The sequence below is a fragment of the Falco cherrug genome, chromosome Z, assembly GCF_023634085.1.
Source record: "Falco cherrug isolate bFalChe1 chromosome Z, bFalChe1.pri, whole genome shotgun sequence".
NCBI classification, from domain to species: Eukaryota; Metazoa; Chordata; class Aves; order Falconiformes; family Falconidae; genus Falco; species Falco cherrug.
In genome coordinates, this window is record NC_073720.1 from 64,865,319 (window position 1) to 64,937,407 (window position 72,089).

Below are 72,089 nucleotides of genomic sequence, written 5' to 3' on the forward strand. Positions count from 1 at the left end.
AGCAACATTTTCCCCTTCTTTAATAAGTTATCCCAGAGGTGCTACCACCATCACTGGGGGGCTCAGCCTTGGCCAGCGGTGGGTCTGTCTTGGAGCTGTCTGGCCTTGGCTCTATCAGACATGGGGGAAGCTTCTATCAGCTTCCCACAGAAGCCACCTCTGTAGCCCCCCTGCTACCAAAACCTTGCCATGCAAACCCAGTACAAGTTTTGTTGCTGTCATTGAGAGCACAATTCATGACTAACTTTTATGTGAATTAGGAATTAGAATAAACTTTCTAGTGAGGTGTACACCATTTGGTTACATGTACTACTTCTGTCAGTGGAGAAGAAATAATCTTTTCCTACTTATTCTGAAGAAATATATTTCACAATTTGGTTCTCCCTTTTCCAGAAGAATAAAGGTTTAAATAAAATAAAATAAAATAAAATAAAATAAAATAAATAAAATAAAATAAATAGATGTTTAAAAAACTTCCAGCTGCCCCTCTTCTTAAATTTAAATTTCCTCTGTTTAAATGATGGTTTTTCTCTTCCTGAACATGCCAATTCTAAATTTTGCCTTAAAGATAGTATTTGATAACCTTCTCTCAAATTTAACCTCTGTATAAAGTATGCTCTTACTGAAGTTCTGCTTTATGGTAGAACAAATAAAATGTTTACAATTACTTCCAAAGTATTCCAAAGTGTAAGTAAATGACTGCAAGATGAGTAATTCAAGTTCTCCTTTTAGAAAACACATTACATTTATGTGCAATTTAAATCCCTACTACGAAGGGATACAGTTATTTACAACACTCTGTGCATGAACAATCTGCAAGTGTTAAAAAGAGATACAAGACAGTTAAAAGGACAAGTAAATACATGATAGAATCATAGAATCATTTAGGTTGGAAAAGACGTTTAAGATCATCAAGTCCAACCATTAACCTAAAAATGCCAAGTCCACCACTAAAACTATTCTAATTAATAGCTACCCTAAGGTTATTCATTAATTGATTTGGAAACAAGTATGATCCATTTTGAAGTGAAAATACCGGAAACATGAAGTTAAAAGCACCACTCACTTTTTTAAATGGGGATTACATTTATAGAACCCCTTCCGACACAAATAATGAATGAAACAATACAAGCCTCCAAGCAGAAAGATCTTCAGGACTAAAATACCATGAAACAAGATGCCTGGAGAGGATAATTCGTTGCTGTTTGAATTGTATATGACCTGTTCTCAGCTACACACATGACAATGCCATTCTAGCTTGCTAGAGGTGGCAAGGGAGAATCTCTAAAGCTGTTGCAACATGCTGTGAAACCCCAGTAATGCCATACTACAGCCAACTGACTGCTCATCTGATTTGTAATAGGAAATACAGTGTTCTCACTTTCAGCAAACTAATAGAAGGCATGCTGATGAGAAAGGACTGGTTGCCCTGAGTGGGGTCAACCTGCAAGCGATATAGAACACTCACCACACTCATCACCTTCTTGCCTTACATGAAAGCTCACCCCCTGGTATTTTAATATAAGCATACACTATTAAAAATAATTCCAAAGCAAACGTTGTCTGTATATATTCTTAAGGAGAGGGCCAAACATCTAAGACATGATAGCTGTAATAGTTAATGCCTTAATTTCGCTTGGCTACTAGAACGATGAAAGCCGTGTAGGAACAGATACCTAACATGTAGATGGAACACAATGATCAAAGATGTAATTTTAGTAGGAACAAGTCAATTCTTTTAGTTGTAATTTTTGACAGAATGCAACAAGTACAAATCTTTCAATGTTAATAGAAATAAATTTTAAAATACTTATTTAAGAGAATGAAGTAAAAAAGGTAGAGTAAATAACCTTGTAGAATGTGGCATAACTTAATATTTGAAAACGAAGTTAATGTGGCATCAATGCAAAGTGAAGCTGGGATTGAAAACAGCCATGCCAAGGAAAATCGGTTAATGATTATGAAGAACTGTTATAACATAATAAGCATAAAACCAACTAATTTTGACTAAAGCACTTAAAAATGGTAGTCATAATTCATTAATTCAATAATTAGTTTAACCATTGGCTGTATGAAAAAAAATTTCATAACTGATGCTAGCCTAAATATCGTACCTAATACTCACTACTTGATTTGCTTTTATAAGCTACCTTATCATTTGTATATACATAATTCTAGTTATATAGTTTCCTTAGAGATGTGTGATAAGTGAAGATAGTAATGAAACACAAGATACTAGACAAACTCTACTTCACAGAAATTGGATTATAAATTCACAAACAAATCTTGAAACTGCTAGATTTCTAATTCAGTAGCTAAATAATGACATTAATTTGCCTAATGTGCAACAAACAAACTCAGAAAATGGAAAAACACATTGACTTTCATATAATGTTATACAACCTGACTGCAATTGAAACACAAGCTGTTTTATGAATGAAACTTCAATAGTTATTAGTGATGATTTTTTGACTGTTATATCCTGGAGGTTTTAAGTGTATATTTTTGAGATAGATTAAAAAACACCTCACAAATTATTTAAAAGGAGTGTACTGCATGGCAATAATATGTAAAATCTTATTAATATAATCATTGCCTTTGCACCGTTCTGTTTAGATGTCCTTCCAACTCTAATCTGTTTATTGAAGTCTGAGAGTCATTAGGTTGTCTGTTTGGGGTCAAAAAACACCTTCTGAAAAAGGCATAACAAATTTCAGGAAAGAAGATTTTACTGAACTGAAAGGAAAAATGAGTAAGATTTCTTTGGGAAACATATTTATTAGAAAAGTGGTTTAGGACAGTTTGTAGGTCCTAGAAGAAACTTCTTAAGAATGTACAGGTCAAGTAATCCAGTGCAAGGAATGGGAAGAATTGTTCTAACTAAATTAGCTCTTCCACTATTTACACTATTAAGGGGGAGTATGAGAAGCAGACAAAAATAGAAGACAGTATTAGAATCAAAGAACTATAGAATAATTTAGATTGGAAAAGGCCTTTAAGATCATAAAGTCCAAACATAAACCTAATACTACAAGTACACCACTAAACCATGTCCCTAAGTGCAAGTCTTTTTAATACCTGTAGGCATGGTGATTCAACCCCTTCCCTAGGCAGCCAGTGAAGAAGTTCTTCCTAATATCCCATCTAAACCTCAGGCCATTTCCTCTTGTCCTGTCACTTGTTACTTGGGAGGACAGCCACCTTGCTACAGCCTCTTTGCAGGGAGCTGTAGGGAGCGATAAGGTCACCCCTCGGCCTCCTTTTCTCCAGGCTAAAGGACCCTGGTTCCCTCAGCCGCTCCTCATCAGCCCTGTGCCCCAGCCCCTTCCCCAGCCCCGCTGCCCGTCTCTGGACACGCTCCAGCCCCTCTACGTCCCCCTTGCAGTGAGGGGCCCAGACCTGAACACAGGGTTTGAGGGGCGGCCTCAGCAGTGCCCAGGGCAGGGGGACGGTCACTGCCCTGGTCCTGCTGGCCACACTGCTGGGGACACCGGCCAGGACGCTGCTGGCCGCCTGGGCCCCCTGGGCACACTGCTGGCTCCTGCCCAGCCGGCCGTCACCCAGCACCCCCAGGCCCTTTCCCACCAGGCCCTTTCCAGCCGCTCTGCCCCAGCCTGTAGCGCTGCGTGGGGCTGGTGTGACCCAAGGGCAGGACCCGGCACTGAGCCCTGCTGAACCTCACACAACTGGCCTGGGCCCATCGCTCCAGCCTGCCCAGGTCCCTCTGCAGAGCCTCCTGCCCTCAGGCAGGTCAACACTTGCCCCCAGCCTGGTGCCATCTGCAAATTTCATGAGGGTGCACTTGATCCCCTTTTCCAGATCATCAATAAAGACATTAAACAGAACAGGCCCCAACACTGAGCCCTGGGGAACACCACCTGTGACCAGCTGCCAACTGGATGTAACCCCATTCCCCACCACTCTTCGGGTCCAGCCATCCAGCCAGTTTTTTACTCAGCGAGGAGTGCGCCCATCCATGGGCAGCCAGCTTCTCCAGGAGAATGTGGTGGGAAACTGTGTCAAAGGCTCAACTGAAGTCCAGGCAGACAACATCCACAGCCCTTCCCTCATGCACTGAGCCGCTCACCTTGTCACAGCAGGACAGCAGCAGGTTAGTCAAGCAGGACCTGCCTTTCACAAACCCCTGCTGGCTGGGCCTGATGCCCTGGTTGTCCTGTACGTGCTGTGTGATGGCACCCAGAATGATCTGCTCCATAACCTTCCCTGGCACCAGGGTCAGACCAACAGGGCTGTAGGTCCCTGGATCTTCCCAGCAGGACATCTTGTAGATGGGCATCATGTTTGCCCAGCCAACTGGGACCTCCCCGATATAACCAGGGCTGCAGATAAATGACTGAAAGTGGCTCAGTGAGCACTTCAGCCAGCTGCCTCAGTACCCTTGGGTGGATCCCATCCTGCCCCATAGACTTCTGTATGTCTAAGTGCTGTAGTAGGTCACTATCCATTTCCCCTTGGATTGTGGGGGCTCCATTCTGTTCCCTGTCCCTGTCTTTCCAGCTCAGGGGGACAGGTACCCCAAGAACAGCTGGTCCTTACTATTAAAGACTGAGGCAAAGGTGGCATTAAGTACCTCACTCTTTTCCTCAGCCTTTGTCACTATGCTTCCCCCAACATCCAACCAGGTATGGAGAGCCTCTGTTGCTCTCCATTTGTTGTTAACATATTCATAGCAACATTTTTTATTGTCTTTTTATGGCAGTAGCCAGATTAAGTTTCAGTTGGGCTTTGGCCCTTCTAATTTTCTCCCTGAAAAAACTCATGACATCCTTGTAGTCCTCCTGAGATGCCTGCCCCTTCTTCCCAAGGTCATAAACTCTCTTTTTTTTCCTCACTTCCAGCCAAAGCTCTCTGTTCAGCCAGGTTGCTGTTCTTCCCTGACAGCTCATCTTTCAGCATGTGGGGATAGCCTGCTCCTGCACCTTTACGATTTCCTTCTTGAGGAATGTCCAGCCTTACTGGTCCCCTTTGCCCTTCAGGACTGCCTCCCAAGGGACTCTGTCAACCAGGCTCCTCAACAGGCCAAAGTCAGCCCTCTGGAAGTCCAGGGTAGTGATTCTGTTGACCCCACTTCTTACTCCTCCAAAAATTGAAAACACTGTCATTTCATGATCACTGTGTCTGAGACAGCCTCCAACGATCACATCACCCCAAGTCCTTCTCTTTTCACAAACAGCAGGTCCAGTGGTGTGCCTTTCCTAGCTGGCTCACTCACCAGCTGTGTCAGGTAGTTATCTTCCATGTACTACAGGAACCTCCTAGACTGTTTCCTCTCTGCTGTATTGTATTCCCAGCAGACATCTGGTAAGCTCAAGTTCCCCACAAGAGCAAAGGCTACAGCTTGTGAGACTTCTCCCAGCTGCTTATAGAATATTTTGTCTGCCTTTTCATCCTGGTTGGGTGGTCTATAACAGACTCCTACCATGATACCTGCCTTATTGGCCTTTCCCCTGGCACTTACCCATAAACACTTGACCCTCTCATCACCATTGTCAAGCTCTAGACAGTCAAAACACTCCCTAACATATAGGGCTACCTTACTGCCTCTCCTTCCTTGCCTATCCCTTCTGAGTTTATAACCATCACTCCAGTTGTGTGAGATAGACCTCCCTAGCACACTTTCCGTCAAACATTGGCATGCCGCCCCTAGGTTTATCTCTAGCAAGCCTGTTTTTTCACTTTCACCCCCTTCAAATCTAATTTAAAACTCTTTCAATGAGCCCTGCTAACTCCCATACAAAGATCCTTTCCCCCCTTTAAGACAGGCATAACCCATCTGTCACCAGCAGGCCTGGTTTCATGTGGGCTGACACATGACCAAAACCCCCAAAATTCTGCCAGTGACACCATTCTTTAGAGTCATGTATTGATCTGCTAGGCCTTCCTGTTTCTTCCTTCACCACTCCCTGCAACTGGAAGGATAGAAAGGGTACACTTTGTGCTCCTGATCCCTTAACTGGTTGTCCCACAACGCTGAAGTCTTTTTTGACTGCCCTTAGACTTCTTATGCAACTTCATTGCTGCTTGTATGAAAAAGCAGTAATGGATAACAATCTGAGGGTTGTACCTCAGCCTTATGTGATGAGGAAGTTTCCTCATCACATCTTTAATCTGGGCCCCAGGGAGGCAGCAGACTTCTCTAACAAGCAGGTCCAGTCAGCATATTGGACCTTCTGTTCCCCTCAGAAGAGGGTGTCCTATGACAAAGACCCATCTCTTTATCTTTATGGAAGCAGTTTTAACAGAGGGCATAGGCTGACTTAACCTTGGCAACACCTCTGACCTAGATGAACCACTGTCCTTGTCATTGTTCATTTCCACTTCCACAGCAGGTTCCATATGTGCACCTATTATGCAAGGGCACCTGGGAAAGTGAGGTAGTCACAGAGAAGATGTTGTGCTATGCAGGAACTTGTCGCCGTTGCACCTATGCCTTAAGTCACCATGTCCTGCTGGATGAAGAGATAGGGAATGCACCATGTCATGTATCCTGTCTGCCTATTGCATCTGTCCCAGGGAAGACAGGGTGTGGTTCCAGTAGCCACTCACTCTCTCTTGCACTCCCTCATACTCTTCTCCTTACTGACCTCCTCTGTGAGCTTTGTCACTAAGCAGAGGAGTTCCTCTACCTGAGTGCACCTCCACAGTTGTGCTCACTGCTGCTGTCCTGTACTGGCATAAAGGTAGGGGACACCCTGCAGCCTGGCACCTGGGCAGGCAAATGCACAAGGTGAGATACAACTAGGCAAGACTATGAAAGCATAGTAAGAGAACAGTCTTTTGTGATGATAGGAAGATTAGAGAAAGACTTGGTGTACTACAAAACTAATGAAGCTGGTAAGACTAAGGAGGTCCTAATGTCTTCCTAATGTGTGTGTGTCCCCATATTTGGTGTTTGGTTTTGGTTTTTTTTTCTTTAAAATCTTTACTGGAAAAGGTTAATGGTGATGAGGCTCTTGGCACAGCTAATACCTGCAAGGTAACAATAAAAGCCAGGCTAGGGCTGGGAGAGGATATCCAATTTAATGGCTTGCTGTTGCCAAAATGGGAGACCTCAGGTGCTCTGCCACGTGTAGATACAAACACCCACACACCAGTGCTGCCGGCCATATGCTCTCACTCTTTTGTGCTGGCTCTGGCATTTGTCAGACCTTGCTCTGAACCAGTTCAGCTTGCTAAATGGTTAAAAAGCAAATCCAGGAGCAAGTTACAGTTACAAGAAGGGATTGTTTTCCTACCAAAAACAGAGAACATGCAGGAAAATACATAGTAAATCTGTTGTATAAAACACTAGGGCAGCACTCCCTTTAGTCTATCCACCTACAGACGCTGCCAATGAAGAAGGGTGAAGGGTAATGCAGAGTTCATAGAAGGGCAACGGACATTAATAAAGTAATGGAAAACGTGACTAACAGAGAACTCTAGAACTTGAGACTGTTTATTCAAAAAAGGACTGATGAGAAAAATGACAAGTCTTTATTCAAGTAAGCAATGCATAATAAAGCAAAAGTAATTAAAAATGGAAGAAGCCCGCTGGGAAGACTGTCACTCGAGGAAGACATGCAGTTAAGGCATACTTGTCATTTGGGATGTTGGGGGACATTAATTCCTGGTATTATTGCTTAACCGATTATTAATTCATACAAAGTTACACAAGCCGGCCGTGCTGGGTACTGCTGGAGCCGGACTCGCCCTGCGCGGCCCTGCCCTGCGGCCCGCCGCGGCGGGGCAGCACCAACGGCGCTTCGCAGTTCCGATGAACGGGATGTCCCTGAAGTAGCTGGTGTTTGCCAGCTGGCAGCGGCAGGCGCGGGCAGCAGCGCCGGTGCCATGTCTGTATCTTCACCTGCGCGTACGAGGTTGCCGGCCACTCTCTCTCGCGCCGCCCGTGCTGGGGCACCGCCGGTGACCCGCGCGCGCCAGGGGCCCGGTGCAGCGAGCACCGCAGCTGCCGGGCCTCCACACCCCACTTCCGACCGGCAGACAGGCAGCTGCCGCGCCCCACCCGCAGCCCCGGGGGCAGCCACGGCCCCAGCGGACCCCACCGCGGCTGCGGACGGCGGCGGGCTGCCAGAGCCCGCGGGGACGGGGCGGGACGGGGCGGGGCGGGGGGCGGGGCGGCGGCCGTGCCGCGGCAGCCCGCGCCGGAAGTGTCGCACCGCGCCGGGGCGGGGCCGCCGTTACCAGGCGGAAGCGCGGCGACGGGCGGGCGTTGGCGTTTAAAGGCTTGGAGGCGGTAAAAGGGCGGTGTGTGGCGGTAGGGCTGGTGCTGTTCCCGTTCCGTTCTCTCCTCTTCCTCTGGAACGACCGTGCTTCCCGGCTCCCGCAGCCCCCAGGTGCAGCGGGGAGATGGTCTCCAGAGCTGCCGACCGGCTGCTCATCGTCGTCTCCGTCCTGGAAGGTAAGCGGGGGGGTGGGAGGGGTCGCGGGCTCCCGGCTGCTGGCCGTCGTCTCCGTCCCGGACGGAAAGTGAGGGGTGATCGCTGCCTCTGGGGGGAAGAGGCGAGTGTCTCTGATGGCGTGAGCGGCATAAGCCAAGCTGCGCTTAGCAAATTGGTTGTATTAATGAATCTGTGGGCGTACATACCTTAAAGCCTGGCCAGGCTACCGCCGGTTTGTTTCTGGAGGTGTTCGCCCAAAACGGTACTTAAAAGTGAATCGTGAATGTATCCTTCCTTTCCTGAAGAAAAAATATTTTTTGCGTGGCAGAACTCGCGTAGCCTGTGCTGTTGTTTAAACCCCATATCGCTGGTATTCCCAGCGGGTGCAAGGAATCGTTTGCCGCTGCTCCCTCTGTATCGAGTTTGTATGTAGGCAGAGAGCCCCGCACCCTGTTAGTCCTCTCTCTAGCCCCTCCGTACGGGCCGTGGAGGCCCAGCTCTCCCTGGATGGCCGTGGAGCCCTTTCAGCTGTGCCACCCTTGAAGAAAGATTTGGACCAAAATGTTGGAGCCCAGCCGGTGTCTTAACGATGATGATCAGGATAGTTTCATGTGGCTGCCTCTCCTTCTTTTTTTAAAAGGTAGTATCCTGGTGGTTTTATCCCCTATTGGCAATCTACTGCAAGCTTTTTTTTTAGTGTTAACTTAAATACCTAGCTAGTAATTATTCTTTTTTTTTATTTCTACAGGTTACACTTACTGAGGTGTAATTAGTGTGTGAGTGTGGCGATGTTGTGTGGTTAGCTTTCCTGGTTCGGGTTGGGGTTTTTTGGTTGTGGTTGGGTTTTTTTCTGAAGTCTTTCTCTTTGTCAAGTGATTCCTATTGTCACTCTGGCCATTTATGTAGTTTGCCAAGGTAGCTTTAAAATAAGATCCTGTCCTCTGACATGCGTGTAGCTACACACACAATGTGGCATACGTAAGCTTTAAGTGTTGACTTCATTTTGTCATTTAAACTATTAATCAGAATATGGGATGATGCTGAACCCAGGACAAATCCTGTACAGTTTTAGGCATTCTTCTAATCTAGTACTGATTTTTCTGTAAGTAGTTGGAAAAACATCTTTCACTGCTTTCATTAAATTGTGATTTCCTGCTTTGGTGTGGGAAGGTGATAAAATCTCAAGTGGAGGCAAAATGTTCTGTCTCTGTCTCACCTGTTCATTTGATCTATTCTGATTCATAGGTTTCTCAGTATTATAATAGTTTCCTGGTTTCTTTCTGTCTTCTCTTCTGTCTTTGTTACTTAATATCTTGATATTTCTGGATACTTCACAAATAGTCTGTGTCATGTTATGATCTTCTTTCTTATTTCTGCATAATAGTAAGGCTTTTTTATTATATATGAAGAACATAGCTTTAGAATAAGCACCGAGAAGATGATATGAGAAATGTATTTTTATGTAATTGGTTTGTGGCATAAATCTGAGCTCCCACTTCATTTTTTAGTGATGGCAAGTGGCAATTACTCTTTTTTACAGGGCGCTATTTTCCAAAACGACCCAAGCACATGCTTATAGTTGAAGCAAAATTTGATGGTGAACAGTTGGCTACTGATCCCATAAAGCATACCGATCAGCCAGAGTTTGCTACAGAATTGGCTTGGGAACTTGATAGGAAAGCGCTTCATCAGCACAGGTAACACTAGAAAGTTAAGTCTAGTTTGGAGATAGTATTTGACTCTCTTGTCTTCAGAGGTACTGAAATACAATTTTTGTGTTGCTGTCATCTGAATATTTTTTTTTTAGAAACTGTTTTTTACTTGTGAACTGATTTACCATAATGTTGCCGTAAGAAACAGAACTAGCATGTGGCAAGATAGGTGATGTTTAAAAATTCTAAAGTGTTTTTACACTAGTGAAAGAAACCAAAGAACTCACAGCAAATGAATAATGCTATAGTTCAAGCTTTTTTATGTATACTGTGACACAGAATTAACTTCAAGCCTGAAAAGTCTATGTAAAGTGTTTTTGAAAATGTCAAATAGCAGACCTCAGAAATTGAGTAAGGCTTCAATAACTGTCATTTGGTTTTGATTTATTATTGTATTTTATCTATTTTCAAACATGTTAAAAAGGCTGTATTTTCTTTCATGCTTGATGAGAGAAAAATGTCTCAACATACCTTATGCTAGACACCTTGCCTATGCGTCCAAGTGGTGATAGGTGCTTTACCCAAAAATCTTTTGCATAAGTACTGTTTATAAGATACCTTCACAAGTGACATTCCCGTTTCATGTGAGGTGCAGTTCTTATTTCTTGTATGTGGATGAGACTGAATTTGTCAGTAACATCTTTTTAATAGCACTTGAGGCTCTGTGAGACTCACGTACACTCCTCTTGCAACATTAATCCACCTGTTTCTCTCGCAAAATGATGATTTTTTTAGACCTTCAATTAAAAACTCTGTTTCTGACCTACTAAAACTAGTTATGTAACAAACTTTGTATCATTGATATGCTTGAAACTTACAAATTATTTTTGTGAACTAATTGCAGAGATAAATTTTACATTTTGGATTTCAACTGAGTTGTTCTTTCAGGCTGCAGCGAACACCTATTAAACTCCAGTGTTTTGCATTGGATCCTGTATCATCAGCTAAAGAGAATATAGGCTATATAGTACTTGATTTAAGGGCTGTGCAGGAAAAGAAACAGGTATGTTATGGATTATAAAGCTTTAGAAAGTTATTTTGACAACACTACTGTTGAAGATAGTAGGATTTGAATTAAGGCACAGGCAAAATTTTCAAGTATGGCTCCTAGCTGATCACATGCTTATTTTTCTTAGTGATGTCTTGACTCTGTATAAGAACATGGACAAATGAGAATACTTTTGTATTAATCTTGCACTTCTGAATTTGAGAATTAAAACACTTTTAAGCAATTCCGTGATTTAATTGCCTGAAAAAAATTATCAAAGCAATTGATTTTGAGCAATTGAATTGAGTCTTCATAATCCAATCAAGTCTTAAGGGTTTTTTAATCAGCCTCTGTGGAGGATGTGTTAGGTGATCAGAAGTTCTAGCCCCTTAACACAGCATAAATGTAATATAATTTTTTATATGAATTTAATCAAAATTCTATGTTATGCTTGGTCAAAACAAAAATGAGGCCTGTTTGGAATTAAATCTTGTGAGGGAGGTCAAGGACAAGAAGGGCTTTGTCAAGTACATAAGCAGGAGAAGGATGACTATGGAAAATGGGGACCTGCTGCTAAATGAAGTGGGTGCCCTGGTGACAGAGGACGCAGAGAAGGCAGAGTTACTGAATGGCCTCTTTGCTTCAGTCTTTACCACCAAGGCCAGCCCCCAGGAATCCCAGACCTTGGAGGCAAGAGAGGAAGTCTGGAGAAAGGTGGACTTTCCCCTGGCTGAGGGGGATCACGTTAGAGATCACTTAAGCAAACCTGACACCCACAGATCCACAGGCCCTGATGGGATGAGTGCTGAGGGAGCTGGCAGATGTTACTGTTGAGCCACTCTCCATCACCTTTGAAAGGTCATGGAGGGCAGGAGAAGTGCCTGAGGACTGGAGGAAAGCCAGTATAACTCCAGCCTTCAAAAAGGGCAGGAAGGAGTTCCCAGGAAACTGCGATCTGGTCTGCCTCACCTCCATCCCTGGAAAGGTGACGGAACAGCTCATCCTGGGGGTCATATCAAAGCATGGGGAGGAAAAGAGGGTTATCAGGAGTAGTCAACATGGACTCACCAAGGGGAAATCATGCCTGACCAACGTGACAGCCTTCTGTGATGGAATGGCTGGCTGGGTAGATGAGGGGAGAGCGGTGGATGCTGTCTGCCTTGACCTCAGCAAGGCTTTGACAGTGTCTCCCTCAGTACACCCTCACAGGTAAGCTCCGACAGTGTGGGTTGGGTGAGTGGACAGGGCGGCGGATTGAGAACTGGCTGAATGACAGAGCTCAGGGGGCTGTGACCAGCAGCACAGAGCCTGGCTGGGGGCCTGTAGCTCGTGGTGTTCCCCAGGGGTCAGTTCTGGGTCCAGTCCTGTTCAACTCATTCATCAGTGACCTGGATGAGGGGACAGAGCGCACCCTCAGCAAGCTGCTGATGACACAGAACCCGGAGGAGTGGCTGATGCACCAGAGGCTGCGCTGCCATTCAGGGAGACCTGGACAGGAGAGCTGGGTGGAGAGGGACCTCATGGAGTTCAGCATAGGCAAGTGCAGGGTCCTGCCCCTGGGGAGGGACAGCCCCAGGCACCAGCACAGGCTGGGGGTGCTGGTGGGCAGCAAGGTGCCCATGGGCCAGTAGTGTGCCCTGGTGGCCTGGAAGGCCAACAGGATCCTGGGGGGCATTAGGAAGACCATGGCCAGCAGGTTGAGGGAGGTGATCCTCCCCTTCTACTCTGCCCTGGTGAGGCCACATCTGGAGTGTCTCCAGTTCTGTGTTCCCCAGTTCAAGAGAGATGGAACTAATGGAGATGGTCCAGCAGAGGGACATCTCCTTTGTGAGGAAAGGCCAAAAGAGCTGAGTTTGTTTTACCTGGAGAAGAGAAGATGGGAGAGGGCATCTTACCAATGTCTACAAATATCTTAAGGGTGAGTGTCAAGAGGATGAGTCCAGGCTCTTTTCAGTGGCGCCCAGTGACAGGACAAGGGGCAATGGGCACAATCTGCAGCTCAGGAGGGTCCATCTGAATATGAGGAAGACCCTGAGGGTGACAGAGCACTGGAACAGGCTGCCCAGAGATGTGGCATCTCCTCTGGAGACATTCAAAACCCACTTGGCTGTGATTATGGGCAGCCTGCTGTAGGTGAACTTGCTTTAGTAGTGGGTTGTACTAGATGATCTCAAGAAGTCTTTTCTGACCCTGACCATTCTGTGATTCTGTGAACTCTGATATGGGTCACAACAGGACCCTGGTGTCTTCTTTTGACATCACACTTCTTAAGGATTTGTGATCCATATAATTTGCCTGTGCTCTTTCACTTGAGAGCTTGAAAAGATTTATGGCATATTTTTCTTGCTAACTCATTTACTGTATGAACCTGTGGAAAAGAGAATGTTCAGCTAGTCTTCCAGGAATCATTCTGTAAAATCCTTTTAGTATAACAGTGTACTTAAAATAGGCCAAATTTTTTGAAATAAAAACAAAGTTATTTTTCTATAGATAATGAAGTAGAAATGCTAGAATGAGTCTTAATTTTTCTGTAACAATGTTGTCTTCCTGGTTTTAAAATGTGTTTGGGTTTTATTATTTTTATTTATATAGGCACCAAAATGGTATCCTCTACTTAATAACAAGTACACAAAATTTAAGTCTGAAATACAAGTAGGTGTCATGTTGGAGACTGATTCAAAAGCACTGATCCATGGTTTTAAAGCGAAGGAGGCACCCCCTAGAGAAGGGAAGGGTAAGTAACACAGTAAGAATTTCTCTCACTTTGAACCAACAATGTTCTTGTGCCAGATGAACATATCACTTGTTGCAAATGTGGTCTTTGAAGTCTCCAAAGAATTTTAGTTTTGTAGTATTACAGATGCAAATCCTTTACAGCTAAAGACCTTGTGATAATAACTTAGCAAGAGCATTTTACTGTGGTAACTGACTTCCAGGTGGACAGGGTTGGAAACCAACTGATCTTTAAAATTGGAACTGCGGATTCGTAGTTGACTCCTATGGGCATTTTACTCATATTTCAGGGATTTAGGAAGTTCTGTATTGAAAGGAGTTTCTTTACAGAATGCAATTTCAGTAGTTTGGGCTCGGAGTTATAAAATAATACAGCATTTCACTTGTTGGGTAGGCTTCTCTTTTCTGATGCATTTTTAATCTAATATAGTACTTGGGTCGTGTTCTGTTGATAAGTTTTTGTGGTAACATCTGCTTTAACTGTTGGAACTCATTCCATTTCTGGATTCCCTTATACATTCCTCTCAAGTAATTAGTGAAGTGTGTAAAAAATCTATTAGAACTCAAATGTTAATGCCAGTAGGTGTCTTTGCTGTGTTTTATAGAAATTTTTTTAATTAGGGATTCTTTAATGGAAGTTAGTAATTAAAAAAAAAAAACCACAGAACAAACTCTACCAAACATCAAACCCAAACCCTTAGCAGCTTGATTAAAAAACAAAAACCCAACTAAAACAACAGATTTACTTCTCCCCTCATCCCCACCCAAAAGCCTGTCTACTTAATCTTCAAAAACTGAGCCTCTGTTGCAGCTAGTGGATTTTCTCATACTTATCTTACTCATGTTCTTGCTCTGAGGGTAACTTTTTCCTAATTCTAAATACATCATCTGCTTATCATGATCTGTGGCTGTGGTTTTGTAAAAACAAAGTGGTCAGTAGTAGTGTTTTACAAGGTTTCTGGCCCAGACTTCAATGACTTGGCTGCATGGCAAGAGTGGTTAAGGCAATATTGAAGTCCCAGTGTAATCACTTAGCTTACTCTGTCCTTTCAGGTTTATGACAAAGCACAGGGAATTTTGCATGCTGTAAAATTTGTAAAGGAGGCAAGGAACTGTCTGCAAGCTTTCCTACCCCTCAAGGCACTCACAAAAAATACAAGAAGTCCCTTCTGCTTTCACCGAGGACTGTCTTCCACTTTATGCTTTCTGTGGAAATACTGATACAAACAAGTTTTATAGCTTTTCCCTTTCTTCTGTCATCTCAAGATTAGTTGATACTATATTTAGGCATGGAGGGAGACAAACGTTTAGAGTTTCACAGGTTTAAAGTTGATGTTCCAAGCACTGGGTATGACTAATCTAGACTACCCAGTTCTGGTCTAGTCAGATAGTTAAGGAGATGTTTTCCTTTTAGGTCAGTAAACAAAAAACCCCCCAAACCCCCAAAACCTCCAGAACCAAATGTATGAACCCTAAGTGGTTTAAAGTTTCCAGTGTTTGAAATAGAGCTTTTTTTGTTCACAACCAAAAGTGCTGTGTGATTGTTCCTATTTGGTTGAAATGCATTGAATTACTGATGCTATAGAGTAGAAACTAGTAAACCAGAACTTAGTGCTTAATGCATTGAAGACTTCAGATGAAAAATCTTTAAACATTCCAAAGGTCTGTGGAATGAGATGACATACTTTCAGCAGTTGAATGGGTGTCATATGCGGTTACTGTCTTGCATTTCCTTTAATGGGTAAAGAAACAACATGGTAGACTCTAACCTAATGAAATAAAGTTCCAGTCACTCTAATGTTACATATTGTAACTATAATTAAAAATATGCACTAGCATTCTATAGCATAGTGTTCAAAATAACATCTGTGCCCACAGAATAGGAATTAATATCAGATTATTTATTTTTAGCTATACCTGAGTATACTTAGGGACTTTTTTGTGTTAAAATGCTTTGGAACCAAGCATTGAGATCTTTATTTGTGATTTTTCTCTCCACATGTAGTTTTACCTTTAATTATTGTACAATTATATGATTCCTGCAGCAATAAATAAGATCACAAGTTCTTAACTTTCTTCTCTATTAGCACCTGCCCTTCTTTCTGGACTAGACCCTAAAAGTATTGTACCTGTCTTGAATGAAGAAGAGGGCTATCATCAAATTGGACCAGCAGAGTATTGCAGAGACTACTTTGTCTTGTCTGTAACCATTGTGTTTGCCACACAGTTGGAACAGGTTTGTTTCCTTGCTATGTGTAGTCGTTAAGAAGTACTATCCTATGTTTGTATTTTTGCCCTCCAGTGCCTTATTTCTAGTTAAGATTTTGTTATTGTCTTAAGTTTCTTGCAATAAATATCCTTGTCCCATGTTGAATTAATATACATTAATTTGAATTTTAAAACTGTCTGTAGTGCTTACATGTCAAATTAGATGAAAGATCAGAGTTCTTTGGAGCACTAAAATTGCGTTTACTTTAAATTATGCACTTTTATGAAATGCATACATTTTTATTACAATATAGTATTAAAAGTTTGTGTATGCGTTATATTAGTCTTCAATGTGGTGCCCATGTGCTGAAGTTCAAACAAGACAAAATACTTTTCTGATCCATAGGGTATATGAAACAGTAGAGTTTATAGGTTGCCTAAGGGAAGGACTTAAAAGCTTGGATGAAGTGCCGTGCTAATGTGATAATTTCAGCTTTAGACCTCAGCTTCTGTGTTTATACGGTACTACACTGATAAACTGATTTAAAAAATACGGGTATGCCTGATTTACTGTGAAAGTCATGACTCAAAGCCAGTGTGACTTTAACTGATCTATAACTCATAGTTTATGATAAACTCTCCCCAGGATTGTTTTATGTTTTTTGTCAGAGAAAATAATTTTCCATGTCAATTCAAGGGCCTTGTGAAGTAAGCTTACTGTGAACAGTCTGGGGTAGCTTGTGCCTTTTTAGGCATCGAACTCAACAGTTGCAGTGACTACAGGATGAAGTAGCTGTTTCTGGCTGTTCCAGTCTTCTATTAAATCACATAATTTATTATATAACTCAGTATCTAATCTACATTGCTTATTTACACTAGAAATACTTTGTGGAGAGGCTGCTTATTTCTGAGTACTTGTGCAGTGCTTGACGCTATTGAATATATAATGTCAGTTAGAGCCCTTGGTGCTGATAAATCTTAAAGGTAATTCAAAATGGGTCATTTAGCAAGTTACTGGTATGCTTGCATGTTTGTTTCATTCTGTTTGAGTACTAATGTAAGAGTTTTCTGTTTATTTTATGTGTGTACTGCAAGCTAGGATTTAGGTCATCTGCTCAGTAGTTTGAGATAAATTTAAGCTCTTTAATTCCCAAGGTAATGCTTAAGGATTACTGTAACTGTACAGTATGTGAAAAGATATTCTTTTCTGCATCATTTTCAGTTAGTTCCTAGTACTGTGAAGCTTCCTGAACAACAGCCTGTGTTTTTTTTCTACTACTCGTTACTGGGAAATGATGTCACAAATGAACCTTTCACTGACTTAATTAATCCAAACTTTGAGCCAGAAAGAGCTTCGGTTCGAATACGTAGTACAGCTGATGTCCTTCAAGTTTACCTTGGTGCACAGTCAAAATTGCAGGTAAGAAGTTTCTTCTCAAATGTGAATGAAAATAAGTAATGAAAATTAAAAAAATGGAATATGGCTCAGGCTGAAAACAGAAAACATTTCTCTTTCCAAAACCAGATTGTTTTACAGTGGTTTTGAGTCAATACAAATTGATTCTCTTGCTGGTATAAAGGAAACCCTAGCAGCCAGTTTCCCAGCTCAGATGGAGTGGCAGTAGTTTTAGTATGCTCCCTATAGTAAGTTAGGTTACATGACATTTCCAAAAAGCTAATGCAGCATTCTCAAGAGCTCTGAGTTCTAGGAGCTGCGCTGCAATCAGACCATCTGCAACCCACAAACCTACCTGTGATAACCTCACCCACACCAGCTGCTCACATCACTCTTGCTTAAGTTCTAAAATCACTGTCTACCACACTCTTCATGAATAATAAGGGAGGTCTGGCTTTTTCCTGCTCCTTAGCCAGATAGTATTTTTAAATACAGTACAGCCATATTTGGGCTGTTAAGGGATATAGCTTATCTTTAGCTATGTCTTTAGATGGGGGACATGGTTTAGTGGTGGAGTAGTGCTAAATTCACAGTTGGACTCTGATCTAAAGGGTCTTTTCCAACCTAAATGATTCCATGATTCTAAATATTGGGTAGTATTGAAAGCATTTATGGCAGTCTGTCTGGCTCACACTTAACTCATTACAAAACAAGACTATTTAGTTGAGAGTAGTATAGGGTTTTTAGTAACATAGCTGGTAAATGAGACAGTGTTATATGAGGTAGTCTTGGGTCTGGATCCTTTTCTTTGAGCTTGTTCAAACCATTCTACTTTTGTTATCCAGGTTAGTTTAAGAATCTTTCTGTCAAAATCTTAAATTGTTTCATCTGGTTTTTGTCTCAGCTTGCACTATTTTACTAATTACAGTTTTTGGAGAAAAATGCATTGATGTTTGGAATTTTTTCTTAGTCTATGGTCTTGAAACAAAGGATTTAATATAGCACATATATATACATACATTGAATTACATGTGTTTTGATTGTATTAAAGAATGCCTGTTTGAACAAGAGTTGTTGTGAGGTCAGAGCCACATCTCTATTTACAGTTTTCTTTCTCTGACTTCTCAGCTTCTTAAAATTTTGAATATAGGATTAGAGCACTGTATTATGATCCTTAATATTCAACATATTTTTTTCTGAAAATAAAGACTTGTATTTAAAGTTGTAAAAGGTGCTAGCTGCCAGACTAGGGTGGGTTGTGTGTATGTACATATTGTATGTGTGTATATGTACATACATATACACACACCTGGGGGTGTGTATTGGCAGCTGACACCTTTTAGTAGTAGAGCCTTCACTAAATGTAGTAATATTAAGGATCAGAGTACAGTGTTGTGATCTGCTAAAACAGAGCTGAGAGTGGCCCTTACTTGGGAAAGAGCAAATTGGTATGTAAGCTTTGAAGAGTAACTTTCACTGAGGAAAAAAATTCCTTTAGTGTGTGTTTTTTAAGATCCATCTTTTACTTAGGTATATAAATATTAAGCTGTGGAAAGAAGGAAGAGTTGAGTCAAAGTTTGAGACAAACTTTGTCAAAATTAAGAACACAATTACTTAATTCCAAAAATCCTTGCTGTTTAAGAGGTGTCTAAACATACACACAGAGGTTGAGCTTGCAAATAACTTTTTTCTTTACCTTGCAGTATATATGCTTGTACATTAAGGACAAGAATCTGTGCTGTGTTTAGAAGCCACAGGCTATTGAATTTGTCCTCCAGAACGGATGATCTGACAAGTCCTCAGAAGGACAGTGCAGTGATCGGCTATGTGCTAGCATGGGACTAATCCTACCTGCTTAATACTAAAATCTTATAGCTGTTCCTATACAGCACAAAACACTTCTCAAACAGGGACTACACTAGGGATGATCACTTATCTGTTGTATTTATGCCACCTTTAGTAGAGGGTGAACAGACAGTTCAAGTGGAAAGGCACATGCCAGTTACTTCATAGTGCTCTTGTATGTGTGCAGATCCATCTTTGCTGTGGGGACCAGTCTCTTGGAAGCACTGAAATACCTCTGTCTGGACTGCTGAAGAAAGGAAATGTGGAGATTGATCAACACCCTGTGGCAATAGAAGGAGCATTTGTCCTTGTCCCACCAAATAGAGCTAAACAGAAACTGCCACAGTTGCCTTTGGATATGGCTCCAGCTGTTGGAGTATCAGTAACTTTGCAAAGGGAGCTAGCCCAGGTATAGCTTACTTGTTTGTTTTTGGTTTAGACACAGTTGTGCAATTTCATGTTAAAAAAAAAAAAATGGTGTTTCTAAGTTGTATTTATCTCTTCAGTATGTAAATTAAAGCCTGAAAGATTAAGTTGCCTTATATGAATAAACCTTTCACTGCTTCATTTTTCTATGTCAGTAAAAAAAATCTCAAACTATAAAAACGTTGTAGACAGAATTTTTCAGTGCAAGCTGTGATCAATAAGAAAACTATATTGCTTCATTCAGCCTTTGATGCCCTTAAATGCTCCAACTGAACCGAAACAACTACAGGAGAAGGTTCTTTCACCTGTTAGTGGAAAAACGGAGGTCCTGCAGCAGAGATCCCAGAATGTTGTGCCTCAGGCTGACCCCTCTTCAACAGAAGATGAAGCAACAGAAAGTGAAGTGGAAAGTCTTAAGTGTGAAAAAGGCCCAATACTAAAGAAGCAGGGTATGTGGTATATAATCTTTTCTTCCCCAGTTGTCAAGTGTGGTCTTGGATCACATGCTATTAATTTGCAATGATAAGGCAAATAATAATTACTTAAAAACAAGTACAAGAGGAGAATAAATGCTGTAATTTGAACATGGTTGTTGAAAACACTTGGAAGAGCAAGAATGGGGATTTGGTGGTGTGTAGGTTACAAGTCATGTGGATGGTCATCAGCTTGTAAAATAATACCAGAAATGTTTGGAATTCTCTGAATTTTGAGAGTGGGAAGGTTCAGTATGACACCCATAGAGAAACTGACTTACTCAATGAGGAGATGAAATGATCCTAATGTTCATATTGATTAAATAGAAAGGCAGGGGAAATGTGGGGTTCTTAAGATTTCTAAGGAATTTACTATGTGAATAATCAATTGAGAAAACAAGTGTTTGTACTGTACAGATTCCCGGACAAAATGAAGCAGCTGGGTTTTTTGTTTGGTTTTGCATTATCTTTTTATAGGGACTTGGTAGCCCACATAGCTTTCTAAGACTTACCTTGTTTTTGATTTGAGGGCTGGTTTGGGGAGAAGTTGAAGAGGAACAGAGATGAGAGAGGAAGAAATACTATAAGGATAGGGTAAAGCTCATAAGAAAGAATGTTAGTTTGCTAAACATTACTGAACATGCATAATATTAAGAGATAATAAATGAATAAAGCCCAATAATGATTTTTCTTATGATAGTTGTATTACTGTTTTGTTGACATTGGTCCTAAAGACCCAGTTCTGTAGAGGAAAATCTTTGTCCTAGAATGTGCTCTCAGGATTTGTCTGCTAATTCAGCCAAATTTGCCTTTAATCCTAACTGATTTATTTAAGCAAGGATTAAGTCGTTTTTTATGGAACTTAGCAAGAAAAAGTATTGTGAATCCAGCAGCTAGTTTGAATCTGTGGTTAAGAAATCTATGGGTTTTTTAATAGTAATAATTTTATAACTCTCTTTTGGTAAGACACAAAACATATCACATCTGTCTTTCAGGGCCGGTGGGTGAGTCCTCACAAGAGGTTAACAAACAGCATACTGAAGAGCTTCCAGTTTTTACATCACAGAGCAGAGCAAAGTCACCTTTGTCACATGTCCAAAATTCCAGTAAGGCAAAATTTATCAAATTCAGTACACTGAATGAAATATGAATATAATATGAACTGAAGTGAATTTTAACAGTAGCCTGTACACAATTTTTGTTCTCTTGTCTGTGGCCTTAAGCTTCTATTCAGCAATTTCATTGCACCAAGCAATTTAGTGACATTTTATCTGAATCACTAATAATGATTTTATTCCTATGTTACGCTTACTAGCTGATGCTGAAGTAGTATTGAACTTTTATTTTTTGTATTTTTTCTGTTAATGCAAACAAAACACTCAAAACAAGCAGAAAATAGATTAAGTCAATGCTAGCAATGATGTGTTTCTTTAAAAATGAGAGAAATGGAAACGTTTTAGGTAATTATGAAGAAAGAGGATCAGAACAACTAACACAAAAGGCAGTTGAGTTCTCTGACAGTTTCTTTACCTCTTTCTCTGCTTTATTTTCTTAAAACATTTTTGGAGACCCTGTTTGTAAAACTTGTATTTTGACCTTATACTCTTTGAAGGCAGTATTGGGTCCCCGTGTAAGGACTTGAGAAGCCTGTATGCAACTGGACAGGCATTCTCACTGTACTTTCTGCTTGCTAAAATAAAAAATGAATGTTGCAGTAGGTGGGTTCTGATCAAAGGGTGTGAGCAGATATGCTTTACTGACATAACTAGAGCATTTTAGTTTTTCAATAGTTAAACCTCAGCTTGGGACCAATAGTTGATGCTGCCTTACATGATCACTGAAGTGACCTGCTGCTCTGTTTTTTTTCAGTCCTCTACTAAAGGCATTAGCTAATTCAAAGCAAACTAAGTTACTACCAGGGATTTTTTTTTGTAGCCCACGTCTTCTGCATGCCCTCAATGTATCTGTTAGATTGAGTGATATATATTGATATAAACTGTTGAAGCTGTAGTCTTGTGACATCCTTCTGAACAATTTAATACCTTGGATCTCAGTCTGAACTTTTCTTCAGTGAGATAGACTTCCATAACTTTGAAGATTAATAAAAAAATGAATAATATTACAGAATCATAAGAAGATTTTACGTATATCACAGTTCTGATGTAACTTAGAAATAGAGTGGCTTTTTTTCATAGTACTAGCTTAAGTTACAAGGAATTTAAATTTCTTGGGGAAGAAACGTATCTGTTTCTTGCATTTAAAATGTGAGACCTATCTTTAACATATTATTTTGGGCAGAACAGATTATTAAAAATGCACACAAATTCTCTTCTATCTTTTCAGCTGCTAATGGTCCTGTAGCTGCATCTCAACCCAACCCTGTGGGTACATCCAGTTCTGAGCCTGTGTCAGCACAGAAAATTGTCATTCCAGCAGCCTCTCACCATTTTTGCTTTTCAATAGACTTACGAAGTATACGTGGTCTGGAAGTTGGTTTTCCAATAAATTGCATTTTAAGGTACAATTTTTTTTGTTCTTCGTAATAACAGTATCTGTCTTTTTAATACAAGGCCTTCATAATCTGAATGATTGGTGGCAGTATGCTGCCTGATGCCTTTTACATAGCTGATTTTCAGTAGCAAAATACTTCAGAATGTTTATCTGGCATATCACTAGACTTTTGAGTATTAAAGATAGTATGTAATATTTCACCTGCACTTTGAGTTGTGTTAACTTTCTTTTGAATACCTGTGCTCAGACAATAAAAATAATTTTTCAGTCCTTAAAGGAAAAGGAGGATTCGTTGCCTCTTTTACTTTCTGGCTGCCTTTCCAGCTGATCAAAGGAGTGATTTCTGTAGCTTTCCATGTCGCCACCAAGAAGTCCTTGTAGCATTTTAGTAAGAGACAGATCACCTGGCTTGTGTGTGACAGTGAATCTAAAGAAAGCACATACTAGTCTTAAAGTGAGGAATTGATGTAGTTGATGTGTTATCATTCTGAGAGGTATTATCAGCATTTTTTGATAGTCTCTGTGTACAAGAAGTAGAGCTTAGCAGGGAGAAGAAGCATCTTTTGTTACATAAATTCCTGGAGTTACAAAAAAGACAAGCTGTCTTGGATACGTGAGTTTTGTGCCTGAAGCAAAACTGCCAGTGCTAGTTTGGAGGAATTGCTTAGAGATTAGTTTATTACTGATGTCAACATGAGAGTATGGAGCACTTTTTGGATACTAAGCAGCTATTAGTTGGGAGGTGAATGCTAAGTTGGAGGAGTAAGAACTAAAAAGGTGTCAGACCAATTAAAAGGATATTGAAACCAGTATCTGTATGGGAGGTTGTGGGTTTGGTTTTTAACATTGCCAGTGAAGAGAGAGCTTTCTTATATCAAGTTGTTTCATTTTAGGTTTTTTCTTAGAGTTTAGGAGCATGATTTTATAGATACAGGCATCACAGATCATAGAATCATTTAGGCTGAAAAAACTTTCAAGATAAGAGTCCAACTGTAACCTTAACACTGCCAAGTCCACCACTAAACTGTGTTCCTAAGCACCACACTTGCAAGTCTTCAATACCTCCAGGCATGGTGATTCAGCCACTGCCCTGGGCAGCCTGTTCCAATGCTTGACAACCATTTCGGTGGAGAAATTTTTCCTAATATCCAACCTAAACCTCCCCTGGTGCAACTCAAGGCTGTTTCCTCTTGTCTAGTCAGTTCTTACTTGGTAGAAGAGACTGACACCCACCTAGCTACAGCCTCCTTGCAGGGACTTGTAGATTCTTGATTCCTACTTAGATCTTCAGCAAGATAACCTAGCAGATTTCCAACCTCCTCTGGAAGCAGCAGCAGCTTCAGATGTATTCCCATTTGCTCTGCATCTGCTGTCCTTTGTGCATTTAAGGCATTAGGTCACTGCAGTCTAGTAGCTCTCCTTCCTGTTCTGGTTGTGTCTAACAAGCTATGTACTGCTTGATTTGTCAGAAGTTTGCACAGTGATCAATATATCATCATTTCTGTTGAAATGGATTTGGGAGTACCTGACATGGGGATCCCAACCCAAAAAGCCAGTACAGATACCACCAACTGATACCTCATGTTTTGCTGCCAATCTTTAATGAAGGATTATATGGCCATGTTAAAAGGGTGCAAAAGTTGTTTGCATTCTCTCTGTGCTGTCTGGGCACTTGCTCAGTGGGGTTGCACTTGAAACATCCAGGTTGGAAGTCAGTTAATGACAGCACTCTTAGCTCTTGCTCTCCTCATGCATCTTCATGACCTCTGTGTTGTCATACATACAACCAAGTTATGCGTTTTTAGATGCTTCCCTTATGCTATCTCTAAACCTTAACTTAAAAACTTTAAAACTTTAAAAATCTATTTCTGATTATTCAGGATTTTCTGAGGCTCATGAGGGAGAAAGGCCTTGAGGAAGGAAGGTGTTTATGGTTCTTATCACTGCTGTTGTCCTAGTACATGTTAAAGAATTTATTTGCAATTTGTTTTATTCAGCTGATGGCAATCAGGATGGTTTCTGGGTTAAAATAGAGTGGTGAGAAGAATGTGGAAAAGTGACCTTGTCCTGCATTTGTGTCTTTAACAGCAAAATGGGCACTAGGTTGCGTAAGAACATCACCTTCCCATGGCATTGTGATGCATTTGTAGGACCTGAGGACTTAGCAGAGAGCTGCTGCAGTGCTGCCTTAGACATGTCATTGCTCACTTTGCCAAACTGCAGTGTTCATAAATATTTTAAACCTGACAGGTATCTTCTAATTGATAAAGCTGCAGTGTTTTGGGCCTTCAGGAAATGCTTTGTGGCTTACTAAAACTTCCCAGCCACTTTAGTTACGCAGAGTAAAGGCAATATAGCTTAATGTTTGAAATTCAGTTAACTGAAAGGGAAAACTTAATGCTAATCTCCTGTAACTGATTTGCCAACCAGGTACATGTTATGTTTAACCTCAGGGGAATCAAAGATGCTTTATGAGCTTCTGCAGTGTAGTATTGCAAGAAAGCAAATGCTTCGTTGCTGAATGAAGATTAGGTTAGAAAAATGTCATTCAGGCTGAGTGACAGGTGGTTTGATTAAGGTGCTCCTGCCTTTTTGCTGGAGAAAAGATAGGAGATCAGTCTTTTTCTGTTTAGGTTGTCATGCAAATTTTCCGTAGAACAGAGTTTCTTAATTTTGTCTTGGTGGAATGAACAGCCTTAAAAAAATGAAGCAAACAACTGCCCCCTAAGAAAAAAAATATAAAAAACACTCATTCAAAAATATCTGCAAGAAACATGGAATGAACTGCCAAACTTAAAATCTTCTCTTAAAGGAGACTTGACAGTATCATGTTTAACACCTTGTTTATAAGAATGTGGATATATATGCATATAGGCCCTTATTAGCCAGCAGGTGTGATTTAATATTGAATGCTTAAGCAAAGTGACTAGTGTGTAGTTAATTAGATGTAAGCCTCTAATGAACACCTGTCAACAGTTCCTTCCAATTAAATTGTTATCTCTATTACAAAAACATGTCACTGCAGTTTTCTGTCAATGATAAGAGTTGGAATATATGTATTAAACTCTTTTTGAATAAATTTCAGGTGTACTTTGCTAAATGCTCCCTGTTTTGAGAGAAGTTGATGGTATGAAGATTGTTTTAGTTGCTTTGAATAGTAACTACAGCTAGTGCCACTGGTGGTTTTGGCAAATGGTCTGATGTTCCTAATGCATGAAAGACCAGACTGAACTTGGAGAGACTGAAGTGTTACCAGCCTAAGCAAGTAACTTTGCTTTTCATTAAGTTTCTTCTTAATATCCCTAAATTTGTTATGGAAAATCAATGTTTAAAAAATGTAACTTGACATTAGAAAAGCTTTTTAATCGAATTACCTTGTTACACTCACATTTCTTGTGGTGCTCGTTAAGTACTTCAAAGTTTAGAAGAAAAATAAGTTTCTGGTCTTGTTGCTACACCTGTAGTGAAGCAGGAACTGTGGAATAATTTCTTGTAGTTCAGCCAGCCAACGTTTACAAAAACAAGTCTTCCACAGAAACAACCAGTCAAATCATAAGAAGTAAGTACTTGTTACAACCAGACAGGATGACTTTTTGTTTAAAAAAAGTATTCCATGAGTTGGACTTTTTTAATTGATGGTATATGGGAATTCAGCGATTCACAGCAGTTTTTATAGTTTGTCTTCTGGTTTCTGTTAGGGCCCTTTTGGTGCACATGACAGCATATCTTTAAGTGGTGATTTGGTCTGAGAGGGTTGAATGTTTATGGCTGTGGAGGTGCATCTGCATTTGCTTTGCATTTGTTGTTCTGACAGAGTTGAGTTCATTACAGTTGCAGCTGGTCACCAGGAAGTCTATTCGTGTTAATGATTCTTGGAGTTTAAACTTTGTTTGAACTAGGGTGAAAAGGTGAGGTTGGGCTGTAGGAGTGGAATATTTTAACACACAACTAATAGAGATTGCATCATTATAATATTTTATGTCTATTATTAAATGGTAAGTGGAATACAGTGTAAAGTGGGTGGACTTCTGTGAAAGCTTTTTCACATAAAATTCCAAAAATGGATTTGTTTGAGAACGGTGACAAGAAGTAGGTTTTGCTGTTTCATGCACTTTGAATTTTAGTCAGTGGTGAATATGGCAAGAAGCTGAAAAGAAGAAACATCCAAACATAAATGCTAAGAAAATTTGCAGGGTAAAAAAAATTGCATTTTCACTGTATATTGGAAGCATTATTTCATTCGGTTCTAAACAAGCGCTTCAAACAGTTATGCTGCTGCTTAAAAAAATTCTATACTTTTGATGAAGTATTTATTTTATTAGTAACTCAGCAGACAGCTGGCATCATCAGCTTCAGCAAAACAAAGTTCAAGAGGTACTTGACCTTCCCTTTGTAGTTTATCATACACTGAATTGTGCCAGGACAGTAGTTTCAGGCCACATTAGAAATCATAATGGTAAAATGATTTGACATTCCCTTTAGTGTGGGAATTAAAAACTAAATTCCTCAAATGTGACTGAAATTTTCAAATGGTTCTGACTCTGCATATATGTATACTTAGTGATAGATTATGACATGTCATATAGTTATAAGTGTTTTTAAGTAGCAATCTATATCTGAATATAATAGGTTTCTTCTATTTCTCTGCTCACTTTAATTGCAGAATTTATTTAAAAGATCAATTTGTGTGATTGTAAACATACAGGTTATTGAAGCTTTTTTGTCAAAATAACAGTAAAATAAATGAAGTTGGATTAGTGCTGAAGTAAATAACAAATATTTGAGAAGAAAATCCTGTTGTTTTGGACTTATTTGTGCAGATTTTGCAACTTCAGTACAAATTGTGCTTCAGTAAAATGTCTGAACTGGTGTTCTTGTGGAAGTTGTAAGAAAAAAGTATCTATTTATTAAGTTACTACCTTACAGCAGGCTTCCAGTACCTAAAAGGGGCCTACAAGAAAGCTGAGGGGGACTTCTTGCAAGGGCATATAGGGTTAAATTAGATAGAAGACATTCTGCACTAAGAGTGGTGAGGCACTGGAACAGGCTGCCCAGAGAAGCTGTGGGTACCCCATCCCTGGCCGTGTTCGGGCTGGATGGGGCTTTGAGCAGCCTGGTCTAGTGGAATGTGTCCCTGCCCATGGCAGAAGGGTGGGAACTAGATTATCTGTAAAGGTCCCTTCCAACTCAAACCATTCTATGATTCAATTTGATTATTTTTGTTATTGTTTTTATTAGGTACTCGTATCCATTTTTTGGCAGTGCAGCCCCTATTATGACAAGCCCACCTGTAGAAGTCAGAAAGAACATGGAAGTCTTTCTTCCACAGTCCTACTGTGCGTTTGACTTTGCAACTATACCTCATCAGCTGCAAGATACATTCTTCAGGTGATAACGTACCTTCTTTTTATCTTAATTATGCTTTTTCTTTTTTTTAATAAATGCAATCACAAGTTCAAAAAGATCATCAGTTTGAGAATTTAGTAAAGAATCCAAGTGTCAGTGCCAGCAAATATTTAATACGCTGATTTTCCAGTTTCTCTATTATTACATTTGGAGTCAGGGACTCTCAAATTCTTGCTGTTCTCCTGAGTACTTACACAGGCATTATTGTTTTCAGAAACAAAGGGTTGTTTCTGTAAGTTCTTAATTTAAAGGTTGATAGCATAGTTTTAACAAAGCATTACTTCAAACGAAATAAGTTTTTTATTCTTCTTTTTAATACACAATGACTAACCAATATCTTTGAAAACAGAGCAAGTACCTAGGAAGCAGAGTACAGTGGTGAGGGCTGTGTCACAATTTTCCCAGTAGTCCCACCACCTTTCACTGATTAAGATACAGAATAAAGATTCACTGAAGTAGTAGTATTTTGAAAGAAGAGGTGGAGGAGATGTAGTCTGAGTGGCAGTGACTAAAATTTGTTTATAGGTATTTATAAATGAAGATGACCTAGGTCTATTAAGATTATTCAGTCAATTGCTTTCACTGCAGCATTTTTCTAGTAATTGGAGAAAGGAATGATAATCTGACCAAAGGAGTAAGTGATGGAGAAGGAAAGTCAGTCTGTCAGATTCCTCTGTGAGTGAGAGCCAGTAAATCCATCTCATTGTTTGACAGTTGTGAATATCAGTGATTTGGGAAGTTACTTTTAGAGAATGAGGTCCTTTTCCCATATGAATAGGAGTGCTTCCTCTTTTGTGTTGATGCCTGACACTAAAACTATTTTTGTTTCAGATTACCTCTGCTGGTTGAATTGTGGCACAAGGATAAAACCGCTAAAGATTTACTTCTAGGGGTGGCAAGACTGCAGCTTTCAAACGTTTTGTCTTCAGAAAAAACACGATTCTTGGGTGGTAATGGTGAGCAATGCTGGCGTCAGACTTCTAATGAAACAGTCAGTGTCACAGCAGCACAAGGGTAAAACTATTTTGAAAATTACTTACTCTGTAGCAAGTTTTGTAGAATTGTTTGTTTAACATTTCCCTGGAAGAGGGCAAGCTCTTCCTGTTTACTTTTTTGAAGTAAGTAAACAGGCTGCAATGTACTGCAGTATGGGGGTGGGAATAGGCATCCAAAAGACTAAAAGTTAAATTGCCACAGGTATATTGTGCAACCCCACACCACTACCAGAATCATTGTACTAAACATTTGTATAATAATGATATTGGGTAAGCTTCACAGACAGACTAAAGACAGAAATAATTGGAAAAAATGTTACTGAGGCATTTTCCAGTCTGAGTTATTTAACAGTTACAAAAAGTTGTTGATGTTGCAGCCAGTAGTTAAGACTGTTTGTCCACAGTATGCTTTTAGATGCAACAGACTTCAGTGAAATTTAGGACAGATATATCTGTAGAGTGGAGAGGTTTTATGTTTCAGGCCTACGTGCTGTGATAGTAGCAGGAGTTTGAGCTTGTGTACATCAGAAAGAGCACTGTTATTATACTGTTCTGTCTGAATTAATTTGCATAGAGGAGTGATTTCTTTTTTTATATATGAAGAAACTTAATTTATAATTCTGTCTTGTTGAAGATGTGAATGTGAACTGTGCTAGCAATCAGTGTCTGGACCCTCATCGTTTTGTGTGTGATAATGGACCTTGATTATGCCTTTAGAAATAAATACAATTGCTATTAAAATTGAGAGCAGTTTTAAACCTCTAATCCAGGGGTCCTCAAACTAAGGCCCACAGGCTGGATACGGCCCCCCAGGGTCCTCAGTCCGGCCCCCGGTATTTACAGACCCCGCTGCCGGGGGTTGGGAGGGGGAAACCAAGCAGCCGCAGATGACTGCCTGCCACTGCATCCGCGCCGGCCCCCTGGTTAAAGTTTGAGGACCCCTGCTCTAATCCTACAGATAAGTAAAACACGCTATATTTGACACACAGGAAACTTCAGGTTATTGACACAACTGACAGAAAACTGATCTCTGACTTCATTTAAACTTTTTTGTGTGAAAGTCTGTGGGGAGTTACTTTATGATCTCACTGTACATTAAGGTTCACATTTTCACCCATAGTAAGTTTGTTAAAATGAAACCTGGTTTTGCGTAAAACTTAATAACCACTAGATGGCATTCTCAAAATGTAATCAGGTCACTCTGTTGTGCTGTGTTGATACCTCTCTAGCTTTGCTATAGTTGATCTAATGTCCTTTTTATGCTGATATGTTAAACTGACTTAATTATTCAGATTTCTGATGTCCACTACTTTGAATCTTGTTTTCTTTTTTAATCAGTGACTGATAGAAAGTTGTAAGAATTTAATATAGTAATTCATTTTAACTTATGTGAAGTACAAATATTTGGGTTTTTTCCCTTGCAAATAAGTGCAGAAGATTGCACCTTTAAAAATATTTTAGTGTTGGTTTTTTGTATTTGCTGGAAGAGAATTTCTGTGAAAACTACAGCCTTGGTTAATTCTTGCAGCCTTTTGTTGCAAATTGCTTGATGTGCAATTCTGCAGCTTCCAGGTGTCAAGTGATTGTTTAATTGCCTTTGCATCAGTGAGTAGTTATAATTGAAATTGTAGTTTTGTTTCTGACGAAGGACTGGTGTAGACCACAGTATACTTTAATGTTAGACTAGTGATAACTTTGTTACATGACTTGTGTCTATTCCTTCTGTTAATATCTTTCTGGGTAAAAAACAAGCAAACAAAAAGCCCCCCAAAACCAAAATAAAACCAAAACCTTCCTTTGTTTACTATGTTTTGTCTATGATTAGAGATGGCCAGAGACAAACTGCTCCACTTAAGTAGAAACTGAAACTGATTTCAAATTAGTTTATTAAAGTATCTGTTATCTAGAGATTTTTTTCACTGTACAGGAGCAGGTAGATATCTGACCTGTAGGTGGATTTGAAGTTGTCAGTTCCCTGTGCTAAAGCTTCCAGAAATGTGTTCTTAGTAATCCAAGGGTAGCTTATGACACATGATATGCTAGGTGACTTACTATACTGTGGATAACTAGAACATTAGTGTTTAACATTTAAAAAAGCAAGACTAATGAAATTCATTGAGTATCTTGGAACAAAGTTGGCAACAATACCTGTATTCAACAGGTATGTTTGTTAGCAAGATTTCACACTGCAGGTGCAGTTGTGGATCATTTGTTACAGGGATGTGTTGATTATAGTAAGCTGTTTAAAGTCAGAAAGCTTATTGTAGATGTGTAAATTGATCCCGAAGTTAAAACAATATACATGGGAAACATGTTTGAGCTGTCATGTAGGCAACTAATTAGAGTCCCGGAGCATATGTAGAACCTTTTAGCACAAAACTTTGCTGTTGTCTTACAATTCACTTCCTGTATTTTTAAGACAGTTTTCACTAAAAGCATTCTAATGCTGTTTATAGGGCAGGCAACAGAATAGCAGAGCTTTCATATGCTATCACTTTGGAAGACTACGGGCTTGTGAAAATGCAAGAAGTTCTGGTGTCAGATTCTTCTCAGGTAAATTTTAAATAAATTTTATCCTCCTTCCCTGAATACTACTTTGACAAGTTGGGTTTCCAGTTAAAAATCCACTGTTGTTACATCAGTGTGTAGGTGGTGGTCAGCAACAGCATGTCCCTCACGCTCAGCCTCGTTGTCCTCCAGAAAACCACCCAGAACCTCGAGAAACTCTTGAATACAAAGCAGCACTGGAGTTAGAAATGTGGAAGGAAATGCAAGAGGACATTTTTGAAAATCAGGTTTTTACACTTTTAGTTTATTTCCTAGATGGCATGACTGCCAGGGAAGCTTTAGCAGAGTTGATGAGAGGAATATTAACTGCTGTTTTTCTTAAACTTCACCACTGTTTTGAATAAGAACTAAATTTTTCTCATACAGAACATTCAAACTTCAGATGTGCACAAATATATTCTGTACTCATAGGGAAGAAGGCTAATTGTTTTCTGTTAAGTGACCAAAGTAGGTGCTAGGTAGTGAGTTACAGAATACTCCTTTCAGAATTTCCCCTTACTGTTTATGAAGTACGGGAGATACTCAAGATTCAAATTATTGGTGTTAAATATTAACACTGTGGTTTTTTATTCTGAGTCAAAATCCATTGCTGTGTTTCTATTCTTGATGTCGTTCTAGGTGTTAGTTACATGCTTCTTTCTAAAAAATACTAAGACTCTAGTGTCTATATGTTAAGATATCTTTCTCAAACTTGGGCTTACTTTGCATTTTGTACTTAAGGGTAAGAAATATCTTTCGCTATTAGAATCATACCTTGAGTTATACATGTCAGTGTACAAAAACTAATTTTCAGTTATTTTGTTTCAAGGCGTAGTTCTGGTAGTACTCTTGCCTTTAAATGGTGCTTCCAACAATCTTGATTTGGTTTTCTGGTTTGGGGGTTTTGTTCCTTTTCTTGCTCTTACAAGCTTAAGAAGAAGGAAACAGTCCATATGCAAGCACTTGCAGAAGAATGGAAGAAAAGAGATAGAGAGAGAGAAGCATTAGTGAAGAAAAAGGTAAGGAAATTCATACGTATACTTGCTAAAGGTCTCATTATAAATCTCATATCACTGTAAAAATTTGACAAAATATTTCATGATTCTAACATGGAACAAAGGGTCTGTGATTAGTCTTCACATCTACTGGTATACATGCATCTAGTCTACAACAGTGCAGAAAATTAAAAGTAGCCCCTAATCATAGAATACTTGTTAGCAATGCTTTAGGTTAGCTTGCTTTCTTTGGGGGCTTTTAACTTCAACTGCTTTTCATTTGCGTAGTCAAAAACTACTTCTACAGCCCCACTGTTCATGGTAACCTGTTAGCCTTTATTGCATTAGGAAAAAAAGCCTCTCCACTGCGATTTCTTCATTAAGAGCTGTAGATTTGTTTTACATGTAAATTTACAAACAAATATTGTCAATGTTTTATACCACAGCAAGAGTAAACTTTTTTTGCCTGCCTAAACCAGTTTTCATTGCAAGAAAAAACTGCCTTTTTTGTTCTTTTAGGTAGCAGAGTATACTGTTTTGGAAGAACAACTTCAGAAAACCCTGAGAGATCTAGATAAACGAGAAAGGCAGCTTTTTAGTGCTGAATCAGAGGTAAAAGTGTTTGGTCATTTTAAACAGTGCAATTGCATGAGCTATTTCTATAAGGGGTGTTGAATTTTCATATAGAGACAATTGTGACCCGTGTATAAGAACTGAAGTAGCTGCATTGATACTGATACAGAGGAGCTCTAAAAAATTAAGCCAAGTGTTGTTACAACTACACATTTTTATTGAAATGGAAATTGAATGATCTCTTAAATGGCTTACTAGATTTACAGAACCTTTAAGTTTTCTATTTTTAACAGTATTGGTGTCATGGAGACATTATATAACATTATTATATCTCCCATTTTAAATTTGGTATGGTCAACTGAACATTGTACATGTATGCAAGAGTGCTTTACTTAAAACAGTAGTCGCTAGATTAACCATTGCAATAGGAGAAGGTGACGAGGAGAGCTGGGAGAAATTGCAGTTGTCCAGGTTTTGTTATCCAGCAATTTGATAGAGTTCCAGTTGTACTTTTTTCATAGTGACAGGGCCAAAGAAGATGTGGGAGAAACCAGTAGTTACCACTGTTTCTAGATCTCACTGAGCACCCTCAAGATGAGAAAATGGGGTGGGAGACCTCAGGGAAGCTAGTAATATGAAAAGAGAAAGAAGGAAAATAAATTGCCTATTTTTGTACTTTATGACAAACTCACAATTATATAGGTGAACAGCTGTGGTGACTTAGTTGACCAACAAACTCGCATTCCACTTGTAGCTGAGATTAATCTTTTTATCCTAACAATCCCTCCTGTGCTTGTGAACAAAGCTAAGAAAGCTCCCAGCACAGGGACTGGCTGGTTGAGTCTGCATCCTGTCCTGTACTCAGGCTGTCTACACCCCTCATGTTGTAGTTTATGCTGTAAATAATGCCTGACTTTACTTCTAACATCTATGCAAAAGAAATGGTGTTGTTTGGCAAACATTTCAGTCTGAGTAAAAGTATTTTGAATCTCATACATGTTTGTCTCAAAACTTGCTCTAAAATTAGTGAGATTCTGACCTGAGTGTATAGAAATAATGAAAGCTGGTAGATTCCAAAAAATCTTGACAAAATTATGTAAGGTTCATTTAGCAATTACTTAGTTTGAGAAATGGGCTGTTCGGAGAGGTTTCTATTCAGCTAGCAGTTATCTAGGCTGGTAAAATCTTTCTACAAAGTTCAAACATGTCAAGGACTGTTTTCATGTTTAGCTCAATTATAAATTCTCTCAGTATACTCAGTTTGGAAAGTGTGATGCTACTGACCTAAAGGCCTCTTGGCTGTAGCTGTGGCTTCACTGTTTCTGCAGTGAAGGGGCATATTTAGCTTTTTCGTTTGTAGTTGAAAGGTGGATATAAAATTTGCCTGTAGCAAGCCCACGTAGAAAGTACAGTAGAGAGATAGATAGCTCCTTTTTTACTATAGTCAAGCAAGAGTATATTTGTAGCCCAAATACCTGCAAATCACTGTCATTTGTTAAACTGAAAGCCAACTAAAAATACATAGCAAACATATAGATAACAATGGAATTTCTATTGTTTAATTTATAAAGTGGATAACAATTTTTTTCTGTCATGAGTAGTAGTAACAGTTGTAAGAAAGGCTCTTAAAGCTGTTGCACCTATGGATTAATATAAATGTCTCACTTCTAAGCTGCAAAGAGTAAAGAAGGAGGTGCAAGCAGAGCATGAACGAAATCTGCAGGAGCTACAGGATTCTGTGCGGCGAGCCAGAGAAGAATGTTCGCACCAGGTTGAGCTAGAAAGGTCAAAAATGAAACAGTTGGAAGAAGACAAGCTTCGCTTACAGCAGCAGGTAAGTACACTTAAATTTTCTGCCTCAACATTTTTTACTTAAGGAAGCATTTTTGAAATAAGTATACTAAGTTGAGCAATAGTTTTGAGGCAAGCGTGTTCTGGCAACTTTGTCATTAAACATTTTGTCTCCCTTGTTTGGTGAGTTACATGCTGGGATCAGTCTGTCAGTCTTGGTCAGTAGTAGGGCCGGTGGTTATAATTTTTTTCCAGCACTGAAAATCAAACAGTAATTACAAGCGCATGTTACATGTAGAACCTGATGAGCAGTATACATTTCAGTGACTTAACAAATTACTAGCACTTAACATCTAGGAAGACATCTAAGCAGCTTGACTATGCAGTTTGTTTTATTCTTCCATTGCAGAAGAGTTATTTCTTCTATCTTAATAGGGGCAGAGGTGGGGGGAGAATTTTATTGTTAATGATCTTCTGAAAGTAGCAGTTTCATTAAACCAAGAAAATTAGACTACATTCTGTGATCCTGTAAGTTAGCTTTTGCACTAACAATAAGGTTAGTCTAGCTATTTTTCTTGACTGTTAAAGCATACTGTAAAATTTCAAGTTAATACTAGCTTTTTTGAGCAGTTACAATATTAGATACTCAATTTGTTAAGTAAGTGAAATCTTAGTAATATGTAAGTTTTTTTCAAAGTGCTTATTTTATGTAGATGGATTACTTGCTTTGGTGCTTTTCATTTGTGATATGTGACAGTGATAATGCCACCATAGCTTTGACTAGTTGAACTGTATCAGTCAAATGTGTATTTTTGTATGAAGAATTGTGCTGAGATTTTGTGGGTTTTTTAGTTTAATATTAAACACTGATATTAACCTACTTATTTTTATGTCAGCATGTTAACCACAGTACAGTGAACTCTTTAAATATAGCAAATATAAAAAAGCTGCTAATCATCACTATTTTAGTGAACACTCCTTGAACTGAGATTGCAGAACACAATTCTCTTCAAACTGCTAAGTGCATCACTTCTCTGCATCGTAGATGTGTTGTTGGCAGCTACCAATGCTGTATCAGTCCAGACAAGATAACCAATAGTTCTTCAGGCTCAAGTGGCCAAATGCCCCCATCTAGGAGTTACTTCCATTTTCATTGTTTTGAGTCCCACTGACTTTTAGTTAGATTGCAATAGTATCACAATGACTTTCTTTTTTGTTCAGAACAGACATACTGTATCAGACCAGAGATCCAGTTAGCTCAGCATTCTGTTGCAGCAGTGGTTGGATTTAAAGGGCAAGAAAATATGAAATGAGACAATGAGAAAATACAGTTTTGGTGTATCCAACAAAACCATCAAAAGTTACATGTACCCTCAGCCACAGGCAGCATTTTATATTTATGACTCCATTGGTGAAAGTATTCTTCATGAATTAATCTGATCCTTTTTAAAAAGTATTTCTATTTTTAGCATCACAACTTCCTGTGGCAGTGAGTTCTAAAATGTGTTGTATATTTTAAAACTTCTTTTGTTCATTTTAAGCTTGTTGCTTAATTATGAGGAGGCCTTTAGTGCCTGTACTACCTATATACCGTTCCTGGTTGCTTAGGTGTCTGTCATACTGCGTCTTCAAAACATGGCTATGTTTTGTTTTGCTTTGTATGAAGGCCATTCCTTCAAGGTGATCATCCCTGCTGTCTTTCTCTGTGCTGTTCCTGTTATTTTGAGTCTCATGGTTCGGTGTGAGGTGGTTGTTGGAGTATTGCACATAAGACAAGCATTTTTCTTTTGCTTTACTGTGGGTGGGATGGGTTTCTGTTTTTTTGCTTTGGAGTCTCACTGTAGGATGGTTCCCTTTGTAAAGTGTATGAGCAGAAAGTTTCTGTTGCCATTAGTTTTGATGAGTCTTTCTTCTTACCTTCCTTGGGTGTGGGGTTTTTGTTTTATTTTGTTTAACAAGGAATGTTCTACAGCAAATCATAATTGTTCTAAACAATAGGCTTTGACTTACTCCTTACCTTTGAGGAGATGTGTCAATACACAATTTTCACATTTGTATTGTAGAGTTCTCTAAATGTGTAACTTTGTTGGGAGGTAAGCCCCACTATCTTCTAGAGAATGTCCTTGAAGCATCCACCTTGAAGAACATCACTTTTACTTCCTGAATAAGGAGGTTGTGCTTGGTGATTCATGCAGCTCCCTAACAGTTCACAACCTGAACCTGAAATTCAATATTTGAAAGTGTTTTCAGAGCCAAACAAGAAATTAAACATTATTATAGAAGTTCTAGGGAGAGCTGGCATTTCTCATTGCTGAAGTTGGTTAGTTACTGCCTTTGTCATCAGCATCATGTCTGTATGTCTGCTTTAAAAAGAAATTGGTAAAAATAGGATGGTCATAAACAGTATCCATTATCTTTTGTCAAAGTTGGCTATTGTGGTTATATGTGAAAAGTAACGGCAGTGAACTATGCTTTTGCATGGCTCCTTAGGAAGCATCTTTACTTTCTTACATAAATTCCATAAAAATAATAGGTGCAGAAAGTGAAACTTTGGAAGAAAAATAGATGTGACCCAGTTGGGACATTCAAAGAACTAAAATACTGATGTACCAGTAGAAGCTGTAGGCCTTGAAACACAAATATATTCTCTTAACCATTTTCATCAGTGTTCTAAACTGTTGGATAAATTTCATGAAAGTAGTTACATTAACTAGTTGACCTAAATAAGAGTGCAGCATTTGGGATCCTATTCTGTGAAGGAATGCATCACTTGTATCAGGTGTGTATAAGGTATTTATAGTTGCATAATAAGTAACAGAAGAAGAACATAAGCTAATTTTAGAGAACAAAATTCTTATACGTTATAATAAAAAACTGTTAAATGTTTGACACTACACAATCATTTTGCTACAAAGAATTTATTGGCATAATTTCTCAAATTACCCATTTTAAGATGAAAAGCAAAGGTTTCTTTATAAAATCTTTATGAAACTGGAAGTACGCAGTGAGGGCAGAGGTATGTAGAGTTAAATCATTAGTCACTGAGGTCTTTCTACTTTAGCCTTTCTTCTAAATCATTTGGCTATACAAAGTACTAGTTATTTCCTCTTCCAGACATTCCTAAACAAGTTATGCTGGTGGAATTGAGTAAGTAATAAAACTTCATATAGTAGATAACACTGTTGGCTTTCTTTTAAAGATGTGTATAAATCTTAATAGTTTTGTTTTCTGTATTTCTTTTGCAAGTCTTTTTAGAAATGTGGACAGCAAAGTTTATAAATCTTGAGCTTCCATATATGAGGACAGACTTGTTTTTTCTCTCCAGTACGGAGCAAAGATCCGCTTTAAAACTCTTCCTATTAAAACATTGCTGTATGCCATTGTCAAGAAATGATTAATTATGAATGTGTAGCTTTCAGTGTCTGTTTTATATCGGGTAATTGACACTAAGATGTTTGTTCCAGGGACTAAGGAGTAACTTAAGTTCTGTAACCTAATTCTTTGTCGCTGAGTGTATTTTTCTGCTAACATGCATTATTTTTTGATCTCTTTCATGTAGCTTTATGAAGCAGAAAATAAACACAAAATTTTGGAGAAAGAGTTCCACCAATACAAAGAACAGCAAAGTAGCAAACCAGAAATCCAGCTACAATCAGAAATAAATCTTCTTACTTTAGAAAAGGTACCTTGGATTTTTTTCTAGTCTTTAAAAACTGTCACAATGGTCCACTTACTGATAAGGGACACGTAGAATAATCTTGCATGATAAACTGGGTAATTTGTCATTGCTCTATTTTTTCAAACGGTTCCCTCAGACTTTAAGTATTTAGACACAAATAAGGCCAGTAGTTGCCTTATATCTGTAGAGGAAGCAGTAGTGTTAGAGGATAAGGCAGGAAAAACCCTGACCTATATATTTAAATCGCTACCATTCTGATTTAAGCTAGGGAGGCTGAGCATTCAGTTGATCAAACTAAATAAAGATGAAGATTTTCTTATGAGGATTAATCCAGAGTGGTATTCCATCATGTGCATTGTTTTTTTTAAAGTACGTCAGAAAAGACTGTGTTATTCTCAGAGGGATGGAATCACTGTCATAAGTTGATTTCTTAGAAACCATGCATGCCTTCAGCAGAGGATATTTTTCTTAATTAAAACCACAGTTACGGGCATTTTGTACTCAAATTATTGTGAGGTTTGAGTTAAATTGTTAATTGAATAAGCTGAAAAAATGGACCAGCCTTCTTGGCACAAAATGTACACAGTTATATGGCCAGTCTGCTTGTTACTGTGTGTTTGAATAACTTCTAATGCCAGCTAATTATTCAAAATATGTTTCTGTCTATAAATAAAACCTTTATTTAAAATATTTCTAGATTTCCTATTTTTGTTACTTTTAAAAAATCAGTGCTTTAAGATCTTCGCATATTCAGTGGTACCTAATTTTTGTCTGTTTGAAAGAAAATACGCCTCATAGCTGTTAATTAAAAATGTTTGGGTTTTGAGGTTACTGTACTCAGTGTGCTTCATAACTGTTTGCCTTTTAATATTTTTTTCACTGAAAGCAATGAATTTTTTGGGTGTGTAACTTTTTAAAAGATTTATTTAGATAAGATCAAAGATTCACACTCAATATGTAGATTTTAAAGAATGGTTTGAACAGATGTCTATTTCAGAGAAAAGAATGTAGTACATATCTTCAATCAGCTGCAAGAAAGAAAAAACTACACACCTTTTAAAGGCAAGATTTATCCATCAATGTTTCTATTAAATTAGTGTCTATAATCTTACTTTAGAAAAAAAAGGCAGGGGTTGCTAATTTGAGAATCTTAAATTTAAACGTTATGTCAGCAGATTTAGTGCTAGAAACCAATCCTTCTGTATAGACAGCTATCCAATAAAAATAAGGCTATATTTTAAACAAGAAAATGTTCATGTGCCATAATATTTATGTTATATTGTATAACAGCTTTAGATGATGTTGTATGTTACACTACATAAACACTTTTCTTAAACCAGACCCTTTGTATATATACATCTTTCAGTGATTGTTACTGCTGTTATTGCTTCAGCTGATATGATTTTAATTGCTTTTAGGCTGAACTTGAAAGAAAGTTAGAATCGGCTACCAAGTCAAAGCTCCACTACAAACAACAATGGACAAGAGCTTTGAAAGAACTTGCAAGGTTAAAACAGGTATGCAGGTTTTCTTTTGTCATATGAGACAGCCAAGTTAATGCAGTGTTGGAAGCTACTTAAAATTACTGTTACATACCGGCAATTTTCATTTTATTAGTGTTTGCCTTTGCCAAATATAAGCTGAGCTATACATTTTACAAAAATGAGTACAGCAAAACTCATTTTAATTTGACACTGAACTCAGGAAAGACCAAGGCTCAGATCTGCAAAAAAGATTGGTGTAATGAAAAGCAGGCATGATACAAAAAATGGAAGTTTTGTTAATTTCATCCCCGATTAAAGCTCAGGCAGCACTTCCAGAGAAAATGTTTTGTTTCTGTCCCAGCCATCTTGCTTGGTCAGTCCTAACTGTTCTCTGTTTTAACTGTAAAATGAATGAAGAGTAAAGGTGAGAAACAAATCTTAGCTTTTAGAAATAATTGTTTAAGGTTTGCTGAATGTTGTAAAGTAAGCTTGCAGAAAATTTAAATGGGAAGTGAAACTTTAATCTGCTTTTGGAAATCCTAATCTTATACTAATGTGGTATGCCTTTACTGCTGTGTTTTAACAGAGCCTGTGTGTGTATAGTCATATGTATATGACTTGGAAATACTCTGTTCAAACTTAAAAGGAGTAGCAGCTTCATCCTCACTGAATCCATATGCCTCTGTGCTTTTTGTCATTGCCTGTCTCAATTACAGTAAACATTAGCTAAGCAGTATACTTAAGAATGGCAAGCATCTTCATTAGCCTTGACAAACAAATTAGTAAATCATTAATCCATGTTGTTGAACAAACATTGACACAGATAAAACTTCAGAATTCCAAGTTTAGTGAAAGGTTTTTATTACCTGTATTTACACCTACTTCCTGCTTTAGGAAAAGGGGGTTTTTTTGAGGATTATAGTTCCTACCTCATTCCTACTGCTAGAGTATTAAGTTTTGGGAGAGTAAGAAGCTATGCCCACTCTCTCCTAATTGATAATTACCTTTCTTATTCTGTATTTTTCTTTGAAGAAAGTGAATGTACTATATAATCACTATTAATAATAAAACCCTCATCTTTATTTGCTGTCTTCAAATTCGTTCTCTTTTGCCTAGTGGTAAAAGGAGTCATGAATTCTCATCCCCAATTTCTGAAACATCTATGCTTGACAAGATGATAGAGGAAAGAATATAAATCTTATCTCTCTGATTAATATTTATTCAGGAGCCATTGAATGTCCAGGCTGTTTTTTCTTACTGCCATATTTAAAAATTCCTGTAGAATAAAACAGAAGAATTTTGCTTGCCAGATCAACACTAGTGTATATCACTGTCAAGTTTTTATTTTAGATTTCATTACCATAGACCTGATGATCTGAATTTAGTAATATATGTGGATGGTTTCAGCTGACCCTCTTGCTGAAAGTCTGAACCGTAAAATAACTTGGCAAGTACATGAATTATGCTACCTAAAACTTCTACTACAGAACAAACCCTTTCAAAGTAGTTTCTTGTGTTTTTTATACTCCTGTGCTTCATCTTGTGCTTTAGTCTATTGATAAAGGATTTAAGTGACTTGAAAAAGCCAAATAAAAGTTGAAGCAGAGCTGATCAAAAACCATTTACTGTGTTTTAAATATAAATTTGGAAACTGTTGCTTCAGGAATTCTAGATTTGCTTTAGTTCAGATGATTTGTGCAATTGTGCATAGTTTGACCAATTTCTTGTTTAAATTGGATTAGTACCATGTTAATTTTGCATTGCCTCTGGTGAATAGCCACAGGGCTGTAATCTTTGCCAGTAATTTGTCACACCAAAGCTCTCTAGAGAACTATACAAAACATTTGTGTAGTGAGGATTAGACGCTGAAAGCCATATCTTAGATTGTTAATAAATGTTAATGACAAAACCCAGCTGGTAAGTCTTGGAAATGAGATCTAATGCTTTGTGCCCATTGCCAAAAAATGTTTAAACAGAGATTTCCATTACTCAAAGGTGACCTAGTACAGTCAATTTGTGAATTAAAGCGTAATCTACAGGCTAAGCATTTAGTAAAATGTTCTTCTGATTTGCAACCATAAAAGTCAATGTTTCCTTAATTAAAAAATTTCCTTTTACTTTGGAACAAGTTCTTAGCACACATCTGTGATGGTTTTCTTATTTTGCAGAATGAGATATGTAGTATATAACTTAAAGTATGGGACTGTTAATAGAAAATGCTTTAAACTTCTCAATATCTAGGATTTTGAAAAAGATCTAAAGTACATGAGGACATGTACACATCGTGCTTACCTGTGCTTAACAAAATACAGAAGTTGAATTTAAACACAGTTTGTAAAGCTGATTGAAAATAGACTTCACCACTTCTTCCCTCTTTGGTACTCAGTGCAGGTCTGTATTAATGCTTCATTCACTGTGCCTGGTTTAGCCTTAGGAAGACAAAAGTGTCGGTAAGTTAGCTACTTATCTATGCACCCAGGTAGATTTTATCACCTGCAGAGGTTTCAAAAACTGTCTCTCAAAGTTTTCTAACTGGGAAATCTTAGTGCTATGCAAATGAGACCTCCATGGTCTTTACATATGTGAACATTATTTCTGAGAGCAATCAAACCATTTAGACAGAATTGCATATGTGCTTATAGATACCTTGGATGCTAAATTCAGTATTTGTTTGGGTGCAAGAAACAATGTATCAACAAAAATCAAAGCTGGCAGAAGTGTCACTTCCAGCAGTTGATAATCTCTGTTACAATCTAGAAAGTCAAAACCTCAAAATGTACATGCATCAATTATTCAATGTTCTGGGAGAAATATTTAAGTCTTTTAATGTGTTTGTGCCCTACAGATCTGTTTAAAACAACATGGACTGTATTGGCTGGCTGATATTTACTCATGTCTTGCCCAGTGTCTTGCTTATCCACTCAGTAATTAACTTGATTAATTCGTAAGTAATTTAGCCCAGGAGAGGATGTAAATATTTTTTTTGAAAAAACACAAAACACAACCCATCTGCCCTCCCAAACAAAAAAAACCCCACAACCAAGAATGCTGCAAAACAAAACAAAAAACCAGTTGGAGGTCTACATCTTGGTTAAAAACTGTGTCTTGAAACCATCCAGGCCCTCCTACTGACTTGTCAGCTCTGGGTTATTTTCAGAAAACTTTACTTGAGTTCCTTAGCTTCAATTGTAAGTTTTTCCCACAGACTTGCATGGTATGTGTGAGTGGGAGAGTGAATAGTGGCTGCTATTTAGCCATTGTTTAGTCTAGTGTATGTATGTTTACATCTTCCTTTTGGATTTATAGGCAGCTATGGCAAAATAAAGATTGTGCTTCTTTGATTGAGAGCCTCTTAACTAGAGCACCTGGTGGCATACAGGGATTCTTTTATGATCTGATTATAATTGAAGTTTTGAGAGTGTTTTATTGCTGGTTAATTTTTATTTAACGCTGATACTCCTGTAGTACCGTAGTTTCAAAATGTCATTGAAGTTCCCACCATGCAAGCTCCTAAAACAGTATTCCATGTCTCAAACACTACGTTAGAGATGCAAACTAATGAGGAAAAGTAGTAATACATTGAAGCAAATGATCTGATAACTAGTATATGGCTTTGTTTGGATTGGATTTGTTTTGTTTATGGGGGTTTAAGAGAAGGATGGCAAAATATCAAATTAATAAGAGAAAACAATATTGGTAAGTTTTACAGAGAGGGGTGGGAGGAAAGAAAATAAGCAAAAGAAATAGTGACTAGCAGTGCTGGGAAAGTAGTGAAGGTACATGAGCCAACTAAGAGGATATTGCAAAAATAATTTTCAGAGTAATTTTTTATGATACTCTTGGTTTATCTGTACCTGCTGCACTGTGGGATAGTGGCTGATAGTAAGTAGGTGGTGATGCAAGAGTGAAGTTTGTGTTCTGAGTTTCTAGAGGGTCTTATCTTCTACCCACAAAGTTGCCTTAAGGCCAGCAGCTGATGGTTTCAGTGTTCCCTTACCTAAAATTTAAAAATGCAATATTCTAAAAATAATATATTTAAAATTCTAGAAGTTCTTACTGAGGCTTAAAACAGCATGACTGGCTACAATAAGCAGTTGAGAATAGACCTGAAATGTTCCTTATTTCATGATATATCAAAGGAGCATATTCTCTCTAGAAATGTAAAGTATGTCAGAAAGTCCTGACCGAGAATTTTAAGCGTGTGACTATGTATAAACTTGTGAGCACTGAGATACACTTAAAATACTTTGTATTCAGTCATAACTTTTTAAGTATGCACAGAATAAAATGAACATGTGACAAGTGGGTTTAGAAATGCTGGACTTTGCCTTACTGGTACTGTAAATGTGCAGAAATGTTTTATTAAAAACTTTTTTTCGTTTTCAAAGATGTCACAGTAAACCCTGCTACATTTCAAGTACTACTGTGCAATAGATTTTGGTTCCTTCTCTGGTTTTAAAAAATAAAAAGTGCTTATTGCCCAATGGGTTGTTAAACTGTGATTAGAAAAAAATGGACTTAATACCTGAATGTCTCTGTTAGTGGCACCAGTTTCATCACTCTGAAGAAGAAATCCTTCCTTCTCACTCATACTAACAAAAGACAGTCTTTTTATGGTCTCTCAACATATCATAACAAAACTGTATATAAATTAATTCAAAATCAGTGTGTCTCACTTCTTATCAAACTGTTGTAAATTCTTTGCCATCTTCTTGTATTGATGGATTATTAGGAAATGGGTTTCTGTTGCTCTGCTATGAAGAGTTTAAATAGAGCAATTTTCTGTTATGCATCCTACCAATTGTTCTGACAGACTTTTAAAGTAGTCAGTCTGTTGTTCAGAAAAACATTTGAAAATCACAGAGCATGAAGTGTGTAACTGAAATTGCACACAGGATCCACCAGAAAAGAATCTGCAAAATCCCTTCTCACTTGCTTTCATGTCTTTTTTCCAAGTTGGACTGTCTTAAACTGAATGCTAGGGAACTCTTGCCTCATAAAATGTTGATTTTTATTTTTTTAATTAATACTACTGTGCTTAAATGTAATTACTGAGGGACATGGCATGTTACAGAAATTCTTTAATTTTAGTTGCGTAACAATGAAAGTAATCTTATCTATTCCCTTATACCTCCCAAGTAAGGAAATGCCAAATATTTGTCATGTTTACACCACAACTGTATTAGTAATCAAATTAAATTTCTAATCAGGTTTATCTGAAGGACATCCTATCCAATGCTAACTTGGAGTCAAAATGTACTAATATGATTTTTTCTCTTCTATGAAGAAAAGAACTTAGCACTTGTCATGGTTTAACCCTGGCCGGCAACCAGTATTCAAACTTAATTCCCTACAAATGTAGGGACATTATCCTGAGCAATGAGCATGCTCACTAGTGACACTGATTTTTTTTTTATTTTTTTTTTCCAGAGAAAAACCTCAAAAGGAGTAGGAACTGAACAAAGGATTCTTCAGGAATTCTTTCCTACATCTCTTTGGCTTTTGCATCATTCTCTTTTGTCCTTTTCTTGGTTTTATTAAACCTCACTATAAAGGTGTTCCTAGATAAAAAAAAAAAATATTCTGAAACTAGTTCAGTGAGGGCATAGAGGACCAAGGTATTAAATGAAATGCCTTCTGATCAATAGGAAAGCATTAGGAATATTGGGTCTTCTTCCTGGTCTGTTTCAGGCTTTATTCTATTAACGTTCAGTATATGTATTTCTTCTAATGTATGCTATTTCTCTGAGTTTAAAATGCCTTTTTTGTTATCAGATTGCCATTGTGAGCATGTTGCTGAACAGCAGAAACTCTGCTTTCCTGCCTCAAATAGTAAAGTATGAACTTGTCATGATATTTGTAGTCCCATGTGCTGTTTATGGCCAGCACACAGGTCTTTCCTGTGAAGCTGCAGCTGTGTGAACACTCAAACTCTTTCCTTATAGATTGGAGTAATACACTCCACAAACTGAAGGACTGGATTAGACTACTTCTATTCAGTGTAGTCACAGCTATTTGATGATTTATGTGTATTACGTGTCGCATTATAATGTTTCATTAGTAGGCAGGGGTGTAATTTGCTGCTGGTGTGTTACAGTCTTGCTGTGCTAGTAATAAGTGCTACTCTGTTTTGCTTTAGTTTTCAGGTGAAGTTTGTCCAACATGCCTTCAAAAAATTTTCTCATAGAATTACTGAAATACACAGGTTTGAACATTAGTATCCTAGTTTCCCATGATAGCCATAGTTTAAAATGGTACAATTAGAGCATGAAACTGAACTGCAGAGCAAAAACATATTATTATTTTTCCAATATTAATCCTTTCATCACTCTGCAACAATGCACTGGACTGAAGCTAATCATAATTTACAAATCAGCATACGTAGAAAGGCTAGAAAAGCAGATAATGGCAATTAGAAGTCCTCTGTTCTGTAAAAGATTTAATTTTTTCATCATCTGAGGAAGATGTCAGCCTCATCCTGCATGGTAATGACATATCTTTCCTACAGATTGAGGCAGCTTGCTTGTAAATAGCATTCTTACATAGCTTATTGTGTGGCCACAGACTGTTACAACTGTTAGATAATGTCAACAGGAAGACCAGGTTGTACTAGACAAATTAATTCTGAAAACAGAACTTGGAAATGCAGGGCGTACTGCATGTACTACAGGGATATGTATAGCAAATTTGTTTAGACTTGTCTAATCAGGAAAAGTAGCTAGTCACCAGACTGAATTACTGGATTCTTTACCTATAGGGAAGCAGAAATTTCTAGATTTGTTCTACATGTGCAGGGCAGCAACTCCTTTCCTGAGACTAAATAGAAGACTACAAAGGAAACAGTATACTCAAAATTTTAGGTCTCATGTTTGCCTTTAAGGTATTAGTATCAACTTCCTGAAAAACAGCAATATTCTAATTTGCTTCATTTTGAAAAGGATTTAACTTAGGAGACTGAATGGGAGCAAAATACTGGTGGTCTTGAAAAGATATAAATGTTAGCTTGTCTTCATACCTCCAGATTTTGGGTAATTGATCAGATCTGCTGTTCACTTTTTTACTTGTACTTGTAGTATAAGTTGTACTGGTTTTATACCAAGCTATCTGAGGCTAGATCATGCTCAGCATTTCATCTTACTACTGCATTTAGCAAACAACTCGGGCTAAGTACAACTAGCAATATAGTTAATATAATTCCATTTCTCCTTGTAGCCTGTTGTATATTTGAAATCTGGCTTTCTCTGGATGTTGTTGCCTATTCAGCTGTTGGGAAACCAGAGAATACCATTGTGATATGCACTGGGACTTCATAAAGAAAAAAAAATAAAATTGTCCTGTCTTTTCTTTATTATGTACTTCAACAGTAATGCTTGATCTGCAGCATTAAAATACAAAGGTCTAACTTAATTCGAAACATTCTGTGATTAAGAAGCTCTTAATGCATTTGGTGTATTGCGTGATGAATCTCATTGTTTTAGTAACTTGGATCATGTCTGTAGTTATAATTTACCTAGTTTTGACTTTCAGCCAAAACTTTTCATTGGCTAGAAAAAAAAAAAACCCAACTAGCTAACTGATGTGTAATACCAATCTAGCCCCATACAGAGGCCAGCAGAAGGTGCACAAGATCTAGAAACCTGGCTTGGGTATCTTCGAATATCCTCCAGGTACCCTCAGTCAATTAGTGAAGTATATCATGAGCCAGCGGTTGCATTCAGGTGGTCGTGTTTAACAGACATCAGTATTCTTAATTTGTTTCCTTTTCAAGCTATTTCACATTTTTGTCCCCACAATATATCACTTTTTCACATCCACTTTTTCCCCACTGAGTAATTTTGTATTGGCAGCAAACTGTTTATTCCAGAACGACTCCCTTTATAAATATATCAAAAGAGTAGATTCTTGTAGAGTCCACTGTTACCTTCTTGCTATTGTGGAATTGATCAGTTTCTGTCCTTTCTCTGATACTCTAAACCCTGAGTAATCTGAGAGGTCATTCTCTGTGACAGTTTAGTTTTGTGTTTGGTTGTAGGTGGTTTCTTTGGTATGATGTTTTGGTGGATTTTTTGAAGAGTAATTGGAAGTGTGACTTTTCTACAAAAGCTGGCTTCATTCTTCCTGGTGTACCCATACATCCTGTTAGTTTTGGGTTTAGTTATGGTTTTAACCAGTTTAGCCACTGTGGAAGTAAGTCCTGCTGGTAGTTCCTGGATGTTTCAAAGGTGTCTGCTTAAAGAAAGAATAAAATAAAAAAGGGGGAAACAGTTATTCCTGTGGTGTCAGCACTGACGTTAGTGACTGATTACAATTGCAGTTAGTCTTGCAATTTTGTGTTTGAGTTTTGCTAGAACTCTTGAAAACTCTTCGATAAATATCAGCTGGCTGCAGAGACTTGTTAATATTTCCTACATGTATTTGTAGATTTCTGTTCTAAAACCTATTCTGCTTCAGTCTGAGACTGTTCTTTAAACCTGTCCCCTGTAATGACATGATGCCTCTCACATGGGCATGTCCTTCTGCAATGAATGTTGATTGGGGAAGGAAGGACTATGGCCTTCCATTCTTCAAGTGCCTTTTTTATGCTTCAATCCTGTATCAGCTATATGCTCTTTGGCAGGATTCCTGCTTTGGGTTTTATTGTTAGTATGTATCGCTTTAAAAAATTGTTCTTCAGGCTTTTAACTCACTGCAGTTATAACATTTAATATGCCTGGCTAGTATATTGGATTTAGTATAAAAAATTAAGTATTTTGGGGTTATGTACATGCTATAACTTCTTGTCAAGTACTTTGCTGTTGCATTACCTGTTCACATTAACAATTGGAGTCTTTGTTTATACCAATTTCTTGTGAAGTTCCAGTTTTCTTATCCCTTCTTGATCAACAACAGGGAGTGCTTAAAATCTGGAACTGAGATTCAGGGAGATGCTTGACTACATTCTTCCAGATATCTATTAGGTTGACTATATAGTGAGCATGCTCACACATATCAAACAGTTATCTTTTTTTAATTCCTATAATAAATATAAAACCTATTGTATTAACAATCAAATATTTCAGGTGAAAGCAATGTCAAAATTACAAAGGTAACCTTGCATTTTACAATATGTCTGGATCCAGGATGGCTGTGTAAACTCCTGCCTTATTTTTTTAACTTTAGGAAGAAATGTTATTTGACATCAAGTCTTCAGTCGCATTCAGAGTGCAAGACCAACTGTATTCAGTTAGTGTGTAAGGTCATATTAAAAATGACTGGGAGGAAAACAACTGGACAAAGGATGATGCTTCTCATTAAGATACTTTAAATTCACAAAGTGGTAGTGGACTCAAACGTTAGTTTTATTACAGTGTCTGTTTAGAACTTTAAAGAAAATAGAACAAAGTAAAGCTTTAAAGTGGATAGATTAATTGGATTAAATCCACAGATTAAGTTACCTAAAGTTTCGCATAGAACTAGACAAATGTAAAAGGAAACCTCACCAGAGTTTTGTTTTCAAGGCTTTTTTTAACTACAAATTGCAAGTTCTAAAAGTAGTTATTGAAGCTTTGACACTAGGCACTATAGGGCTGATGATGGAAGTTTCCGTCAGATATTTAGCATTTTTATGGGGTTTCTCTCTTAAAAAAATTATCATTTAAAATACTGTGTAGCAAAAGAATAAATCTCAGTATCTTGAGCAGTTCCACAAGTGTAAGTTTTATGTTTACCAGCTTAAGCCAGAGTTTGTGAAAGTGTTTGCAACATTTTCACCATTTGATTAATGGGAAGATACCTGTGACTGGGCTTCAGCTGATGCAGCCTGGGCAGGTTTACTGCAACTATCATAGTGACTGGTCTTACTGCATTATGGATAACAACAGTGAAGACATTCTGTTCAACGCCTGCATTTCCAGTACTGCTGGAGACTTCATTGTCATTACTTCATTCCTGACATTTTGTTCATGTCACTATAACTTTTACACGTAATCATGTAGTCAACTGAGTTATGTCTTTACCTGTTCCCACATTAGCGTGAACAAGATAATGCAATGGCTCACCTTAAAAAACAGCAACAAGAGCTGGAGCACATGAGGTTACGCTATCTGGCAGCAGAAGAAAAAGAGCTGGGGAAAACAGACCGACAAGAGCTGGAGGATATCAGAAATGAACTTAACAGGTATAAACCACTTGTAAGATTTCTTTCTCCACCCCTGCCCCACCCCTTTCTTGCTGTCTGCCTCAAAATAGGAGAAAGTTCCATTAAATCAAGATTATAATTGGATGTCACTCCAGTGAAGGAGTGCAGTTCAGTGTCTCTTAGGTAAAGATTGCACACTTTCAAATGCAGCAGTACTGAAGTATAGAAAATCTGTGTTTAAGGCCACTGTAGCCGTTTTTTCTGTTAGTCATTATACAGCACCAGGCTTTTTTCTATTTTAAACCTTCACTTCTAAGGATTACATGCCTTTCTTAATGCAGCAGTTCTGTTCATATTTTGAATCCACTAAAATTTTAAATTTGCCTAATGTTGTCCTCCAAAAACTGTCTGTCATAGGTTGTGTGTTGAACCCTTTTGAGTGCTGTTTGTGTTACCAAAATAGCCTTGGTGGCAAGTATTATAGTTGCATATGCATACAGAAAAGGTTTAATTTAAGTATTATTTAATTTAAGTATTAATACTTAATTATATTTATACTTGAGTATTAATACTTAATTAATAATTTAACTATTATACTAACATTTCTTTTACTTACAGCGTTTTTTCCATAGAGAGAAGGTACTTTATTACTTTTTCTGGATTTCTTTATTTTACCGGGCACTTCAGTAGATAAATAACTTGAAGACTTAGTGTGAAAATAATTAGAGTGGGTTTTAATATGGCTCATCCTCTGACTCTTTCCATTTTATCAACATCAGGCTAAAGCAACAAGAAGAGGAAAAGCAATTTCAAGATGTTAAGGATAATTCTGGTGGTAGAGTGGATGCCCTTCATTCTACAAAATTAAATGAGAACATGGACGATTATCTCTCTCGTCTGATAGAAGAAAGGGATACCCTTTTGAGAACAGGCGTATATAATCATGAAGACCATATTGTAAGTGAACTTGATCGTCAAATCAGAGAAGCTATTGCAAAAAGGAACATCACTAGATAAACGCCTGCAAAAAGTTAAGAGCCAAAATTTGAACAGTGATATTTATAAACCTGTACTAGTTTACAAAATATGTAAGGTCATGCTTAGTTTTGCACACTGTTAGCTCTTTTTGAAGTCAGTGTAAATGTCTGCAATGTGAAGTTGTGCACAGTTGCAGGTTTTACGGGTACAATGGCTGTTTTTTAAATGTTTTTATACTCATTTGTAGATACAGATATGTAAATGTATTTATCTTGTGTACTTTCTTCTGAAAGGTTTTCTACCTCTTTTTGCATCACCCTGTCTAGGTTTATTTGTAATTTTTTTACTCATTCATTATAATGTCTTTCAGTTTTTAAAAAGATGTCTTCAGATATACTAGGGAAAAGTGACATCCGCTGTTTTCCCTGACAGAACTCTTAGTTCTGAACCGAAGTGCAACACCAACCAAATACCACTCTTTTACTGAATCATAAGGTAATCAATTTTTGCTTCTCCAACTGTAGCTAACATAACTAAGTTCTGGAGTAAATAGGAGACAAGAATTTTGTGTGTGTGAAACTCTCCAACCTTATGAAACTAAAATCAATTATTAAGTAACTAGCCTGATTGTACAGGATGAAGATCCCTTTGTTGCCCTAGCAGTTTTGCACATAGGCCTATAAGGTTGAACCCAGGAGTGTAAAGACCTAGTTCAGAAGGATACATGCATTCTTACATCCATCCCTAATAAGGAAAGCACTAATTCAGTGAGTGTATACACTTTAAATTCAGAATACACATAAAACAAGAGCTTTTCTAAGTAAAGATTATGTCCTTAATCAAGACCTAATTACTTTGCAGTTACTTAATGTATTTTGTAAGCATGTTATCTCATTACCACTTAAATTTTATGTAAGTTTGTTTGATTGTGAAGGTATGAACATGGCATAGTCTCAAGGTGTTAAATGCCAGAAGAGAAATCCACTAGAAATGTTAAGTTTGTGCATATTTACAGTTGAAAAAGTTTTGGTTTCCAGCCTTCATTCCATTTCAGTAATTTTAAAATTGTTTTTGTGGATCTAGCTATTAACATTACCTTAAAACACTGTTCTTTCAATAGGCATTTTTTCTGTCCTGTAGGCACAAATGTTTCTCTATTTGAATGTCAAATACTAAAAACATCTTAAGATTTGTTACTTCTAGAATGAACAAATACCAATGCAAAAATTCCTTTATTTTTATTTTTGTATAAAATCAGTGAACTTTCATAGACATTGCTGTATACATGTGACCTTCCTGTTTTGTATGGAATTAATTAGAAAATCTTGGGTTTTTTATATTTTTTCTGGCTTTGCTTCTATGTACATTGTTTTCCTCCTCCTTTCCATGGGCATATCTCCTGTTAAATAAACTTTGTTTAGACTCCTCAGTAACGTTTTAAACAAGCTGTATAAACATAGAGATCATTTTCTGTGAAGAATTAAAACTTATCAATACCAGACTTTGTAAGAAATGCTTTTGTAATACTTTGCACACTGTACTGTATTTTTCAAATTAGTGTTGTTAAAGAGATCCCTCTGCACTAGCAAATAACACCTTCATAAATCCAATACAAATCCATGAAAAGTAATTTTACAAGGTGGGTTTTTTGTTTTTGCATCATGGATTTATCATATCACCGATGCAAGATCATATGCAATTATTGTAAATAAATCAGGGAGCTTCTATTTTGACAGGAAGACACTCATGCTGTTTTTCTTCTAATGCTTGCTTGCTAGAAGTGTAACTTCTTCTTCAAACGCTGGAGGGTGCCTTAGACTTACAGATCACAAAGACTGAATTTTCATAACTGGTGATTTTTTTTTTTTGAACTAGCATTCTATGACTTTTCAGGTGTGTCTTTAATAAAATTCAAGTTTTGAGTATTAAGGACTTCGTGTTTATTTTTAATGTATGTATTTGAACAAAAAAGTTGTTATTTCTGGTAATATGACAGTCTTCAGTGCTTGAATCCATAAAATTGACAAGTTCACTTTCAAAGTTAATTCCATTTTTTAATTTCTAATTGAGTCTCTTCCATGGTTTTTAAAGAAAATTACAGTCATCTTGCTGTGGGGCTTAAAAAGAAACTACTTGGGTGAGGTTTTTCTAATAAATCAACTATTGAGTAAAAAAAAAGGTATATTTAAACCGTTATAGCCGTGATAATTTAAGCTATGTGGGTCCATTTTGTCCTTTGTTTAGAAGGTAAGAAGCATGAATTTTGTGTTTATTAAAAAAAATACTGTTGCTTCTTTGTTTCGTTGTATAGTCATTGCTTCCTAGTGTTCATTGTTTGTATTCAAATGAGAAAATGAATCATACTTTAAGCTTAATGTTTCACTTTCATTTTTTCCAGCAGTTTATGCACTTCAGTCTGAAGTACTCTAGAAATAAAGTCTGTAGTTGTAGTAGATACCCAGAGCAGAGATGAGCTTATCTTTTTAAAAAAATATTTTTATGTTGGGTTCCATTTTCCTTTTTATTGCCTCAAAACCATTTTAAAGCTTATAGCTATTCAGTGGAAAGACCAAATACCATTTTTTAATCAAAAATCTCATAAAACTTGTATCCTAATCTCTTTTCGTGGCAAAAGAAATGCCATTTGAAACAGATGCATGAGATAACAAGCTTATTTTAATTTACCCAGCATAAAAACTCTTGGAAACGAAACCTGTGTTTACAGGTTCAGTCCTGTTCCCATATGCCTTAGAGTGGGAAGATGAGCAACAGCTAGACCCTCCTGGCATTCTGGCAAACTCCTGCTATTGATTATAGTGTACCCAGATTTCACTAGGAAAATTGATGGAATTATTTCAGAACAAGTACTCTTACCAATGTTTCTGTGAACTCCAATGCCAATGAAAATTAGTAAATGGGAGGCAGGGGGTGCTGGTTGGGGGCTGTTCGATGTCAGTGCCAAATCAGTTCCAGCTTTCATCTGCCTTCTGATTCAGGCCCAGAACTTGCAGTTGGCTTTGGATAAGGAAACTTTGATTATATCCTGTATTTGTCCAATTCTGTCTTTTCAAAGGCACTTAGCCCATCTGCAAACAAGGTTAGAAACACTTTTTTTCTGATAATCTTCAGGCACAGGATCCCCTCCTGACTGTATGTGCTAATTATTCTTACTGTGATGGGACTTGCTGTTACCAATCTTTCTTACCAAAGAGTTGCCTCGAATTATTTAGTACAGGTTTAAAAGTAAAGCAGCAAATCAGGATGTAGTATGTTTATGCATCCTGATACGGAGCATTAGCTAAGATTTTTGAGAACAGTTACAAAGAAATTGATCTTTTCCTCTGTTAATTGTTAGAATGTTTATCAGAAAAACTGTTTCTAAAATCTGATTTACTTTAGTGGAATGCATTATCATAAAAGACAAATCATTTTAAGAATAAAATGACACTGTTTTGCTTTGAATCTGGAATATTAGTACATAGTTAATGTTATTGATCTTTCCACTATACTGTTTTTTTGAGGTGAAGCTATAACCACTGTTTCTATAATATTTTAGCAGTTATCCAACCATTTTAACAGTAATACACTTTCAAAATTGCTGTTGCAGTAAAGAAGCAATGTTATGTCTGGCACTGAACTTTCAAGCATTCAATCTATAGTTTTCATTCACTGCAGTTTAAATACTTCTCCCTTCCCTCCACAGAGATAAACCTTAATACACAACTAAAGATGGAAGTCCTTTATCATATCTTCTAAGTGCTACTGAAGTATTTATACCACTTATTACATATTTACACAATTATTTATTTTGCTACTACTGTGCCTAAATGATCATGACCTGTGTCAAGGCTTGGATGGGAAGCACTAACCCCACTATTGTTAAAGACAGAACTGTAGAAAGGCGGCTGCATGCTTAGATCTCATTTCATTTGTTTCTCCAGGGGGTTGTATTAGTAGTGTTTTCATTAGAAATGTTTTTACAGATGTCGGCTATCCAGATATGAAGTCTCTGTGGTAGAGAAGCAGTCAGGAGTTTGGCATTCAGAACAGAAAGAAAAAAAGTCAACTTTGAGAGACTAATTTATAGAAAAATAATTTACTGACTTTCTGATGTATAAATGTACAGTAACTCCATGGTGGCTTTAATGCAGGGTAATTGAATTCTTGCAAGTACAGTTATTTTCTATTCTTAACTTGAAGAAATGCTAGTCTGTCATTCCCCATCCCTGAAGACTGAAATAGTCCCCATTAATAATGCTTCTGGAAAAGTGACACCCACTACTTTGTAGTCCAGTACTACTCCCCCACCACCACCCCCAAGTTAAATACTTGTAGTAGTTTGACAGCATTTTAAACAATTTATGTATTACTACAAAAAGTTTTGTTCTAACAATATACAGAGAGAGTAGATGATTATGGAAGTGTAGCATTACTGAATGTTTGACCAGAGGGTTCTGATGTAGAGACAGAACGGCATTGACAAAATAATATAGCATTAAAAATCAGAGTGGTTTTACTGGGGCAGATGGAGTGTAGCAGAACAGTCTGCAGCCTAATACTGCTTCAACAGTTGTTGTATGTTACTTATAGCTTTAACTGTACTATGAAAAAACTGTAAAAACAGTTGGTGGAGGGCTATGATTTACTATGACTATCCTAAATTTTGTTTTACAAATACAAATGTAAATTAGGGCAGCAATATTAAGTCATTGGGTTTTGAGTTGAGCAGGCAATCAAGCTAATAAATGTTTTGTAGAATTTCAGTAATGGTAAGCCTTCAACACTTTTATATTCGCTTAATAGCATAAGCAAGGGGAATTTCTTGTTTATTGTCTCCAGAGGTACAGAAAATGTTTTATTGGTCTCATGTTAAGTGATGTTGGTTGTACAGGTCACCAGACCATCAGTATGTTTGCCAGAGAAGGTTATTTTGGTAACAAGATTAATATTGCAATCCAGTAGGTCATCCAGATCAGGGCTGAAAGGCACCGTAAACTACTATTTGCCTTATAGTCACACGCATGTGTGAAGGTTGAGTCCCATTCATACCAGGCATGAAGTTGACATGAAGTTTCTCATCCAAATACCTAAGGCGGTATTAGGTATACAGGTATATAACACCTATAGTTTGTTCTCATAGCCAGCGCTTTAAGCCAGTACTGTGGGTATGCTTTCGTGAGTACCCGTGTGTACTTGGTGTAAGCCACAGAGCCCGCCTGCTTCTTCAGGAACCATTCAGGTGATACGTTGTTTGATCTAGATTACTTTTTTGATGCTTGTATGACAATAATGTTTATTGCACTTTTCCTGAATGTGGATGCATGTGATGTTTAAAATACTCTAGTTTAGTTTATTGATTTATCTTGACTTTTCTGATGATAATCCAATTATTGCACCAAAGAAATGGGCTAAATAACCCAAAATAAATGAAGAAAAAAAAAAATACGCAGAATGTGAAAAAGCAAGACCACACCTCTACTGCAAGAAATTGGTAGATGAATCTCCTTAGGTATATCTCCATGAAAGCATACTGCTATTTGTGGGAAAATATTTATTGTGCACCTCAGCTACATGGTTTTATACCTATACAGTGGGTTTTACCTGTCCCATCCTACTACATCCTGCACAACAGATGGATTATATTTTTACTCCATGATTTACTTCTTACTGCATATACACAGCAAATCATTAAAATTGTTTTAAAGTTTTACCCAAGAACAAACATTTTTATGTCATCGGTGCAGGTGGCCTGTAATAGCCTAGGTAGAAATAGGCAGGCCTCACAAGAGGATGTGTTAGGAGGCATTCTCTCTCTTACACCGTGTAAGGGAAAAGCAATGTTTTGCCATCCTGACCAAAAGCTCGTGTTGTGATACTTGGTGCAGCAGGGCAAGATCTGCCCTGAGTCACCTGTGAAGGGGCTGCCACGGGTAGCCTGAGGGTTGGGCGCAAGGTCTGTGGTTTCTCTGCCCATCTCTGTTATAAGGGTGTTGAGCGATCTTGAACAGGGCTCTGGGCCTCCACTTCCTATCAGCAAAATGAGAATGATGTGGGAAAAGCTTCTCTGTGTAAGTGGTTCACAAACTGCTGTAAACTCAGACTATCTGTGCTGGGTGCGGTCACCTTAATGCCCTAAGAGGGGTAGTTTGCTAGCTTCTACTAAGGTGCTTCTTCAGCAAATGTGTACAAGCTATTTACTTTGCTCTTTTTCAGTAGATAAATTGGTATCTCAATTTAATTCTTCTGGCTAACTGCCAATTTATCCAAAAGCTTTAGAAAAAAGCAAAAATTCTTCAATCCTTATGTATAGCTCTCTGATTTCTAGGGAAATTAAGGCAGTCCAAGTCTGCAGCCTTCCAAGAAAGGCTAGGTTAATCCTCTCGTGAAGAGACGGATGAAATAAAATCACTTGAATAGGGTAGAAAAAAGGCAAAATATCTGGAGTTTTGGGCCTGCCTGGAACAGTGTCTGTCTTGGTAGATGAAGGTGATTCCTCATTATACTGAGGCTTTGATGAATAGCTAGTTAATGCTTGGTTGTTAGAGCTGTTTGGAAAAGAAAAGGTCAAGCATTGTTTGCCATACCCCATCTATTGAGCAAATAAGTAATTGTGAGGGTTTTAGTGAAAGCTTTTATAGGAAAATCATTTTCTGACTTATTAGTATTGAAATACTAATAAAAGCAAATCCCTATTATATTAACAAACATGACAGATACTGTTGGAAATTAGTCTAGAGGGTGGGTGGAGGCCAATTCTTAACGAAATAACTCTCAAATGCTGTAAAACCAATTGGCTGCTGCTGAGCAGGACGGCCACACCTCTGTGCCAAATGTGGCTGTGCTTACAAGGTGGTCGCAAATTCTCCATCCAGGTGTGGAGTTCAGAGCAAAAACTCTGGGGCTGCCAGGCCAGTGAGGGCAGCGGGAGGAAGGGGAGGAAGCAGTAGCTTTTCTCCACTGCGCTTAGCATCACAGGGAAAGGACACTATTGCTGCTGCTCACAAAACCTAAACATCTCCCTAAGTAGCAACAAATTCCCATTTTTTTGCCAGAGTGGACTCTTGCCCCCCTTCCCCACCCCATTTTTTTTCCTTTTGCTGTTACCACATATACACTTGATGAAGAGAATAGCAGATTTCACCAGCAAACAAATTGGGATGGTTTGTTTACAACAAATAATACAAAAAAAGTTTTGTAATTTAATAGTCAGGGAAATTACCTATTACTTTATATACTTTGCATTGAAAGCAATATCAGAATATTCTTTTCAAAAAACCAGTACCTACAGTAAGTTGTTTGTTTGTGGTTTTTTTTCAGAATAGTTTTTGTGCATACTTAAACGGTCTTTCACAAAGAGCTGAGGGGGTTCTTTTATGCCCTTCCTTTCATGCTCATTGAATAAGTCATTCACATCATGTGTAACATTACTCCTGGAAATATCCCACCACTATAAAAGGAAAGTATCTTGGCTAAAATAAATGCTTGTAGAATAAAATAAATAAATAAAAATTACTGCCCACGTCTTTATTTTGCTTGCTGCTTATTTTACCACTCCAGTTTCAGATAAAAATGCATTGCATGCCCTATGGAATGCAATCTGTTACAGAGCACAGACAACATACCAAGTTGTGTACCACAAAATAACAAGCTTGTATGAGTACAGGCAGGGTTGCTGTTTATACTGCCAGATTCAAACTTTTAGTTAGATAATTTTTGGCAGCAAACGCACCTAGTCTGTTACTTATACACCAGTTAATCCTGACTTAGAAAAAAACGAACATCCACTTAGAGCCTCTAAAATCTTAGCTTAACTTTAATACTGTGGTAAGAGATGATTTAGGGTATGGCACGTTAAAGAGTGTAATTCTTAAAAACTTGCTTCTGTGTCAGGCATTATGTCTTTAAATCCTAACACTATTTTTACACAAAAATTTAAGAAAGAATACTGACTTGAATTACAAAGCAACTTTTAGTGGGCTTAGCTTAAAATTTGTTCTATTTAAACTCACGACAGAAGAGAAAACAGGCATTTAGTGTTGTCTGCTTTTTTAGCTGAGGAGCAAAGGCTGCAATGAAGAGTAGCAGTATGAAGTAAACACACCACCCTTTGCAGTTTGAAGGTATGTATATGTGCATTTAAATATGCTGATGAAAGAAGGAACATGGTAAACAGAATCCATCTAGGTTTTCTTAAGGCAGAGAGACTTGCTTTAACTTACAGCAACTACCTTCTTAATTTTTTTCAGTAGCAGAGTATTTCAGTGGCTCGGCATCCAGACTATGTAATGTCATTTTAGTAAGAAGAAAAAAGATCATCTTCGGGGACACAAAAGGCAAAGTGTAACCCGGTTCACAATATCTTCCATTGCTGGTTCACCTACCCTTACAAAATAAAACCCAGCCAAACAAAATCCTACCATGATCTGGGGGTTTCCTTATGGAGATTTCTGAAGTCTTGCATTTATTCATCTAAGTCTCATAAATACATATTTTTAAAATATCACAACCTCAACTCCCTTTTCTAGCTCCATTTTTGTTATCACATTATCTGTTTTAATGGCTATTAAGCTACAATGTCCGTACCTTATCTTTGTCAGTTAATGTATCTAATTCCACCATCCCAGAGGGAATAAACCTGAAGCTAAAGCCTGCAATATATTAAAGAATCAAGAACGCTTATGCAGAACAAACAGAGGATTTAGCTTGGATAAACAGCAGAAAGCTCAGTGTCTTTTATGTCCAGAGCTCAGGACTGGAAGAAGAAAATGACTATAAATCATCCCTGTGAAACAACATAACATAAATGTTGTATGTTTATTTAAAACTTCATACAATCATTTATCTGGGCTATAGCTCAGTTTCAAAAAGTGCTCTGCTGTAATGAGGTACTGAGACTAGCAGTGATCAAGAGTAAAATGATATATAGTCTTCAACCAGAATTTGCTTATAGGAAGAATGGAAAGCACTTAAGCAGACACCAAGTATCTATAGCTAGTAGATCAAGCATGAGGATAATGCAATAATAACAAAAACTTTGATAGATTTTTTCCTGTTTCTCTTCAAAATATCACATTTCTTGTAACGTGACATTGTTTTGAGAGCTAACCAGCCAGCAATTTATGCCTTAATTTTCACACTTGAATAAAGGCTGATTTGTTGTCAATGTCCAAGGTATGACATGTTACTCCACCAGACTTAAATTAAAAAAAAACAAGCTAAATCTTCATCTGGGCTTGCATTCCAGGGAGAAGCGCTCTTGAAAATATGCTGCTGTTTTTTCTCGCTGTCACAGGAGCAAGCACTTCTGTGAATTCATAGCTAGTAATTGCTAGGTCTTTTACTTAGGGAAATTGAAGAGCCACTGATGATGTATTTACTGCCTAAGGAGACAGGTAGAAAATATAATGCAGCTTTTACTGAAGAAGGACTTTTTTCCCCCTGAGTACTTGGCACCCTGGAGCATCCAGAGGCAGCCTGAAGTCTCCCAGAAGATGTCGGTGTTTGGCTCCAGGGGTGCCCCAGCACCCACCAGCTGCAGGGACAGGGTTTAGCCACGACGTCCCACTTGCAGACGTGCCCGGCCAGGACTGCTTTGACTTCCATTGTGTGGTCAAAGCTCTTGCACCCAACAAGTTCCACCGCAGTATTTTTTACCTAGCATTTCAATGTCTTTTAGGCAGATCTTCCTCTGTGGAGATGTGTGCTGTGGCCCAGGATACCCCACCCAACGCCTGGGAAGGTTCTTTGGCAGTGGCAGCTTCTGCTGTGGTTGCAGGTGCTGTCCATCTCCCCAGCTGCTGTATGCAAAGATTTTCAACACCGCCTGACAAATCTCCCATCAGTGCATTTGGGTCCCAAGGTCTCAACTTTTTATGACTTCCAGAGCTGATCCAGTGGCAACTTAAAACCTAAGCTGCTCTGTGTTGCCGAAAGCAGTATTGTTTCAGTTTGCAGGACCACAGATTTTTCAGTCATTCAAGAATTAAACATTTAAAAGTTAGTAAATCCAGGCACATCATTTGCACCTTGATTATTTTTTTTTATTTTATTTTGTGACCCATGAAAAAAAGGGCTTGTAGGGATGAGGCTGACTGAAGCACTGTATCTGCTGACAAGAACACCAGAGGTGAAATCTTCTCTCTCTTTCCATTTCCCCTTCGCAGTTGACAGTGCCCTGTAAAACAGTGCTGTAAAGAGCACAGGCTCATAAATACTTCTATGCCTATGCAGCTCCGGATGTTTTCAAGCAAATATATTTATTATGTCAATAACAATAAAAAAAAGATGACTTATTCAATAATTCAGAATGGTTTCAGAGCTGCTGGAGGCTAGTACAGCTCACTTTACTTTAGATAACTTATAAATGTAGATTATTTCCATGACAGACTGAAATTACTTTCTGGTGAATATTTATTTGAGCTTTAATTTTCTTCTTAACCCAGTGTGTTCTAGAAAAGATGACAGTGCTATTGCCTTCCTTGTGCTTCTCTCTCGGCTGCAAATAACAAAATCTCTGAGAAACATTTCATAGAAGCAAGGTCTTGAACATTTCTCCACGCCATCAACACCAGAGCAAACTCCTGGCATTCAGTAGCAGAAGCTGTTTTGTCAGTCTGACATCTGGGTGTAAACAAACACCGCTACAAGGAATAAGGAGGGCTCAGTTTCTGTCCTCCCCTTGCACAGTGCACCCCAGATGCCCAGGATGGCATTGGCACAGCTGGAGCATCCTTGGCGGCTGAGGCACCTGAGGGAGGGCTGGGATGGGAAGGGGCTACCCTCTGGGGGCGGCTGGGAGACAGGATGATGTGCCAAGCACGAGGGGGTGCAGGGGAGCCCCATCCCTGCTTCCTGGGTACCACTGCCATCAGAACCCTCCAACCTTCTTCCCACATGTGGTTTATCTACATGGGGCAGCAGCCCGATCCTGGTCTGCCCTTTGCCTGCACAGGGCAGATACTGAAACAGAAACTATGGCGGTATTCTTGAAAATAGTTCAGATTGCCTCTGGACTTTGCCTCTCAGAGTAAGGAAAAGCTGAAATATCTTACGGGGAGCAAAAGACAGGCAGGGAGAGCCTGGGGGAAGGGGCAGGAGGCAACAGGAGGAGGAGGGACCCCGCATCCAAAAGCAGGGGCCCTGTCTCTAAGACAAGCTGGTTTCCTTCTCTTTTTCACCTAGACAAGCTTCAAGATACTCTGTTAAGCATGTGTCTATATCCCAACAACCTCAACATTTTAAGTAAGTGCTGCTGTGATGCTGGAGAAAGCATTTATTGTACATGCAGAAAAATGTACAGGCAGCAAGTTTAGGATAGATTTTCTAGTTTGTTGTCATTTAAAGTTAATTTTTACAAGCTAATAGGATTTGAGTTTATTAGCGGTGTATTTATATTGAACAAGAAGCATATATTCTAGAATTCTTACATATGAAATTGCTTAATTAGTTTAATTCTGCACATGAAAAAAGTATGCAACCACAGGAATCCATAAATACAGGACCAGTTAAAAAATAAATCTTGCTCTAACACCAATAAAAGCTAGCAACAAATACTTGAAAACTTGAACTCTGTACAAATATGCAGGAAAGCCACGTGGACCCTGGTCGGAGCCAGTTTCTAGGCAGAGAGGGGCGACAGCAGAGCCTGCCTGAGGCCACACAGCCCTGGTGGGAGCCTGTGCCACAGGGTGCTGGGGCTCTGCAGCACGGGTGTGCGGGGGCTGCTGTGGGCATCATCCCATCGTGCCACCATGGCAAGGGCTCTCCCCAGCCTGCCACACTGCTCACCCCAGTGCCCTGGCTCCCCGTGCCAGCACGGACGGAGAGCACCCTCTCACTTTAATCGCTTAAGAAGTTACTTATGATACGCAGCTAAATATTTAGTTGTGCAGAGGACAGCTTGTCACAGACAGCTTTGTTGCTAATGTATACAAATGCTGGTATGGCGCTGGCTTCCTCCCTGCATACACAGAGCTACACACACGCTGACCACAGCCTAAATAAGCTGATTTATTTGTTTCAGTTGTTTGATAAGTGCATCATACCTCAAACCCTAGGAAACCACTTTAGGAGGATTATAAGTTTTATGATGTGAAAAGATTACCCTGAGTGTGCTGAGCAAAGTTTATATTTGGAGGCTGTGCAGGAGGCGAGGCATTCGGAGAGGCTGGGGAAAGAGGGCTTGATAGATAGAAAAGGGATTTTCTTTGTTGTTGCTGCACCTCTTGTTGAATTTTGTCTTTTCTTCCATTACAGAAGTGGCCCCAGCAAGCCCCCGAGTTATTAACCTTGTGACTCTCCTTTGCCTTCCACTCAGCAACAGGAATTTCAGGATCTGCACCTTTTTAAAATAAGGAGAAATCAGTTCACTGGCAAATGAAGGGAGGGGAGAGGCTTGGGTTACCTGCAAGGGAGAGCTTCAAGGCTCCTCCTGAGGGTGGGCTCTGGGGAGGGCATCTCAGCCCAGCTTCCTGCGGCTCCATGAGCACATCGCTTCCGAAGTACATCATCCCTGGGACGCTGGCGCAACCAGGGCACCTGCAGAGGTGTCAGGTGCTCACCCAGCCTTGGGGGGTTTGCCCCACCACCCTGCTCCAGGGCAGGGACCAGCACCCACTAGCCTCGGTGTGGCCAAGGGTCTGGAGAAGTCAGTAGAGAACCGCAGAGCTGGAACCATGGCTTTGCTCATGGCCTTGGACGGACACCGTTGTCCACATAGCGTGTGGCTTTGCTGGGCCTGACACTTATGTCGTGACATGGCAAAGAGGGGAAAATAATGTAGCCTTTTTGCCCTTATTGTTGAATGTTGGACACATGCTCAGGGAATAACTGTAGATAGGAGGAATTAATTCAGCAAAATACCTGATGTATGTTTCCACCTGTCCTTTTCAAAGGAATGGGCTCACGCAGTGAATGTTTGATATTGTGCTCTAACATTCCTGTATTAACAGGGCAGGTAACAGGGTGGAGGTAACAGGGAAAAGACAGGAGCAAGTGGAGGCAGCGCACAGTCGCAGAGGCCTGCTGATCTCAGAGGGCTTTGCTCAGGTGCGGGGGCAGCCCCAGGGAGGACGTCTGGCATTTTTGCTTTCCAACAAAGTGCTTTGGGTCCTGCTTGACCCGGTCCCCTCGGCCATGGGCACAGCACAGTGAGGTCCCCACCCCCGGGTCTCCCACCGCCCTCTCCTCTGCCTTCCCCCGCCACGCACCCGGGCACCGCTGCCCCGCAGAGCTCCATTAAATAACGCGCTCGCCCCCAGTGCCGTGGGGCCCACAGTACTCTGCTGTTACTAGAAAGACATTTATATTATATTCTGTCTCCTGCATCTTTCATAAGGGAGTTTTTATGTGTCACCAGAAAATACTGAGTAACACACTTTATTAGCCTCATGATACTCTGGCCCATCAATACTTGTCGAGGCCTGATGAGATCATGCTATGATTGTTAATCAGAGAGAAGGAGGGAGGTGGAGGAGTGGGAAATACCTTTAGAAAAGAGTCAATTAGAGAGAACAGTACTGCAGGTAAGCATGCAATATGTTTTTCAGTGTAAAGCAGCAGGCAGCCGATCAGCTCATCACTGAAGTTTAAACCTAACTTTCCTGTGATATCAGACTTGCCTGTTTTTTTTAAACAAGGAAGAAATACTGCATTAGCAGAACATGCTTGTGATCAGTGAGTAGATCTTTCAACCACTATCAGCCTCCTTAAGACCTGTTATTTAGGAAAGCACTTAAGTGCGCAGATGGCTTTAAACATATGGAGTGTTACTGGAACAGTCTCATTTATTCTTTGTTAGGCTAAAAGGTTTTGGCTTTAAGAGATTGCCTGGCATGGCTCAGCATTGATTACTCATGTGGAAGGGTGCTCTTGCCTCAGGTTTTTCCTCTTCAGCAAGGAACTAGTTGCTGGGGAGGGAAGTGGTTAGTTTCAACTTCTTTGCATCTCCTCCCTAAAAACTCAGAGCAGGGCCTGACCCTGCTGCCAAAGTGATGCACAAGCAAGGTGAGGGATGTGGTAAGACCAGTGCCACCACACCGCCATCACTGGGATGCATTTAGCAACGTGGCTCCAGTTGATGTTTGGTTTGCAAGCCTGCTACTGTTGCTTTGTGCTGATAGTGCACAGTTCCTCTCTGCTGTATTTTTGCATCCTGCCCAGGGTCAGAGGAGAGTAAGCTTTTTATGACAGAGAAGTGGAGATCGAGTGGTTAAATGACTTTTTCTCAGACTGCAGCAGAAATCTATAGCTGAAGTGCAGATATCTTATTCCTCCAGACGCTTGTTTGAGTTCCTAGGAGTCAGCTTTGGACTGCAGTTGGTAGGAAAAGCCCAAGATACTTTGGTGACACCCTGGGAGAAAACTGTGTCATTTACAGAACCTGTTTTGCACACCAAGCTGAGCATGAAACAAAATGCTCAAAGGTTTACACCTCTCAAATCAATGCAGGCCAGGCTGATGACCAAGGCCAGGTTGTTTGCTCGGTGCTACCAGCCCAGGTAGCACTTTGTCTGGTTTAAGGAATACAGATATTTGCAGCTTAGACTCTCCTTGCTGGTTTGGTGCCATGTGGAGAAATTCAGGAAAAAAATGAGGATAAGACCCTGGTAACTCATACTGGCAAGGTGCTTGCAGCACTTATCCCTGTACATGTTTAAGGATCCAAATAGCACCTAATTTTTCATGGCTGGGACCAGCAGGTGCCTTTCGTCAGTGCAATGTTGTCTTTCAATAGGAGAAAAGCCTAGAAAGCCTATTGCATTGTTGTTGGTACAGCAAAGTTGTCCTCTATTGATTTGGGTCCTAGGGACATCACGTTGGGAAAAACTGGGTGTTAAACAGGCCTAGAAGAACAAATGCAGAGGACACAAATAAACCATACCAAATAACACCTCCTGATATGATAGCCCTCACGGCCAAAGAGACCCATCTGAATGATTTCAACAAGACTCTAGAGTTATTTTAAGAAATTTTCATAGAAGACCCTTGGTGCGAGCATAGAAGACCCTTGGTGTGAGCTATGTCAGCACTTCTGAAAGATTCCTTAAGGACCTTTGGCAGAAGGTACCTCACCCACAGTTAATGAGGTCTCTATCTTCACGACGTGGTGTATGTGCTCTTACGAATGTTTTAGACGGCACCAAACTCAGGGCTTTAATTAGAGGGGAGAAGTAGCTTTCAAAAAGTGCATTCCCCAGCATTTAAACTAAATGCATGAGCCTAGTGAATGTAAAGAGAAGCAGGAAATCCTAAAAACATTCCATGTGAAAAATAAAACTGAAAGCAGCAATCCCGAATCAGCAGATGCTGTTACAAGCCAAACATAATTAGTTTCACTAAAAAGCACTTGCCTGTATTCCTGAGTGAGGGAATAGAAAAAAGCGCATCTCAATGAGATGCAAATATGTTTCCCTGTGACCTCTAGGAGCTGCTTATCCTGCTGTGTGTCTGTATTTCTGTTCTGCTCTGAAATGAACTGGGACTATACACTTAACAACAGCAACCTACTTCCAGGGCTTTCCTGAAACACAGGTAGTGCCAAAATCGCTCCTGTGCAAGTCCTGACGTAACTGATGACTGCACTGGGACAGCCAAGCTGTTTAAAAGCATAAATTTACTGTCCATTGATTAGCACAATTCCTGCAGGCCCCATGAAATTCTTTTAAATGGATATCAGATACAAGAACAAAGCTGAGAAATCAAATACAAATCTGCTTTGCTCAGGGCAAAATCCTGTGTTCATAGTTTACTCCTATTCCTTGTAGAACTACTCCACTTAGCAGTGCAACAGATAAACAGGAAAAAAAGCACTAAATATTTTGGTGGAGTATTTGAGTACAGAAGGGAATATTAGATCATGCAACCTCACTTTTGTGTATCAGGGGGCTTTACATTTCATCCAGCTACGCCTGGATGAGGCCCAGTAGCCTCCTTGGCTGGAGAATGCTTGCTTTGGCTAAAGCACATCTTCCAGAAAGACTCTCAAGCTTAATTTGAGGACATTGGTTTGGGCAATAAGCATCCTGCCTGGCCACATGCAGATCCTCCATATCTCTGGCAGGATGATGGAAAGAGAACTCTTCAGCTCTTCTGACAGGGCCATATGCTGAAGCAGCCAGCAACAGGCAGAATTTTTTTCTAAACCCATTTGCAAACAATTTTCACTAATCACTTCCGTAAACCTTCTGGGCTCTGTAATTCAACACTGGCTTTGAGCTCCAGCCTTTTACTGGTGATGTATCTTGGCTTGGTCTCACGCTTCCAATACTGGAAGCCAAGTTTTGAAAATTAAACTGTTGGGTTGACTACGGGTTAGATACACTCTTGGTCCAAGTACAGCAGTTCTTGAATCTGTTTGTACTGATTTACAGTGAAAACAGCCTTTCAATGGCTCTTTGCAGTTTTTCCTCTTTTTCTGTTAGAAAGAGAAATAAAATCAGTTCCTTTAAACTGCTTTGCTTTCTATTGAATTCTGGGTCCTTATGGACATACATAGCTCTGACTGCTGTAAGACTGATGTTTCCAGAGCTTTTAGGTAATTCCCCCCCACCCCCAGTCAGTTTCATGGCACGGGAGTATTTCAAATGAATAGAGGTGATGGAAAAAGTTGAGAATGTGCAATGGTCATAAAGAAATAGGATTACATGCAACAAAAGTGATAGATACACACTTTAAGATTTTTCTAAATCAGAGAATGATGGAAAGAGTAAGGAGCAAAGACTTCCTCCACATTTGTTGGAAGCTATCCCTCCTAATCAGAGCAGTGAAGAGGCTTGAGACAGTTTCTTCTTTAAAACTTGTGGTTTATTCGTCATGGGCAAGAGAACCTGACGAGTTGAGGGTTTAGTTTAGTGTAATTTTGGTTTTAATACCGAGGAATCTACACACAATTTTATTTTAGCACCTCTGGACTTCAAGTGGCACCTCCCTCAGGTGCCTTCGTGTTGTTCTGTCATTGCTGTACAGTGACATTTACTTTTCATTTTGTCCTCTCAGCCATGAGGCCACCACTTTGCTCTCAGCCCTCGAGGCTGCTGAGTGTACTGGCACCAAATTCAGCAAACGGCACTTCTGTGCCCTTAAAATGCAGACAGGAGGGAAATTGTGAAAAATTTGCCACCTGTGTTGTGGGGTAAAAGTAACTTAAATCAAACAAAAGAGAGATGGATGGATGTACAAAATATGTATATGCTTTTCTGTTTATTTTAGCGGCTTGTGTTACTCCCTTCATTTTTGCTTGTCTAATAATACAACAGCGTGTTGGTTTAAAGCTAACTTAGGAAACTATGTAGCATCAGGGACTCATAACTTTTTATACATCTGGGAACTTGCTGGGGCACTCAAAGTGTTCCCACAATAAGGTGGACAAAGTGTTTGCTGGTGAGACATCACATGGCAACTCTGAGATGCCTGTCACTCATCGTGCTGGTTTTCTATTTTTTTCCTGACAATTCATTACATCTCTTGGGAAAGTTACTGTACCTTAGAAAACTGTTGTGGGGGTAGAATGAGATTATTTGGTCTTGCAAATAGAAACTTGATATTTTGACCACTTTCCTCACTCAGAATACCAAAGAAGCTCAGCGCAGCTCTCCACAGTCAACCCTCCTCATCAATTAGACAGGTGCTCCTCTGCTTTGCACTCATTTAAAGCAGGATATGTTTGCAATTCTCATCAATTTCTCAGCTTCCATTTGGGAAGCATTCTTGTACAATCAAGGAGAGTCAATAGCTAAACCTAAGTATTTGCATAGGCTATACCTAATGAGGTCATTCAGGCAGTTGTGGACAGTAGGTGTCACAGGGACAGGAATGCATCCTTGGAAAAAAATGGGAGCAAGTACATGCACAAATGTATGCACTCTCCTCACACAGTCACACACCCTTCCTCTCTTCTGCTCAGTGGCAACCCTGGACCTACATGGGTACACACGGACACAACACGTGCAAGAATGATGCTGAAGCTAAAGTTTCACTTCCAAATATGAATAAAACTAATTGCATTATTTAAATAGAATAAAAAGATGCAGAGTTGCATTGCCAAGCTGTGCAAGGTCACATTGCAATGTGTCAGCTGTAAAGATTTCTAAGGAGCCTGTTTTCTTGAGTAATAACAGGTGCAGAAATGCACTTATCTGAGGAATGAGTCTGTCACAGGTTTCTGTAAATCAAACCTTAGCCAAAGAGTAGTTCCTTGATATCCATTTTCCACTTCACCACTTTGACTACGGTGCACGCAGCGGGCTAAGTCCTGCTCAGCTCACAGAAGTCGCCCATGCAAATCACTGCTGGCATGACAGACTCTGTGTAAATGCAAAAGGTAGCCATGTCAGTAGAGGCAGTCCCGTGCAAGGGGACAGCCGACTGTTGAGATGGGTCCTACCAATGGCAAATTTATCTGCTAGATGGGCTTGAATCATACAGGGTTATTGTTGAACTGAGCAGATGGGAGGTGATGTAAAGATGATGGACTGAAATGTAGAAAGCAGTGGGTCCACAGCAACCACCTTTGGGGTTTTATTGCCTGTCCTACACCCTCAGGCAATGCACACTGTTAACGGGTGCCCTTGTGGATTACAGTCACCCAGAGGTGAGCACTGAAAGCCCCTCAAGGTCCTTTTGATACGGGTGGAAGCTTTTTTCCCCTTAACTTTTCACTTGAGGTTGCCAGTACCAAGGAAACAAGGCTTCCATCCAGTAGAGCTTCTTGCCACAGGTGTGCATGAAACCCTCTCAGCTTCCTCCAGTCTGGGGAATACTGGGGCACGTTAAACACCACCGCTTCATGAAACCCCCTCCTGTACAGGCCCACCACAAGAAGAGATAGGGTGCAGCTGGGAGGTGGTGCAGCAGGGTCTGACCTGAGCCCCCACAGCTGGAAGATTGCACAGGGAGCAGGATTCGTCCCCCAGCACCACGCTGCTCCCCAGCATGGCACCTCACACGCACGCCGTCGCACGTGGGGCTGCCTTTGGTGACTGCCCAGCTGGCCTGCCTATAGGCTAGTGAGCAGCACGGGCATCTGTAAAGTGTTTTTTACAGATTCTATTGAATACTATTATTCACAGGAAGCCTTAGAAAACTCTAATGCTACATTCACTTCTAAGATATAATAGATGTAAAGTCTTTTTTTTTTAAATCATTTTAATGCGATCATTTGTTGGGCCTTAGGGTAAAATTACATTTCACAGCTCCCTTGTTCCCATGCTATGGTAAAAAAGAGATTGATGTCTGAAATTTCAACTGTATTTGTCTTACAAATTTGTCCGACTCCCTGGAGAATAATTGTCTCATATCATTTGAAGGCTGGTAATTCCTTTGGAATGACCTCTGTGTTATAATTACAGCAAGAGTACTAGCATGTAGCTAGGCAAAGTGAAAGTTAATGTTCTTGGTTTCTAGCTTTGTTATTTTTATTAAACTGTTCCCCTTTAAAAGAAATACCTGGAGATATGGACTCTTACTCTAGAGAGCTTTTTGCAGATAACACAAAATGTCTTTTTTCCTGCAAAACAGCAAAACACTTACATGCATTAACAATTATCTGAAGGCTGCAATGTATTCATAAAGTCATTGTGCATTTCTGAAATATATTAACAGAACTGGAGACTTTAACGTGTCATTTGCCTCAGGATTATTTATTTTATCCCACTTCAAATGTTTTGAAATTTTCTGAATATATATTCAGCCATGGTTTATGTCGTTTTTCTACCAGGCTATGAGATTGAACTGAGAATAACCTAAATATACTTTCTCCTTAGGAAAGAAAATCCTGTGGAGCTGGGAAGAAATCTAGAAAAAATAGTAAGCAGATCAAAAGGCATAGAAAATTAGATTTGCACTTGCAGAAGTAACAAAAAAGGTGATGCAATTTGGCATACCACTTTGTCCTATTTGTGCTGGTCTCTGTGGACCACTGGAAAGTGCTTCCCAGCCTTCAGCCTGAGCAGTGCTGGGGCTGCATGAGGGGGTGCAGAGAGAGCCCACTGCAGCCACGGGGACACTCTCACTGCCACACAGGCACAGGGATGTAGAGTTACTGTTACCATTATAACGATATACATGCTCAAACCCCATCTGACTCAGCAAAGTGATAAATACCTCAAAATATTACGTATTAAAGGGTCTATTCTGTTCTCAATTTACAAGGTCAATTATCTGTACTAACCTCTACTAATGCTGGTGGGAATTTATTTTATAAGTCTTCGGTGCACCCAGAAAAGACATGGGAGTTGGTCTGGTGTGATTCTTCTCTCTAGAGACATGACCAGCGTCTTACTTCCTTCAACTGTAGCTCTTACACACAGGTCTTGGGTGCTATTGGAAGGTAAAAATGCAGTTTCATGGGTCGGATGGGGCTGCACGCTTCATTTAAAAAGTAAGCACAGATTCTGCTTAATACATTTACTGCATTGTACTTCTAAAATGGGAGCATTTATCAATTGTTATAATAGTAACTAAGACATTATTGGTATTTTTTTAGCCTCTGCCAACAGTAAAACTGTGATATCTTACAGTGACATTCATTATTTATTAGTGGATAGGTTTTCATATGCATTATGGCCTTAGACCAGCCCAGTTACAACACTGCCAGTGCTCTGAACATTGGAGCTCTCAGACATTAGATTTGCCCATCTTAGGGATTAAAGTATATATATCTGTAACTGTTTAATAATGACTAAAATATAACTAATACTCCATCTAGTTTTGCTTTGTACTTTCTTGAACATTGTCCTTGTTCAATGTCCTTAAACAATGTCTTCCTTTGTCAAATGAGCAAAAATTCAGAACTGATACTTCTGAAACTGGCTGATGAATCTTTAGGGACAGTCCA

At 38.9% G+C, this 72,089-nt stretch overlaps 1 protein-coding gene across 1 annotated transcript; it reads left to right on the forward strand.

The window, feature by feature from the left end:
- The first annotated feature begins 8,203 nt into the window (after positions 1-8,203).
- Positions 8,204-53,185, forward strand: CEP120 (centrosomal protein 120). The gene is made up of 21 exons (XM_005432988.4): positions 8,204-8,419; positions 9,940-10,096; positions 11,000-11,114; positions 13,692-13,833; positions 15,920-16,068; positions 17,263-17,460; positions 19,469-19,690; positions 19,952-20,156; positions 21,176-21,286; positions 22,524-22,698; positions 27,930-28,079; positions 28,929-29,111; positions 31,549-31,645; positions 31,735-31,887; positions 32,569-32,658; positions 33,154-33,246; positions 34,880-35,041; positions 38,558-38,680; positions 40,096-40,194; positions 50,172-50,317; positions 51,058-53,185. The coding sequence occupies exons 1-21, from the start codon at positions 8,368-8,370 to the stop codon at positions 51,293-51,295; spliced, it is 3,060 nt and encodes a 1,019-aa protein (XP_005433045.2). The 5' UTR covers positions 8,204-8,367; the 3' UTR covers positions 51,296-53,185.
- Positions 53,186-72,089: the final 18,904 nt, after the last annotated feature.

Excerpts from the sequence above, each read along its gene's own strand:
- CEP120 (XM_005432988.4), top strand. The coding sequence starts at position 8,368 with ATGGTCTCCAGAGCTGCCGACCGGCTGCTCATCGTCGTCTCCGTCCTG. Across the intron at positions 8,420-9,939 it reads CGTCGTCTCCGTCCTGGAAG|GGCGCTATTTTCCAAAACGA; the intron begins GTAAGCGGGGGG and ends TCTTTTTTACAG. Across the intron at positions 16,069-17,262 it reads TTGCCACACAGTTGGAACAG|TTAGTTCCTAGTACTGTGAA; the intron begins GTTTGTTTCCTT and ends CATCATTTTCAG.